The sequence below is a fragment of the Aegilops tauschii genome, chromosome 2 (assembly GCF_002575655.3).
Source record: "Aegilops tauschii subsp. strangulata cultivar AL8/78 chromosome 2, Aet v6.0, whole genome shotgun sequence".
Taxonomy (NCBI): Eukaryota; Viridiplantae; Streptophyta; class Magnoliopsida; order Poales; family Poaceae; genus Aegilops; species Aegilops tauschii.
The window spans coordinates 93,187,887-93,258,386 of NC_053036.3; the positions used below are offsets into that span (position 1 = coordinate 93,187,887).

The window sequence follows — 70,500 nt, forward strand, 5'->3', positions numbered from 1 at the left end:
ACCCAAATTTATTGATTCGACACAAGGGGAGCCAAAGAATATTCTCAAGTATTAGCAGTTGAGTTGTCAATTCAACCACACCTGGATAACTTAGTATCTGCAGCAAAGTGTTTAGTAGCAAAGTAATATGATAGTAGTGGTAACGGTAACAAAGGTAACGGCAGCAAAAGTAATATTTTTGGTGTTTTATAGTGATTGTAACAGTAGCAACGGAGACAACAACATCCTCGACAACCTTCTTTTTGGCGGCTTCAGAGTTCTCACCCATGTTGTCGGAGAAGTCGAGGACGTGGTCGAAGTAGAAGATGAAGACAAACAACAGCGAGTAGTCGCGTAGGAGACACTCCCCAAAAATCTAGGACCCTGATAAGTGCCACACGTGTGGCACGGAGCAATTATTCCCTGACGTTTTTTGATGGCAATTTTAGTTACCCGAGGATGACAACTTTAGTTGTGAAGCATGACAACTTTCTGTTTGATGGCAAGTTTTAGTTTTTCTTGGGTTTTTTTCCGGATGACAATTTTAGTTGTAAAAACATCAGGGCAATGTTATTTCGTGCCACATGTGTAACATTTATCATTTTAGAAAATCTAATCACCCTTCTCCTGATGCAGGACCGCGAAGAACGGGGTTCCAGAGGCCTCCAATATATAGGCGGTCGTGGTAGGGAGACGTGGGCTATACCCATGCCCGAGTCGACAACAACTCACGATCCACGCGTCCCGGATTCGTAGCTCGTCGTTTAATGACTCGTAATTAATTTAGTTCGGCTCAATCACGAAACACGACGCGCGCGTGGGTGATGCATGCGATGGAGGAGGAGCGCGCGAGAACCACTCTTCTCATGCTCTCACAAGTGGAAGAGAACCTTTTCAATGAGGTATAAATCTTCATCCGTTTTCAAGATGGTACTAAACTTTCCATCACCTATGGCACCCACATAGACTTTTAGAGATTTTTCTAAAAATGTTTTACGGGCCTAAAACCCGTCTATATTTCAACTGTGTAGAGGCGACGTCGATCTTGATGGATGTGGATACGGATTTCCAGAGGGGGGAGGGGCACCCACTAACCTCCTCCAACTTTGTTTCTGGTTTGACATACGAAGTGCGGATCAGTCCATGAAAATTTGATGCACGGTGTTGAATGACATAGAGTGCCCACATCATGTTATCAAATATTTTTTTAACATAATGTTTAGCACCCTTGTTTTTAATGTATGGCGTTGGAGATGACCTAAAATGACAATTATTGGCTGTTTCTTTTGGTAGAGTTGCTGTGAGGCCATCTGAAAGGAGAGCAAGTCAAAAAAAGACAGGAGACCGGGTAGTCCACCGCCGCCCCTGACCACACTCTCCCCGATCCGATCCGCCGGCGATGGCCGCCCCTCACCGTGCTTTCCCCGATCCGCCGCCGATGGCCGCCTTCCGCTCCGGCCGACACGCTGCCCACCTCCGCCTGGCCGTACCACCGCGGCTGGCCGCCCACCCCTCCTTCCGCTTCCCCACCACGCCGCTCCCCACCCCATCCAAGACGCGCCTCCCCGCCGCCGGCGCCGTTTCTCCCTACGCCGCCGCGCTCCTGCGCATCCTCGCGCTCCACTCCCTCTTCCTTCTCGCGCCCGCCGCCCGAGCGCTCCCCTCCCTGCCCCACCTCTTCCTGCTTCCGCCGCTCCTCGCCATCATCTCCGCCGTCGCCATCCTCCTCATCCCCTCCAAGAGCCAGCCCCACCCCTTCCCGGCGCTCCGCCACCTCTTCCGTCCCGCCCTCCTCCTAGCGGCGTCCCTTCTCCTCCGGCTCGCCTCCCTCCACCTCATCACCGACACCGGTCTCATCGTCCTCGCAGATTCCGCCGGTGCACTGCTCGCCCGCGCCCTCAACCGTCCCTCCCGCCGCCGCGTGATCTCCGTCGCTGCCGCCTCCGTTTCGCTCGCAGCCGCATCGCCTTCCCACCCCGTGCTTCTTCTCGCGCTCCCCTTTGCTTCCGGCCTCCTCTCCTCGGTCGAGCACTCTGTATCTGCGCGACATGTCACCCGCAGCCGCCACGCCCGTGCGGCCGTTTTTGCCCTCGCCGCCACCTTCCTCTCGGCGCCGGCACTCGCGGGCCTCTTCTTTCTTGGTGGCACTGACACCAGCGATGGTGTCCCGATTGGCCAGCTCTGGTGGCTGCTCCTTAATGCCGCTGTCTTTGGCATGGCCTTGGGGCGACGGCAAGCCTACGACAGCAGTAGCAGTAGCAGCAGACCAAGCATGAATTTTGCGATGACCTTTGTGTGCACTATTGTTCTGGAGCTGGTGTACTACCCAAAGCTGTCGTTGCCGGGCTTCTTAGTTTGTGGGTTCATCTTGTGGATCGCCAGCAGGGAGCTGACTCCTTCAGGATATGTTGAGCTTGGGAGCGCTGACGAGTCGGTGTATGAGGCAGTCATGGGGCCAGTCCGGCATATCCTTAGTGAACGCAAGTCCAGGAAGATTGCTGCTTTTCTGTTGATCAACACAGCTTACATGTTTGTTGAGTTTGCCAGCGGTTTCATGAGTGATAGCCTTGGGCTGCTCTCTGACGCTTGCCATATGTTGTTTGATTGTGCTGCTCTGGCAATTGGACTATATGCGTCGTACATTGCGAGGCTGCCTGCAAATGGATTGTATAACTATGGAAGGGGCAGGTTCGAGGTGCTATCTGGGTATGTTAATGCAGTGTTCTTGGTGCTTGTTGGCGCCCTGATTGTGTTGGAGTCGTTTGAGAGGATACTCGAGCCTCGGGAGATATCAACAAGTAGCCTTTTGGCAGTTTCTGTTGGTGGACTTTTCGTAAATATCATTGGATTGGTTTTCTTTCATGAGGAGCACCATCATGCGCATGGCGGTAGCTGCTCTCACTCCCATTCACATTCTCATTCCCGTTCACATGATCATGGTCATGAAGATCACCATCATGACCATGTTCATCAGAGTGCTGATCACGAGAAGACATGTTCTGGTCATCATGGAGACACAAATAAGAGCCATCATCATAATCACCGACATGATAGTAACAATGCAGAGAATCATCATCAACATAACCATAGCTGTAGCCACAAGCATGGTCACAATGGCCATATGGAACATCACCGGCAGGGTGTAGATCAGGCTCATCAAGATTGTAGCAGCATCAACGGTGAGCAAGGACTTCTAGAGATTCCACTGATAAATGTGCACTCTCATGGTGCAGAATCTCAGTCTTGTAATGGAGAACTGGAATTGCGAGAAACCGGAAACCATGCCAAGCCGGCAAGCCGGCGTCACATTGACCATAACATGGAAGGTATCTTCTTACATGTCCTAGCTGACACAATGGGAAGCGCCGGTGTTGTGATCTCAACCCTACTAATCAAGTACAAGGGATGGCTAATAGCAGATCCCATTTGCTCTGTATTCATTTCAATAATGATTGTGGCTTCTGTCCTTCCATTGTTGAGAAATTCTGCTGAAATTTTGTTGCAAAGAGTTCCAAGGAGCCATGAGAAGGACTTCGAAGCAGCACTGGATGATGTTAAGAAGATTAATGGTGTGATTGGAGTCCATAATGTTCATTTATGGAACTTGACAAACACTGATATTGTAGGCACTTTTCATCTTCATATATCAGCTGAAGCTGACAAGTCTGTTATAAGAGAAAGTGCTTCACGGATATTTCAAGAAGCTGGGGTTCAAGATCTGACTATCCAGATCGAATGTGTCGAAAGATAGCAGTTGTTGGTATAGCAACACTTGTCGGTAGTGTGATAGGATTTTGGCACAGAGCAAATATATCTGTAGTGCTTAATTCAGGAGCCATCCTTTATGTATCGCTGAAAGGAAATTGCATTATTAAAATACAGGTTTGCAGCTTAATCATTTTGGTCTGAGCAACTTAATATTTAGATTTTGTATATTGTCCATGTCGCATATAGACTTCACAAAAGCTTTCCTCCGGCCCTAGGCTCCAATCACATGATGATAAGCAGTTCAAGCTTAAACAAGCAGATTAATGAAGAAAACAAAGAGCACAATGCCAGCAGAAAAGAAAGGAAACCAGAGAATAACACAAGTTCATTACATGACCATATATAACCAGTTCAAACTTGAGCAAGCAAATGAATGGAGAAAGCAAATTAAGTAGCAATACAACGAGAAGTGAAGCCTCTAAATTAAAGAGGTACACTGAATAGTGCAAGCGCGGCGTTGTTGGAGCAGGGCAACAGGAACCTTAGTTCAGCTCAGATATAATCCGTGTGTATCTTCGACATCAGTCAAGGAATTGTGTCCATTTCATGCGTCCTCTCTTATTCATCACCTGGTGCGTGCCTACATAATACGGGTATGTCTTTCTCCATCATCCCCACTGGCCACCACCGCCGTCGATTTTAGCTTGTGGGAGCAATGAAGAAATATATGGGATCTAAAATGAAGCATGTCAAGAATTAATGAAAGAAAGCATCAGATGGATGTGTATATGTGCTCCAGATCAATCCTTTTTTGTTTAGCTATCATCATAAACATCATAATAGTCATCATGATCCTCATCATTGGTGTCTTAATTGGTAGATTCAGATGCCAAAAAAAGCAACAAGAGTATAATTAATGTCAATATATAATTAGGAGGCTTGTATGTATGTAGGACAGCTGCGGGATTGTAGAAGGATGGAATAGAAGAAAAAAAAGCACTTAATTCATTCGTTGATGAGTATCATGTGTTATTAGATGTTCATATTTAGTTGTGTAATCCTCTGTTTTGCTGCTTACTGGGAGAGCCTATATGCACTTCCTATTCTTGCTATGGAATCTATAAGTTCGGTCCCAACGCTTCTTCTTGCCGCAGGACCTTGTTGCTTGCATCGTGTCTTTTGGCAAGGAGTAAATTATCCTTTTGGAGGGAAAAAGACTGATGAAAGCATACAGGATAGTATGCAAAAGGCATTCCCTTCAGTTCTTGAATCAGAGTACGGCAGTGAAGAACAAGATGCTTTTTTGGTTGATGAATTGGTCTATCGAGAGGAGAGGATATCTGGTGATACGGCCCAGGATATGCTCCCATGCTCCAGGTTAGTTTGGGGCGTTGGATCTGGACTGTAGGAACAAGATTAAGCAGGCTCATGTCCTTCTAGCAAATATACAAAGACACCCTTGGTAATTTAGTATTTCAGGGAGAAGTGCGTACCTGTCCCTTCCTTGGTTCTGTCTGTTTCTCCATCTCACTGTTTACCAGGGCATGCGTGGAATCACATCCGGCAGCTGAGCTCGATCTGTCGGTAAGAACATGTTTGTCTGTGCCGGTCGCAGCAGTCAGAGCTCGATCCTCGCCCTCCAAGTACAATGTTGCTGCCATTGGTAGTTCTCGACCAGCCCAGAGTTTTACTCCATGCTTGCCCACGCTCCGTTCATCGGAAATGCAGCACAAATGGTAGGTGTCGAGCTCTATTTTGTTAGTTCATCATAGTGTTCGCCCCAAACAACTAGTTTGTAGAGTGTAAGATTTTTGTGTAAATTTTGCTCCATAGTGTAGCCCTTGCTGATTGCAAGCATGCCATGAATGTCTCTGCAAAAGTCTAGATGCGCTAATGATTTTGCACTGGGAAATATATCCTGAAATCTGCACTTTTGTTGGGAAAAATTGCAAGTGAAAAACAGTCTCTGTCTAAAAAATAGTACGGACCATATGATTCCGATTATTTTAGAGAGTTGCCCAAAGAAGCCTAGCTACTATTTTCATCTAATAAATATTTACTGTAGTACAACAACTCGTCAAATACTTGGTAGTATGAAACAACATCAACAACCCCAATCGCCAAAGCCCAGGCCACTCTGTCGAAAAAATAGTGTTATATAATGATGCATCAATGGTCATCTTCTGTGCACCATCTCCTGAGCATATAATCCTGATTATTTTGATTACTGTTTTGAACCTCTCACCTCTATCACTTGGTTCCAGCCAAGAACTGTGGTTTTGAGATATTGATGAGCATAGGATCAGCCAAGAATTCTACGCCTGGACAGTACTCTCAACGCGTCGTCAATTTGACAGTGATGGCCGAACATCGATTAATAGTTTACCTTTGTTTCGCTAAACATTTCATACAATAGTGTACTCTAGAATGGCCACTCAGTTCCAAAGAAGTGCTAAGTGGTCTGCTCTTCTTTGAAATTTCACTTCTGGAGCACGAGGAGACGATGTTGTTTGTTCAAGTGTTCTAGAACTTCAGAGAAATTAAACAGTGCTTGTTGGTTGTCTCGAAAGTGCCTGTATTTGTTTGTTTTAGTCAAGCACCTGTTGGTGAAAGGGGATTTTGCAAAACCCATCCACGCACATGTTGTCTCCAGTGAGTTTGTATTTTGTTGCTTACCTTTCCGGAGTCACGAAAGCTACTTTGATTGGCTGTGAAATACTCTCATACTCTTTTGATTGAGAATTGGCTGTGAAATACTCTCACGCTTTTTGAATTTTGATTGAGAATTATGTTTCTATGAGGCCGGTGATTCATACATTATATTTCTGGCCTGAATGTATCTGTATGCTTGCTAATCCATTTGATGTGGGGAGTAAGTTACAAAGACGTGATGTTTCCAGGGGCAGGATGAAAATGTACCAAGGGGGCGTATTGAAATTGATTGGTCAACTGATCCTGCCCCTTCATGCATATCTGACGCACCTAAAGGCCCCGTAGCAGCGTATCACCTGAAAGGCTGGAGCACCCGATATTTTCTCCTATCGAGAGGCCGCGACCATCAGGTTCCCTCTCTTTTGGTCTTGTAAGGAATGCTCTATTGGGGTGTTCCCATAGTGATCGATGTGATTGAATCTTTCAAGTCCTTTTGATCTGCAAAATACTGTGAATATTGTGGATTGAATATTTTATATGTTAAAGCTATTTGTTAATACAGTAGTTTTTTCTGAATGCGCTCCAGGTTGGTTAATCTTGACTATTTCCGTGCCTATAGCTTCAGAGTTTTTTCTTTTCCCTTTTGCCTTGCACAATTTGTATAACGTTGTGAAGTGCCATGATCTGAAACTTGCCATACGATGTGCCATGCAGTTTTTCTAAGGACATGAAGTTTGACGCTGTTAACGCGATGCAGATGTGTGCAGACATGCTGAGATGGAGAATGAGTTCAGTGTGAACATGATCCTTGAGGCGATCACGCTGACCTATAGGCTATAACAATGCTGCAGTTGTTGCAATCTTTATTATTATTTTTGAACCTGAGTTGTTGCAATCTTTGCTTAACGTCTAACATTCAACGAGTTCACTTGGACAGGGTTTTGAGTTTGACCGCCCCCTGGCGACACGAGCCTGCCCTCCTCTGCGCCGCCCCTGGTGGCGAGCCCCGCCTCTGCTGCTGAGGCTGCCGCTGCATCACTCCCTCTCCCTGCTCATCTTTGTGCCTGCCAGTTGGTCGAGGAGGCAGCGGTATGAGATGTTATCGCTGGTCTGTTGCCAATTTACCATGAACCATCCTACTAGCGTAACGTATTTATGCATTTATCCAAGGAATACTGTACCTTCCAGATTTTCTCATATATTTGTACCATACGTACTTATTTTATTGCTGTGTTGTCAAAATAGATGATCATGTCAACGCATGAATTCAGTAACTGATATAACAGCTGCGGCCTCATAAGCACAAGTACTGGTGCTCTGTTTTCTAGTCTTTGGTTCTTTTTGTGTTTAAATTCCACATGGCTCAGTTTTGTTTCTAACCTTCATGCTTTTTGCAGTCATATATTTACAGAAATTTTGCACTGATTTGTTATTGCTGATCTGTTGCCAGTTTACCATGTGCCATTATGATCTAGTGTACCTATATGGCTATATAAGCTTACTTCTGCTAATCAAACTACAAGTGCGATCCTTAGTGGCCTAAGACTTCAGGAGGTTTCTGCTTAGACCAGGTTAGATGATATAGATGATAAGCATAGCAGTGTAAATTCCCTCTTGCAGTGGACATGCTACCAGTTGATTGCATTCTCTTTTCGATGAATATACCACTGTACTGTTACTAATTTCTCGGATTCCTTTTTTTTTACAGTGCCACTCAATGGTCATTGTTTTACTCGACAACTTTTGTTGTGTTTCAGTACATGCTTTTTTTATCTTTGTTTCACATACTGTGAGCAACAGGCATTCACTCACTGGGTCTATTGGTAGGATATCCAGATATATGTTACTTGGGAGAACATGAGCTCTCTCAGCCGTTCGGGTTTCTGGCCGTTGGATCTGGTGGCTTGATCGGATCTGGGCCGTCGGATCGAGTCCTTGGAAGACCTCGGCCGTCGGATCGAATAGGTGTCACTGTTGCAATGAATAGTTACCATCCCGTGGTAAAGATCTCGTGCCACCGCACGTAATTCTCGTGCCCCGCCGAGGGCATTTTCGTAATTTCACTATGTTGTATAAAAGTGCAACACCCATAGGGTTTCTCCCCGATCGGCTTCGTCCCCTCTTCCTGTTCACTCGAGGGAGAGCCGCCGCCGCCCCCTCCCATTCCAAACTCCTCTCTTCCCCGCCTCCCCTCGCCCTGCTGGCCATCCTCCCCGTCCGCCGCCGCCACTGACCAGCCGCAGCCGCGATACCATCCCCTCCCTGTTCCTCTCCCGTGGCAAGTCCTCCGAGAAGCAGCCCAAGGGCAGCCGCCTCCCGCTTGGTGGCCGGACGCCGGGAAGCGCCGCTGCTTTGGCTCCGCCGTCTCCTTCGCCCTGCCTGCCGGATCCACGTCGTCGTCCTCGCGTGCACACGGCAGGTGCTCTGCCTCTTCCTCTCGTCCGGCCAAATCCACGGCGCACGGCCTCTCGCGCTCGCTCGCGGCCCTGAGCCGTGGCAAGGGTTTCAGGCTGGGCATCGGCTTCCTCGCCGGCGCGGCTCCGGTGGATTCCGGCGGCTCCTCTCCGTCTCCTCTCTCGCCTCCACGCGCGGCTCCGCTTCCCGCTGGCCATGGGGTGCAGCCTTGCATCGTCCTCTTCTCCTTTTCCTTCTCAGGCAAATTTTGTGTTGGTTCACTGCTCAATTTCTTTGGTTAATCTTCGTGCACTGACCACTTGGTGTTGTTGATGGCGCAGATTGTGGCGAGGTTGAGCGTATGGAGCAGAGGGACCAGGGCAGGGGGGCGGCCGTCCCGGGCACCCGATGGCTTGTTTCCTCTATACGTACTTGATGGTTAGCCCATGTAGCAGATCGACTGATTCTGAAAAAGGAAAGAAATGGTAACAGATCGACTAATTCTTGGCTTGCTGCATGCGCGTTATCTTCTTTGGTTTCTCTTCCCCAATTGGCAACGAACCAGCCATGCCAAGGTCAACGGCGCCTTGTCCACGCCGTCTAATTGCGATTTTCGGCTGCTGGGTGTGATTAGTGCAGGAAGGTAATGGGATTTTCTCGATTCCATGAACCTCCTCGTGAACTCAAATCCCATCTGTTTGTAGTCTTGTTAGATGTTTCGCTTCGGAAGTTAATCCTCATTACGTATCTCTTTCTTGAACTTCAGTTTCTTCTATTGATTGGGATTAGGAAAGGGAAACTAAATTTTCTGCTCATGACTTGTAAGCTGCAGCAAAAGCTTGCAATTTCTAATTTCCTAGCCAACCAGGTGCATTTGTTTCATGCCTTTCCTAAACTTTTTTATTTAACTAGCTGAGTTCTTAATTTTTATCATCTTGTATCATATATTTGTGTTCTAATTATCAAGATTGCTATTAATTTGGCAAGATTGTATTTGGGAAGTATTCATCTGACTATGAGAAGAAAAAAACATGCATATGAGTTGATTGAGCCTGAGAGAGGAGTTGTTGACTGTTAGAGTTATAATATAGGTCATGTACCCCTTTATATTTATCCCGTTGTATAAGGGGTTTCCTGCATATGTTCCACATCTGTACATGTATATATATCGGCATATGGCCTCATGGGAATACAAGTTGCTTATTCCTAACATGGTATTAGAGCTCTAGGGTTTCTTTTTCGCACGCCGCAACTCGTGCTCGATCCCGTCGTGACGGCTGCCCTGCTCCGATCCGGCCGAAGCATCCTCGCCCGCAGGCCTCCTCGTCACGCGCCGTGTGCAGCTTCCTCTGGACTCCCGCCAGTCCAGCCGCCGGCCTCGGTCTCCCGCCTCGATCCCGCTCGTCTCGGCGACCCGCTCCCGCCGCCGCCAGGTGCCAGGACTCGCGGTTGCTTCCGCCGCGCCGCTCCCGCTCTCAGGCGCCGCTCCCGCTCGCCAGCTCCTGCCGTCCGCCAGACTCCGCGGTCGCTCCCGCCGCTCCAGCTCTCAGGCGCCGCTTCCGCCCGCCAGCTCCCGCCAGGACTCGCGGTCATCCGCCCCTCCCGCCAGGACTCTGCTCCCGTGGTCTCCCGTGGTCTTCCGCCTGCTGTCGGGTCTCTTCAAAAAAAAATGTCTGCTGCATCGGGCTATGTTGTTGTCCCTCGCTGTCCGGTGATCTTCGATGGTACTAACTACACCGAGTTCGCTGGCTTCATGCGCATTCACATGCGTGGCATCCGTCTCTGGGGCGTTCTTTCTGGCGAGGTCTGCTGTCCGCCACGTCCGGTTCCTCCGGTGGCCCCTACTCCGCCGACTCCCCTGGTTCTTCCTACGGATGCTAATCAGGCCGCCAAGGATGCGGCTAAGATTGCTGATGAGGCTGCTGATCGTGCCTATGATGAGAGGGCTTTGGCTTATGAGGAGGCTCTTCAGACGTATCATGGTGCTTTGTCTGTTTACACCCAGTGGCTTGATGATGATGCTCGTGCTGCAGCTGTTCTCACTGCTAGTGTTCTGCCTCAGTTTGCTTCTGAGTTTCTGGGTCTTCCTATTGTCTTCCAGATGTGGACCTGTCTTCGTCAGCGCTATGAGCCCTCTGGTGATGCCTTATACCTTTCTGTGGTTCGTCAGGAGCATGCTCTTCAGCAGGGTGACTCTACTGTTGATGACTTTTATGCACAGAGTTCTGCCATCTGGCGCCAGCTTGATTCTCTCCGCAGTGCTGGTTGTCGTACTTGCCCCTGCTGCCAGGCTGTCCAGGCCGATTTGGAGTTTCATCCTGTCTACGAGTTCCTGTCTCGGCTCCGTAAGGAGTTTGAGCCCCGGCGTGCTCAGTTGCTTGCTCGTGGCCGTATTTCTCTCATGGAGGCGCTTTCAGAGATTCGTGCTGAGGAGACTCGCCTACGTGGTGCTGGTTTGCTGGAGGTTCCCTCTGTGCTCGCTACTCGGGTTTCTTCCACTCCACCTGCTGCACCGCCCCATTCTCGCTCGAGTGCTCCGCCGCTCTTGCCCACTCCTTCTGGAGGCTCAGGTCGCCCCCGTTCACATTGTGACTACTGCAACAATGATGGTCATATTGAGTCCCAGTGCTACACCAAGCGGAAACACCTGCGCAAGGCGCGATCATCAGGGACTTCGTCATCTCCCTCGCAAGCTTCAGCCATTGCTTTGACTGAGCAGGATATTCTGAGACTTAAGCGTCTGCTCGCGGCTTCAGGTTCTTCCTCGACGGGTACTGCTGGTTCTGTGACTGATGCTTCCCGCACTGAGCACCCGCACTCTACACAGTCAGGTACATTCCCATGGGTTCTGGACTCTGGAGCTTCTTTTCATATGTCTTCTCATTCTTCCGCTTTGTCCTCTCTTCGCTCGCTGGATTCTCCTGTTCATGTCTTCACTGCTGATGGTACTCCACTTTCTGTTGCTAGTAGAGGCCATCTTTCCACTCCTTCTTATTCTGTTCCTGATGTTGCTCATGTTCCTCGCCTTACCATGAATCTGTTTTCTGCCGGTCAACTTACTGATTCTGGTTGTCGTGTCATCCTTGATGTTGACTCTTGTTCTGTCCAGGATCGTCGCACGCACACTCTGGTTGGGGCTGGCCCTCGCCGCCGTGATTCTCAGGGTCTTTGGGAGTTGGACTGGCTTCATGTTCCTTCCGCTGCCACCACCATCACCAGTCCCTCCGCTGCTGTCGCCTCTGTTACTGGTTCCTTCAAGCAGTGGCATCATCGACTTGGTCATCTGTGTGGTTCTCGGTTATCGTCTTTAGTTCGTCGAGGTCTTCTGGGGTCTGTCTCAGGAGATGTCTCTTTAGAGTGTCAGGGTTGTCGTCTTGGCAAGCAGATTCAGTTACCATATTCCCATAGTGAGTCAGTGTCTAAGCATCCTTTCGATTTAGTCCATTCTGATGTATGGGGTCCGGCTCCTTTCGCTTTGAAAGGTGGTCATAAATACTATATTATTTTCATCGATGATTTTTCTCGTTACACATGGCTTTATTTCATGACTTCACGTAGTGAGGTGTTGTCTATTTATAAGCGTTTTGCTGCCATGGTTCATACTCAGTTCTCTTCACCCATTCGTGTTTTTCGTGCTGACTCCGCTGGTGAGTATATCTCTAAGATGTTGCGTGGTGTCCTTGCTGAGCAGGATACTCTTGCCCAGTTCTCTTGTCCTGGTGCTCATGCTCAGAATGGCGTGTCTGAGCGCAAGCATCGTCACCTTCTTGAGTCGGCTCGTGCTATGATGATCGCCGCCTCTCTTCCGCCTCATTTTTGGCCGAGGCTATCTCCACTTCCGTCTATCTCATCAACCTTCAACCATCTGCTGCTTTGCAGGGTGGTGTTCCTTTTGAGCGTCTGTTTGATCGTTCTCCCGATTATTCGATGCTCCGCTTGTTTGGTTGTGTTTGCTATGTTCTTGCCCCTCGCGAACGCACCAAACTGACCGCTCAGTCTGTTGAGTGTGTCTTCTTAGGCTACAGTGATGAGCATAAGGGCTATCGTTGTTGGGATCCTGTCGGTCGTCGGATGCGTATCTCTCGAGACGTGACTTTTGATGAGTCTCGTCCTTTTTACCCACGCCCATCTTCCTCGTTTTTTTCAGTAGAGGATATCTCTTTCCTCACTTTTCCTGACTCCCCTATCACTCCCGTCGCGCCTGTGCCTATTCGTTCCACTCCCTCAGCTTCTCCACCCCTCGTCGATTCGCCGCCACCATCTTCCCCGGTCTCCTCACCTAGCATGACACCGGATTCTACACCTTCATCTCCGGTGACTTCTTCGTCGCCACCCCCTGATTCTACCTTGGTGATTCCTCCTTCTCTTGTTCCATCTCTTCCTCAGCATTACACTCGTCGTTCACGACCTGTGGATGCTTCCTTGGATGAGTCGTCCTCTTCCTCTCAGCCTACTTATGGCTTGCGTTCTCGTCCTCGTCCGCCTATTGATCGCTTTGGATTTCCCATTGCTGGTGCTGCTGTTCTTGAGCCGACTTCTTACCGTCAGGCTGTTGTTCATCCTGAATGGCAGTTTGCGATGGCAGAGGAGATTGCTGCTCTTGAACGCACTGGTACCTGGGATCTTGTTTCTCTTCCTCCCGGAGTCCGTCCCATCACTTGTAAGTGGGTCTACAAGGTTAAGACTCGCTCCGATGGTTCTCTTGAGCGTCACAAAGCTCGTCTCGTGGCTCGTGGTTTTCAACAGGAGCATGGTCGTGATTATGACGAGACGTTTGCTCCTGTGGCCCATATGACCACTATTCGTACACTTCTTGCTGTTGCCTCTGCACGCCACTGGACTATATCTCAGCTTGATGTTAAGAATGCCTTTCTTAATGGTGAGCTGCGTGAGGAGGTATACATGCAGCCACCACCTGGGTATTCTGTTCCTGATGGCATGGTGTGTCGTCTTCGTCGCTCTCTCTATGGCCTTAAGCAAGCCCCTCGCGCCTGGTTTGAGCGTTTTGCTTCTGTGGTCACTACTGCTGGTTTTTCAGCAAGTGCTCATGATCCCGCATTGTTTATTCACCTTTCTCCTTGTGGCCGGACTCTTCTTCTTCTCTATGTTGATGATATGGTCATCACTGGGGATGACCCCGAGTATATTGCCTTTGTAAAGGCCCGTCTTAGTGAGCAGTTTCTTATGTCTGATCTTGGACCTCTTCGCTACTTTCTTGGGATTGAAGTCTCTTCTACCTCTGATGGCTTTTTTATATCCCAGGAAAAGTATATTCAGGATCTTCTTGCTCGTGCTGCTCTTTCTGACGAGCGCACTGTTGAGACTCCTATGGAGCTCAATGTTCACCTTCGTGCTACTGATGGTGATCCTCTCCCTGACCCGACGCGTTATCGTCATCTCGTTGGCAGTCTTGTCTATCTAGCTGTCACTCGTCCGGACATCTCTTATCCGGTTCATATTCTGAGTCAGTTTGTCTCTGCTCCCACATCGGTTCATTATAGTCATCTCCTTCGTGTTCTCCGATATCTTCGGGGCACGATCTCTCACCGTCTCTTCTTTCCTAGCTCCAGTTCTTTACAGCTTCAAGCCTATGCGGATGCTACGTGGGCTAGTGATCCTTCTGATCGCCGTTCACTTTCTGCTTACTGTGTTTTTCTTGGCGGTTCTCTCATTGCCTGGAAGACGAAGAAACAGATTGCAGTTTCCCGTTCGAGTGCTGAGGCTGAGTTGCGAGCTATGGCTCTTTTGACGGCAGAGGTGACTTGGTTACGGTGGTTACTTCAGGATTTTGGTGTTTCTGTCACTACACCGACTATGCTCTTATCTGACAGTACAGGTGCTATTAGCATTGCGCGCGATCCTGTGAAGCATGAGCTCACCAAGCATATTGGTGTTGATGCTTTTTATGTGCGCGCTGCTGTGCAGGATCAGGTTATTGCTCTTCAGTATGTGCCTTCCGAGTTACAGTTGGCGGATTTCCTGACGAAGGCCCAGACTAAAGCGCAACATGGCTTTTATCTCTCCAAACTCAGTGTTGTTCCTCCACCATGAGTTTGAGGGGGGGTGTTAGAGTTATAATATAGGTCATGTACCCCTTTATATTTACCCCGTTGTATAAGGGGTTTCCTGCATATGTTCCACACCTGTACATGTATATATATCGGCCTATGGCCTCATGGGAATACAAGTTGCTTATTCCTAACATTGACATTTATTCAGAGCACATACAAGTAGTATTTCTACCGCTTAGGAATTTTGTGGAATTAGTTTTAGTATTTATTGAAGAGCAACTTAGTGAAGGATTATAGGATGTTAAAATTTCACCTAACGAAAAAAATATAAGTGTCAGACTGACAAGATGATAAGGCAACATAAATTTTAGTGTGATTTATTGGAAGAACTTTGACCGGTTGGATGATTCAATTTGGTTAGTTGGTTATGCAGTTTATAAGTCACCCATGGGTGTGTTTGTTGCAAAACTTGCACAATCATTCTATGGCGCCAACCACCAATACCATGCTCCTCCAGAGTTAAGCCCACTTCGTGATGCATAATTATTATTTTTGATGTTGCTGATACCCTTTCCCGTGGACACCTCTGCCAGATCCGTTGCTGCTACAGAACCCAACTCCTGAGCACGTCGGAGTTGAGCGAGAAGACGGGAGGAGGTGTCGAGGAGGAAGAGGCCCCTCTTCCTTTTTGGTCCACGCCGCTACGGAAGTGATATTAGGGTATTGAAACTTGCTTTATGGAGTAGTACCATCACGATACCTTGCCTTTTTCCTATTCTGTTCGAGTACTTAGTACTTACCCTGTTTCTTTGACAAAGACATTTGATAGATATGATTAGGCACATATTGAGTGTGCCATTTCAGAAATATTGAGCATACAGTTTCAGTTCCAACTTAAGCATACAATCTGCTCTTTCTTCTTAAGATATAGAGGAGGGTAATGATATATTGTCTGTTTGATATTTGCATGTAGTTATTATTTCATAAAAGGCCTAAGTTTGACCTTCTGTTATGTCAGGACATCTTGGTTCTAAATTTCATTCCAGAGATTTGCTTAATATTTCATTTAGATTGGTTGTTTTAGGAAATGAAAAAAATGCATTCTATGTTTGTTCGTTCTATCTTTCCCTGTTTTTGTCATCTTCAGTATTTAATGTTTGTTCATACGTGTATTTTTATCGCCCCAACCTTCCACTAACCTGACTAGGGTGTGCCAAGGTGCACATTTAGTTATCAGAAGATGATTCTGTTTTTATTGGGGCTGCATTTGTAATGGTTCATTATTTCTAAAGGGGTACACTGTTTGTAGGTATTGCACTGAGCTGGAAGAGGATGCTGGCCAGCGCCCCACCTCTCTTTCGACATAATAAACTGATGTAAAAACTTACCTTGGGAACATTCATAAATATGACCATTCAAATTCCTCAGAGCGACTTTGTTCTAACCATACATAGCAGAACTTAGTTGCCTTTCCAGACTTCTGCAGAAATTTAAGTGCAATGTATCATCAAGGATCATTGAATCCAGTTGTTTGATTTCTTTTGTATAACAAGAGCTTGAGTTGTCGCCCTATCTGTGGCGGTATCATGGTTTGCTTGACTCAATTTTGACAAGCAGTTCAAAATTAAGTATGGTCGCTTGAAGCATTCTTTGTGATACGAGCTGCAATCGAGTTTCACGTTTTGTTCTACTCAACTCGGCCTTTTCCAGATATCTTAGCTTTGGCTTTATGTGGGCACACTACTGTTACTCTTTTTATATGGCAATACTAAGGAGATTGAAGTATTCGTAACACATGTGTTTTCTGTCGTGCAGTGAACTTGTTATACTCTTTCTGGTTCAATGGAACTTACTTACGCACATTAGGTATGCCTTTTTTGGTACCTTCATCTCAACTTCATTGTTTCTATCTATGTGCTGTTTTCACATTTTCTTACAGATTATATGAAGAAATCGTTCATTGCCAATTAATACTATATGCGATGATGTTTTGAAATTTACCTATACCAACTGTGGTGTTTTGGACAATGTGATATAATTCATAGTTCTTACTCTGGGCTCAGTGAAACATGTTGTTATTTTAATAAATTAAACTTTCTTCACTTAAGGCAAACAACATATGTTGCATTTCTACCAAAGTGTGTGTAATTCTTTGTTTTACTTGCAGATTGTTGGAGCTGTTGTTTTTAGATGTGACATGATTCTACTTCTTGGTACTGTAGGGCTTTTACTTTAGCTGGTGAGTGTTTGTGAGCGAGATGACTGTCGCTTCCGCATGGATCCACCTCCTAGCCGTTGACCACTTCATTGGAAGGTTAGCAAGGCATTATTTGTTCAGGTGTATGCGATTGTGAGCTAGATGTTCATGTTTGTGGTTTGTTTGGCTTGTGATGTAGGCACGTGTAACCTTGATGGGCAAATATGGTGAAGACTTGAAGTTGATATACTAATGTGATATATGAAGCTATATTCAAGGGCGTCACACAGGTTTGGAATCTTCATTCACATCTGCACCTCACTTGTTACCTGTGTTCTTGCTTCAGTCATTTTTTTGTAATCATATTCCTATATACTGGGCATCATTCTGTATTGCCAGTGCTTTCTATTAATCACCATTTTAAGAATCATTGCTTGATATACTGGTCTTTTATATGTACCATCTTATTTATCATCTGAATTACCTTTTGTCTGATGTAGCACTACAATTGGTTTACTGTACATTGATTTATATCTGAAAACTTTAATTATGCTTTGTTTTATATTTCCAGTTCTTTCAATCAATCACCTTTGTAAGACCCACTGCTTGACCCATTTGATACTGAGATCTCAGAGCATATTTTACATTTCTTTTTTCTCATGTACTCTCTCCGTCCCAAAATAAGTGACTTACTGTACATTGCTATATATCTGAATTTTCTTCATTGTGTTTAAATATGGAAAGTACCTTCTTTAACTAAGCGAACAACCTTTTGTCGATTGCCGCGCTCATAATTTTTTTGCAATAGTTTGGTTTTATTACTGTTGGTGGCAGGTACGACAAACTTGTCGGCATGTTCAGTAACAAGCAAGTCCCCACTGTTGGCGTTGATCTTGGAATAGAAAGAGTTTTCGCAATCATTGAGCAACATGAGAAAGAAAATAACCAGGTATTTTCTCAATGTTGTGTCATTATGTCGTTGTTGCGGCAATGTAGCAGAACTGATCTTGGCCCTCGAATCGCAGGTTATCCGGGCTAGCGTGACAGAGGTTTTGGTGTCGATTCTAGGGAAGGACCTTATATTGGCCGCCGAGCTTGCGAATGAGTTATGGAGTGCTGGGATAAAGGCAGAGTTCAAGCTCACCACCAGGGAGCTGGACCACATAAAGTATGTGACTCAGACAGGCATTCCGTGGATGGTGCTGGTCGGTGAGTGATTTCGTCCAGGTGTTGAAGCAGAGATTATCTAACCCTTAGAGAGGAAATCTTAAATGTAGAGCGCGTGTGTACTAGGCAATGCATTGTTCTTGGTTTCTCCGTGCGTTCATTTTGCTGATGATGAGGAGCCACACCCGGTGCCACGAAATGATTGAGAACTAGGACGGGGTCGAAATGCATTTTATTCTTAGTATTAAAAAAGTATTGCATGACCGAATAATTCAAGGATGTGTACACAAGACAGTGTGGCTCCTCGATTTATACACATGATCACAAATTGTTGGAATTGTTGCCTATATGTCAAGTGCTTGTTGTGAGTTCCAAACTCAGTAGAGATGGCGTATTAGCTACCCGATCCAGAGCCGAAGCTTTGTTGGCGCACGGTATTTTTTGTACGGTTATTGATTTGCTAGCATATATTCTAGACTAAATTTTGTTAGCCTGCTGCACTTTATAGCGCTTTTATCTGGTTTCTTTCTTAGTTTCTTATAACATCTTAATTTATTTATTTTATATGACGTAAGATTGTTCCGTTCACTAATGTTTCTCCATGTTTATGAAGAAAAGATTTGGGTTCAGAGCACCTTTCCGTGCTATTTATCTGATTTTTGTGATTTCTGATGTTCAGGTCAAGGCGAACTTGAAATGTGGCCACCTTTGTATGGCCAATGGCTTTGTAGGCTTTCAGTATTTGGCGTCTGTCGCCGGGTTTGTTCCGCCTCAACCAGGATCTTCTCGGCACTGCTCTGATGTTGTGAAAACTCACGCACGCCGACAGCCGCCTCCATGCTCCAGCTGCCGCAGCCTGCAGGTAGCCTCTCCGTTCTTTTTTCTCGACCTTTTGCTTGCTCTGCTAAAGTGTTATGCGTGTGTTTGGCTGCTTGCTACTTGCAAATAAATTGTATGAATGGCAGCAGGGTGTAGCAACAGCCAACATTAGTTCGGCTCAATCCCAGCAGCAAATTTCTTTGTTGCTCTATTATATATTTATATTCAACCATATGTTTATATCTTTCTGGTAATGCGTTTGGTTTCTAAATTGATATTTAAAAAAAATGCATTGATCCTCGGTGGTGCGCAAATTTTATTACAAGTCCAGTTTCTTTAGTGTTGCAGAAAAAGTTGACTGCTGAATACTGATGCATACTAGGCAAACAACTTATTTGCCCATTGCCATATATCAACCTAGCTGAACTAAAAATGACATGCTTGGGTCGGTCAAGCTTTGCTGGGTAGTGAGTACTCTTTAGGCGGTTACCAAGTTTGTTTAAAACATTGTTTTATGGTTGAGCTGGCTAACTAACAGTATGTCATGTGTCAGTTCAAGAAGTTAGCTCAGGCTTATGAGGTTATGAATGATCCTGAGAAGCTGGGAGGTCGAGGACTGCATGATCTATTGGACATCTTCCGGTCATTCTGTGTATAAGATAGCTATATAATAGTTCTATTCCATGACTATGGTCATTCTGTGTAGATTTTGTCATATTGGAATTAAAAAATGAACAAAAACAATTTTTTTAGGATTGAGGGTTGATTCTCTGAGATTTCACATGGATAATTGGATTTTGGGTACATATATACTTTCAGTGATGCCATGATTTTGGTTAACTCCAGGTTATAATTTCAATGATGCTTTATGAGGATCTTAAGATTTGTCCGTGGTGGCTTTTTCTTACCGGTAATGCTCTTTTATTTATGTTCCAGACTATGGTTTTCTTATCAAGATCAAGGGTATTGAAAAGAAAATTCTTAGGTGGATTTGTACACTGTGTGTACATAGGGTAGTACTTTTGATATTTATGGACTACCTTGATCCTGTCTTGAATGGTCTATATGGGATTGCCCCCCTATCTGCAGGTGAATTCGGCATTTTACAAACTTGACTTGTGTGCTTCCATAATCGATATTCCTGATTGATTGCGTGAAGAAACTGATTCATGTGTTGAATGGACCTCAGAGAATTATGGATATGGGTGACTACTTGACTCTTGCCTTGGTTTGCGTTAAGTGTGTCGTACTGTCCTTTGAATTTGCAAATTCCGAGACACTCGGCCATTACATGCATTGTCCTAGCAGGAACATGACTTGGGACAGGTCACGCGCGGCAAGTTGCCCTTCCTATGTCATGAATCTTAATGCTTTGTACTGAATTGTATGCAAACCAGTTATTTGCCTGGCTTGTGTTATATCGTAAATCTTGATGTCTTATACTAAATCTACTGGACCACTCCTGAATACTAATATAGATATTATGCTTCATATTAAATATTGATGGTTTTTATTGAACCATATCCTACTTTGTACTGTACTTTGATGATTTGTATTGGATTACATCCTTCCCTGATAAATACCAGACGTTGGATTATTGAATCACTTCTTAGACATGCACTTTGTGCCATTTTGTGGTAATGACTAAATATGTCTTGTTTGCCATACTTTTGTTGTACTGCTCTAATCCATTCTGAGCAACTACTTTAATTCCCTTTGGTAACAGAGAATGTTTTCTTTTAAGCTCTTAATATATCTTTGTAGTGTTTGTGCGGTGGCTATTCCAGTTTCCTTTGGATGTACTAAAACGCTTTGTTATATTGAAGTCTTAGACGCACGGTCGCTGTGTTGAGCTAAGCAACGCGCGCTAAGGCGCGCTTCCGATCTAGTAAGCAACAAAACTGAACTCAATTACCACTCCAGTTGCCATTGCTCAAGAAAAAGGCAAAAATTAAACGCTAAATTGTATTCCCTCCGTACAGAAATATAAGAGCATTTAGCTAACTATAAAGTAGTGATCTGAACGCTCTTATATTTATTTAGGAAGTATTATTAAAGTTGCCATTGCTGAAGGAGTATTACGTGAGGCAGCAGTGCGAGATGAATCATCCGCTAGCTGCTACTCCCTCAGTCCCATAATAAGTGTCTCAACTTTGTACTAACTTTAGTACAAACAACTTAATAATGAAAACAACACATATAATACTATATGTAGAACAGGAGTCATAACATTTTACATACGGGCGCAACATTAAGATTACAACATTACAGTTAGAGAACAGAGGATGGGCGCAACATTACAGTTAGAGAACAGAGGATGGGCGCAACATTACACTTGGAGAACAGAGGACGGCAACATTACAACATTACAGCTAGAGAACCGAGAACGGGCGCAACATTTGTCATACTCAAGGCAGCGGACTGGTTCTGCCATGCGGTCATTGCTCAAAGAAGCCACTAGTAGGATGAATCATCCAGTCATCCACTAGTAAGTCACTACAACTCATTACAAAATTCTCAGCAACGACAAGAAGTCTTAACATGAAAACACAGGATAGTAAATATTACGTAGAACATGCCAACAGGAGTGGCAACATTAAGCATACAAGCACAATATCATAAACTGTGTTTTCTCGAGCATACATACAAGTGCATATGAGCGCAACAATGATGCATGGTGTTATCTCTAGCATTATATACATAGAAGTGATTGATGCATGCATGCGCTATTTAGGACAAACCATCATCTTCGATGATCAGAAACCCCTTCTCTATTAAGTACTTCATCTCTTCAGCGTCAGGAATCCCCTTCTTTAAGATCATCTTTTCCCCTTCATCGCTACCATCAAGACGATAGCTGCGATAGATGCAATCGTCTTCCAGATAATCCACCCAGTAAGTCGGCTCACGGCTGCACGCTATGATGCAGTCATTGGTATACTCTTCTGAATATAGTTCTTCTCCGCCCCACATCTTCTCAAGCTCCACGCCACGTCCAACGAAACTCCCCTGTGCTGGATGCACAACCCTGCTCCCGGCATACTCACAGTACGGGCAACGGACTTGTTCTGCTATATGCGGATACATACAAAAATCAGAACGCATCATGCTATCATGCTACTGGATGGAGTACTTACTAAACAACGATGAAAACATAAATAATGCAAGGAAGGATTGATGCATGCATGTATTTGGATAAAATTGTAGACCCGGAAGGTCAGTGAGAATATCCTGTTGATTGATGATACCCCACACGTTGTTGCGGGAATTTTTTACAATATATGCTTCAATGATATATGGTTATATGGAAAATGAATATTTGGAGTAATAACATGCAAACTAAAACTGAAAATGCATAATATAATGGAAATTCTCATGCATATGTTTGCATGTTGCATGCTGAGTTGGCATGAGAGAAATAGATTAGTGGGGGCTAGCTATTTAGATATGAAAGTTTTAAAGCAGTGTTCCAACGATGGACAACTGAAATGGGGATTGCCCTAGGCCAACTGTTAGCAACTTAAATCTACTTATTCAGGAAGGACGGGTGTACTGTCGGAGAAATCCACCATTGTTGCAAGGGGTGACCGACAGGTAACACAGATTGTAAATTTAATAATTGAATAGCAGAGATTTATACATCTGATTGATGAAAAATGCTAAGTCGCAAGGGAAAATGACCGCATTCCAGTGCCTGGAGATGGTACGTCGACAGGGCAGCACCAGCCCATCTCCTGAGTCTGAGTGCCATCATTGCGGCATTCAGCAAAGAATAGCGTTGGTGGTGCACCGGCAGATTTGGTAGCGAGGAAGTTGATGTGGGAGTAATGATATATGCGAGTGAAAGGACCCGTGTACACAGGGCCATCAACATACTTATTGACACCGCAGATAAGATGCAACTCGTACTTGGGTACCTGAACAAGAACAATTAAGACAAAGAATGTTAATCTGAAACACGTACAGATTGTTTTTGCAGCGAGAACAAATCCAAATCATGCTAGAAGAAACCAACCCCAGGTTGCCGGCTGTATACGTCAATTAAAGATTTCACCATTCCAACGACTGCAGCATGCTCATTCCAGAAGTCATTTATGAGTCGATCCATCCTTCCGTAGGTCAACTTGTTTACCGCCTCGATGTTTGTTTCTGCGTGCTCAGTTTGTTCCAACTCGCTGATGGAATAGAACAAACATTCGGCAAGATGGTCAGCGTCCATGCCGGAGAGCTTGCCGCCATCCTTGAGATAGTGCGAGGCCATCCGCAACATTGGATTAGACGGTCGGAGAAGCTCTGCCTGGTCACGAGGTTTGGGGTGAAATGCAGCAGCTGCAGCTGCAGCATAGGCTTGTTCGACACTGGCAGATACCATAGCATCATCATTGTTATCATCATCAAGGTGGTTAGGATCAGCGATTCGGAGATCGGCCCCAGACGCCTGCAGTCGCTGCATGGCTTGGTCCGGCGAGAGGTGTGTGGCGCAGCGGGTGCACAGGAAGGAGACAAGGCCATAGAAGGATCTGACTGCAATTCGAAAAAGGCCTCCTGTGCTGATTGCCTCTAGGTCAACCTTCTTGGTTAGAGGGTAGGCTTGGCTGTACCAGATTGTATTGAGGATGATGTTGGAGACAGGGTCCAGTGGACCATAGCAGTGGCCGGCCTGGAGCAGGCTGTGGTGGTATTGAGAGCGCAGCTTCTCCTTGGGCAGCCGGGCTAGTGCCTGCAGGTAGTATCCATGGATGGTGGCGAGCAGCATTCGCCTCATAGTGGACCGCTCAGGAAATCCCATCACCTCCCCGAAGAGGTCAGGACTGAGCTTGAGTAGACGACAAGAGGCAAGATCCCATGATTTCTCAAGGCTGAAATCTGATGGCTGATGTTTCTTGAGCAGAATATCTATGATTTCAGCGGACTGGAAACGATCGAAAGTTACACATGGGCCTGATAGCACGGTGGCGACACTCCCAAGAAAATGTGAAAGCAGCTTCCAAGCTGACGCAAACTGCTTCGGGCACGGGTGCTGGGCGGCAGCTGCAGCACATCTAAGGGCCAGTTCCACGGCGGCGGCAGTGGTGTCGGATTTAAACCCGAAACTCTGCTCCATCCCCCGGTGCTGGATGATGAGGCGGGCGGCAACAAGGGGATCCAACTCTTCTTTGTTGAGGTACCACATAGCCTTGGGCTCAGTGAGGTAGGGGAAGAGGGCGGCCAGGAAGGCTACGAGGCCGTTGAGCGACCGCTGGTGCATGTCCCCGATCACATCTGTTTTTCTCCGCTTCGGGAAAGATGCTGCGGGGACGGGTTCATTGTCAGGGTCATCCACGCTCATGGCACCGGCGATCGAGACGCCGGCGACGATGTTGGAGATGGGATATAGGAGCCCGAAGCAGAAGCCGGCGTCGAAGACCCCCCGGAGGAGCTTCACCCGCCCGTAGCAGCTCTCAATCTTGGCAAGGAGGGCCCATCTAAGCTTGTCCCTCTCCTCTTTTCTGACAACTCCTTCGTCCCTGAGGGTCCGCGGCCCGTAGATCTGTGGCTCGCTGATGCTGATGCGGCTGAAGCTGCTGCTGGTCCTGGCGATCGTGGCTGGATCCATGGACTGGAACTAGAACTTGATCCGATCGTCGGCCGTAGATCCGTGGCTACTGGTCCTCACGCTAGCAGTGGCGGACCTAGGGTTTTAAAACAGGGCGGTCCACCTAAAAAAAATTGGCAACAAATATGACATATGCCAACGTCCTAAAGTTTGATTTTAGGAAACATGCCAGCATTCTATTTAATTTACCAATAGCACATAGAAATAGATCAATAGGGTCTTACAGACATACTAAAATTGTAAATTTTGCATAAGAGAAGTCTACATAATATATACCTTGAGAAATTCGAAGAAGGCTATGTGGCATTGTTAATTTGTTAGAGTGGCAAACAATCAGATAGATCATTATTATGTCACTGATCAGGTGTTCATGTACTGGATAGCAAAATTATTTGTATGTGTTCACAGGACTGTGTGTTCATGTACTAGTACTAGATAGCAAGTCTGATTGTTTAGTTAAGGCAATATACTTGACTCCTCCACCTTATTGATGAAGTCGACAACAAACAGCAATCCCTAAATCAGAAATTGAGAATGGGCAGTGCCGCAGTGAACAGTTTACCTCTCAAGTCCACAGATAGGCCTAAAGGCTGGCCGCCGGGCAGGTTTACAGCCTTGCTGCCAGCCGAGTGCCGGAGCCGGCGGAGAGCAGACTGGGCGGCAGGCGGCGGGCGGCGGCTTGTAGGGGGGGGGGGGGGGGGGGGGGGGCGGTGGCGCTGAGCGCCGGGCGGGCGTGGCGTGCAGGGGCAGCTCCTTGGCGTCTAGCGACGAAAAGGCAGGCAGCGACGGGCGGCGGCGTTCGCCGAGGCAGGCGGTGAGCCGGCAAAAAAAGGAGCCGAGCGGCCGAGGTCGGGGACGAGCAGGGGAATAGAGAGGAAACGCGCAGCCAGGGTTCGGCCCCCGCATTAACTTTGGGCCGGCCCATATGCGGGGCTGTGCTCCTCTATTATTTTTTTTTTTTTGGTTCTATTTGTGTTTTTTTTTCTGTTTCTGTTTTCCTTGCTTCTTTAAAATATGTTCGGATTTGAAAAAAAGTTCTGAATTTCAAAGAATGTTCACAAATTTCATGAATGTTCCCGAATTTAAAAAAATGTTCATGAATTCTAAAATATTTGCGAATTTGAAAATGTTCCAAATTTAAAAATATGTTCATTGCTTGTGCTAAACCGCAGGAAGTTCGGGTCAGTTTGGTCCATGATGCGAGTTGAGTTGAAAGGACAAAAGATGAAAGAACAAACAACTGTCTTGGTCGGCTTGGGCCTCCCATGTGCAAACATTTTTTGTGGTTGTATTAAGTTAAAAGTGAATTTTAGTTTTTATCCCCAGTTTCATGTTTGTGATAGTAAAATACCCTATTTAGCAATTTTCATATCTCTACTCCTATAAAATTCTCAGTTGGTGATGATGGTGTGTCTGCCATTCATCATTTCTGACCAATAGATCTGTATCTAACGACTGTGAGGTAAGTTGTGGCCTTTTTGCAACAATAGCCCACTTCTCTACTCCAATTTGTAGAAAACGCCTTAGTATCTTGAAACCAACCACACCCGTTCCCTCACCTCATCAAAACAGCCCGAGTATATTTTTAGTGGAAAATTATTATTCTACTTCGAATCTATTGCAACACACGGGCCAATTGCTAGTTCTTACTCAATTTAATCAAACTTGTGCCACAAATAATCCCATTTTATTTGTTTCCATGTATTTGTCTAACTGTGCATGCCATTTCAACGGGTTAGTTTTTTCTGGGTTTTCGTCTGGTTTACTTACACTGAACAGGACCAGCCCAACTAGTCGTTTGTTTTATGTTGTGGTGGGTATGGTGGGTCATTAGGAGAGAAGGGGGGATGGTTAAAACTTATCCAAGTAAAGTACTTAAGGGCCCAACCATTACTTGCTTATTCTCGTACGAAGGGATCTTAGTTCTGGAGGTCCCCCAATGGATCAAGCAAGAGATCCGTCTGGGTTGTCCTCCATTGGCAATGGGGAGGGGACCCTTTTCTGGCTAGACCGTGGCTAGATGGAGCCTTGTTATGTAGGGGGTTCCTCAATTGTTTGCCATCTACCCGAACCTAATGGTGTTGGTCTCCACGGCTGCCCACAATGGCCATTGGAACGTCTTGTTTCGACGATCATTTGGGCAGGTGGAGACCATAGAGTGGGCTAGCTTGTGGGCTGCCCTCCCGCCGGTGCTCACGGGTTATCCAAGACACCGCCTCATGACATTTGGAACCTTCAGGTGTTTTCTCGGTCGGCTCGGCCTATAATGCCCTGTGCCGAAGATCAATTACTGTGTGGGCCACGCCTCTATGGAAAGCGACCTTGCCCTTGAAGATCAAGATTTTTGCATGAAAATTGCTGAGGGACCCACTTCCCATCTGGGACGGAGGTGATTAAGTGACACGGCCCCTGGGAACGGTTTGTGCCCTCTTTGCGGTGTCCTGGAGACAGGGACTCACATCCTCTTCTCCTACATGGCGGCAAGACTTTTGTCGTGCTTTGTCCGTTAGGCTCCTGGGCCTGCATGGGAGGCCCCGGATCTGGCCGTGTTCCTTCACACCCGTGCCAACCAGCATGGGAGGAGGAGACGCCTCTTCTGGCTGGTGCTTGTGGTGTTAGCGTCGACCTTGTGGATGATGCAAAATAAGATGGTGATTGAGCGGGTCTTTCTTTCGACGGGCCTAAGATTCAATCTTGAAATTCCTTGCCTGGGCCATATGATTGATGCGCCGACTACTAACACACGGCGTATTGCCTCTCCGCATGTCTCCTGAGACTGTGGTCACTTGCTGGCCTTTTTTTTTCTTCTTTCTTTCATGATTTTTTGGGTGTGTTTCTGCTGATACCCAAACAGTCTATTTTACTCTACTATATTTGAACCTTGTATGGGACGTGATGGTGGGTTTATTTATAAAGTGGGGTGAAAGCCTATTTCAAAAAATACAAGCAACTTAAATAAGTTAGCCATTGCTAATGGCATCGTTTTGTTTTCTATGTGGTGCATACTATTTGGTTGTGGTGTCGAGTTACTAAATTGGGCCATCTATTTTCACTAGATAGTAAAAAAGTAAATATACACTTGGCTATTAATCGGAACCTTTACTAATTTGAGTGAATGGTCGGCTGTTTTTCTTTCTTGGGGTGGGGTGGGGGGCTCATATTTTAGGGATTAATCTTTTTTGGATCTGCTAGTTAATCCCGTAAAACGAAAAGTTTCTCCTTACATATGACTTTAGAAGCATCTGCTACTGCTGGAGATGCTTCTAAGAGCATCTCCAATAGGCGCGCTAAACAAGCGTCGCGCCGCAAATTTAGCCAGTTTAACGCGCGCGCAACCCGGCGGGTGGCTCCAACGGGCACGCAATAACCGCGCGCGCGGTATAAGGAGTTGGGCGCGCGGTGTATTTGGGGCGCCCGCTTCCGCACGCGGCACACTCGAGCGCTCGCACTGTACTCTCTCTTCTCCGCCTTCTACGCCCCGCGCGCGCCGGCGCCGGCGAACTGCACCCCATGGACGCACGCGCCGGCACCCCGCTCACCCCATCCTATAGCCGCGACCCCTCCACCGCCGCCGCCGCCGCCGCAAACCCTAGCCCGGGTGGCGTTGGCCTCGCCTCCGCCGGAGCTCCTCCGACCATCGGCCTCGCGCGCGGCCTCTTCATGCCGCCGCGGATGACCTCGGCGGCGGGTGGCATCGCGCCGGCGCCGGCCCGAGCCGCCGCCCCCTCCTCAAAGCTCCCCAATGCGGCGCGACCAAAGAAGGGCAAGACATCAGCGAAGAAAAACAAGGCGGCGGACGGCTCCGGCACCTCGAAGGCGAGAGGAAGAAGATTGCAGGGCGTGCGACGGGCGCGGCGGCTACCGAAGCGCCGGCGAGCTCACTCGTTGAGCCGGCAGCCGACGCGCACAACATGTTCGACGAAATGCCCCCAAGGTAAACAAATTCCAACTTTTCATTTTGTTGTTGTTATTTTTTCAATGCATTCACATATAGATAGCTTATTTGCATTGTTCAAAAAACTTTGTAGTCTCAATGATGATGCATACATGTCAACGATGGGTGTTGGCTCCAACAATTCGCATTGGTCTCAAACCAATGACATGCATTTCGAAGACCATGAGTTCGAGGTGGGCGAGGAGGGTGAGGGCATTGTCGACGCACCGAAAGGAAGAGCAGGCAATTACACCAACGTCGATGACATCTTACTATGCAATACTTGGTTGCAAGTGTCGAGGGATCCATCCATTGGAGGTGATCAAAGTAGAGATGCTTATTGGGGGCGGATGAAAGAACACTTTGATGTTCACAACTTGAGTGGAATTGACCGCTCCGAGAGATCACTTCGGCCCCGATGGTCGACAATCAACTCGGATTGTCAAAGGTGGGCGGCCTGTCAAAAGGCGGTTGACAAGTTGAACCCAAGTGGCACAAATGAGGACGATAGAGTAAGTGGCATTTCATACATGTTCATCATACTTGTTGTTGGTGCTAACTTGCTTTGTTTTCATGTAGTACAACATTGCGCAAAACTTGTTCAAAGAAGAGGAGAGGACAACCAAGAAGGGGAAGATCAAGAAAGGAAGGGTCTTTACCTTGCCCCATTGCTATAACATGTTGAAGGATGATGAGAAATGGAAGAAGCGTGAAGATTTGGATGATTTGCATTTGAGCAACAAACGCAAGCGAACAATTAAGTTGGATGATGATGAGGAGGAGGATGATGCATCAAGTGATGACGGCAAGAGAAGCCCCACACCCAACTCGGTTTCATACTCGAAGCCAAAGCGACCGGATGGGTGCAAGAAAGACAAAATCGAAAAGAAGAAGAGGAAAGGAGATGATGAGCTAAAAAATGCTATGGAAGCTATTGTGAAGGCAAGAAAAGGAGCCAACGAGGTGAGGAAAATGGCAAGGAACCAAGATGCCGAGGAGAGGAGGTTGGCGGCCGAGGAGAGGAGGGTGGCGGCCGAGGAGAGGAAGGTGGCTTTGGAGGAGAGGAAGGTGAGCAATGAGGAGCGAACTAGATTGTTGGAATGGGAGAAGCACTAGTTCTTCTTGGACACATCTAACCTCAATGCGGCGCAAAAGGAGTATGTCAATCTTGCCCGTGAAGAAGTCTTGATCCAAAAAAGAGCCATGGTTCGTGCCATGGGTGGCGGTGGCCTCGGCGCCATGGGTGGCATGGGTGGCTTCGGAGCTACCGTGGGCGGTGCAATGGGAGGCATTGCTGGCTTTGGAGCACCCCCCGACGCTATGGCCACCATGGGAGGCATGAGTTTTGCTTCTCTCATGGGAGGCATGGGTGCACCTCCGGCCGCCATGGGCGGAATGTCTTTCGATGTGCCTCCTCGCACACATTCCCATGAAGATGTCGTTGAAGATCTTGCCAACACCGTCGGAGCTTCACGTGATGCGGTGCGCGATGAGGAGAGTGAGGAAGATTCATCTTCGGAGGCGGAAGAATCGTCTTCCGAAGATGAGGACGAGGACGAAGACGAGGACGAGGAATGATGTGTCTTTCATTTGTGTATTGAACTTGATTTGCATTTTGAACTTGGTTGGATGAACTTGTGGGCATGATTTTGAACTTGTGGACATGAACTTTTCTTCATCAACTTGTTTGTGTGAAATTTTATATGTCATGTTCATTGCATTTTGAATGTTTCAACTTCATTTTGTGTTCAAAATGCCATATATGCAATGCCCCGGTGAGTCACGCGCGCTGCATTTTTTGCGCGCTGCATTTTAGCGCGGCTACTGGAGCCAGCGTTGCGCGCCGCGCCAAACCAGGCGATGGGCGCGCGGCAAAGCAATTTTTTGCGCGCGGCGTGTTCGGCGCCTGTTGGAGATGCTCTAACATCCAGTCATTGATGTGGTGCAAACCCATTCATGCACATACAAAGTGAGTCCAACAGCATACATAATAGCTAGCAGTTCCATCTTAAATTTGTTAGGACAACTTTTCAAAATTGCCATGAGACCTATACATATAAAAACGTTTAAGAAACATCACCTGATCCACAACACAAAGTTGATGGCTACGATTAAGATAACCCTGATTCGACACATAACTGCTCTCACCGGTCTGCCGTCGCCCCGAGTGCATTTGTCAGCTCTAGCAGTGTCCGCAACTGCTATGATTCCCAAATAATTATGGAATGATCCACATCGATAATGATACTCTGGAGTAGTAGTACATGTGTTATTAGCTAAAAAAGAGAGCAGCCTGGACTCTGGATCGTGCTACGAGCGACGTCATGGATGATCAGTACATGTTGATCACCGGGGCAATCATGGCAGCACCGATGCGCTCTGCCGCGAGCAGCAACCCGCTGCCATCTTCAGAAATCAGAAGTATCCTCTGAATATCCCTGACACGACAGACCAAATCCAAATCGATAATTGAGCGGAGCCAGAAAGTGGCATGCCACATTGCCACTGGCCTCTGCCCACTGTTCAACATGGCTGCTGGTGCGATCCTCTGACGCCGTGGTACCTCGTCGGTGGTGGGGCTGTGTCTAGTCTACCACGGTGGTGATCGAACGACGGACCGGGCGTCGCGGGTGGAGCCGTCGGGGAAAAAGTACGTGCGGCTCGCTCGACTTTCAGGTCGCGCGCCCTGCTTCTTCACGTGCTGGATCCCTATCCTCGCCACGGCCCGTGTCCTCTTCCCCCTGTCCGCGCGTGCATGCATCATGTCGCCATGACGGTCGACGGATCCATCGGTCGAGCACCCGAGGTCCTCTCGTTGTCCATCTCGCTTTTGCTCCCCGAGCCCGTGAGCTTTCCCGGTCGATCGACATCACGCGTCCGGGTCCGGCCCTTCCAGACCTACCTGCTACGGGTAGCAGCTAGAGTAGATATGGAGTGGCTTTTGCGGTGGCGTGGACGCTGCGGTGAAAGAAGACTAGCTCGTCCGTCCGCTCATGGCACCATGATTGGCACTGATTGATCCATGAGCTTAATCTGATTCCTAATGCGTCGGGGAAGGGGGCAGCGTCGTCTACTACGTACACGCTTTTCTCCCGAAAGCCGGAAAGCGGTCGAGCTTGCGGGCGTTGTACAGTGTTTTTTGTATTTTCGTCTTCCCTTGTGCGAGAGGTTGGTTGGTCTACTGTTTGAGTTTTGTATGGCCCGATCTTTTGTTGGAAACTTTGAGGAAGATTTTATTGGAAGCAAAGGTAGAGGGTTTTGTAGTAAATATATATGACTTGAGAGTGCAGGGATTCAGGAGTGCGTGACACCGATGCCGCCCGCATTTGGAACGGCAAAACTAAACTAGTCTGGAAGGGCTCGGGATGCTTTTGCTCCGGGAAAGATCGATCGATCGGGGATGCACACGATACGATGCGACGCGGTTACACCTACCGCCGGCCATGCAAAAGTTGCAGTCGCGCTGACAAGAAGCATGCGTCCGTCCACCATGGCCGCTCGCTTCCAGAAGAAACCCGAGGCAGGTGCGTGAGGTCAACGTACGGACCCGGCCCCAAGCCCCCAAAGAAGGAAATCACTAGTTGAGTATAACAATGGAGCAAAGCCAATAAACTTAGCCCCTACCACCTGCTCAGAAAACGTGGCTCACCTTACGACTTACGTTGTACATGCCCTCAGCCAGAGATAGAGAATCGTTTGCTCAGTACGGTATGGGCCGGCCGCCTCTGTTCAGTCAGTGGTCACGGTCCTTTCCGGTCAGTGATTAGTCAGCGACCACACTTACAAAATTACACAGTGAGATCATCACCATCCATAAAACATAGTATAATTACCAGCCATCTAATCCCCACACGAACCACTACTCCACACTCTAGCGTGACCGTGTCAACGTCGTATCACAAACCACTCGATCTCCACGCAAATACGAAAAGTTGGTACGGATCAACACGCGCGCAGCCGGCCACTCGACGTACGACAAGTGTCCCAGTATGTACGTACAGCAGCGTACGGTTCTCGATCTGTATCGCGCGCGTATGACGCAACGGCTCGATCGCCCGTGATCAGGAAAAGGCGAGGCGATCGCCGCACCTGACACTATGCCCGAGCAGGGAGTGGATCGGGCTCGGTCGGCTCGGCATTCATTTCGCGGCTCGTGGAAGTGGTTGGAGCCGCCGAAAAGACCCGGCACGCCCGGGGGCCGCCCGCCACCGCTGTCCATCCATCGGCCAAACTGTAGTGCCAGCGCCATGTTTCGATTCTTTTTTCCCTTGCTTCTTCTTCTTCTTGTAGCAAACGTGTACGTGTTCCATGCGGGCGGTGCATCAGAGTGTCTACTCGGACATACTCTCAAACGCACGCAGACGCTATCGGACACGTCTACAGACATAGACCGGTCACACCATATATTTGATGCTATGCATTCGAATACCTTATATTTCACCTTTAAATCCATACGAATCATGCAAAAGATTTTCTATGTAGTACATACACCACGACGCACGTGCACTACTTGAATATATGAACCATGTAAAAGATTTTCTACATGTCGAGTTAGTTAATTAGTCTAAACAAAGTTTCGTTATCGAAGATGTCCACGACGTACGTGTCGGGCGTCGAGTAGATGGGTGCGTAGGAGGGCTCCGGCTGCTCCTCCTCATCCATAAGAGCAACTTCAATAGGGCGACCCATTTCGTCCCCCCGCGTCCGTTTGGGTCGGCGCGGACAAAAGTGACAGCCCAACGCGCCGACCCAAACTCAAATCGTGTCCGCCCGACGTCCGCACCGACCCATTTTCGTCCCAAAATTGCACCTGGAATGCGCCGGCGCAGATGCGCCACGCGTCTCCTCGCCGTCCGCCGCGTCCCACCTGGCGGCCGTCCAACTACGACGGTCAACATTATTTATGACGACCGCCCACCCTGGGCCCACGCCTCAGCGACGGTGGTCGTCCTTTTATAAGCCGGGCGTACGGCGGGGCCATCCTCATCCAGTGCCACTCGCACCTCGTCCCCATCTGGCCACCCCTGCCCCACGACGGCGACACCGCCAGCATGGGCTTCTTCTCCAACATCGGCAGCAGCCGCAAGGGCAAGGCCCCCGCCCGCCATTCCCCCGCCCTCCCCGCGCCGCCGCGCGCTCCCCGGCAGAGGCCGCGCATCAATGTGCCGGTGCACCAGGCCGAGTGGCACTGGCACCACCGCGTGCCTCTGCCGTACCCCGACGCGACGCTGCCGCATGACTGGCATCTGGATCCGGAGAGGATCCTAGTGCCGGTGGCGCCGCGGACGGCGAGGGCCCATGCGGAGGAGGTGCGGCGCCGGCGCGCGTTGCTGAAGCCGGAGCAGCGCGCCGAACCGCACTACGCCAGCGACTCGCCCAACTGGGCTCGATGGTTCGCCTTTGAGCACGAGGAGGCGAGGCGACGCGGCGTCCGCGGCGTCGACCACAGCCTGCCGCTGCCCCCGCTCGTTGTCCGCGACGAGGACCAGGAGGCCGAGGCCGCCTACCAGGCGGCCATTAAGGAGAGCGAGGAGGAGGAGCGGTGGAGGGAGGCGGATGAGGCGGCTTTCCAGGCTGCCATGGCGGAGGCCATGGCCCTCTCCGCGGCGGGCGACTGCGTCGTGCCGCCGGTGACCCCGCCCAAAGCCAAGCCGGAGGAGCTGGCCTACCTCGAGCGCTACTCCTGGACCGGAGTAGTGCGCCAGTGGGTCAGCTCCGCCGATCTGGCTCGGGACGACGAAGAAGCAGGAGGCGGCCTACCTCGACCACTGGCGCCGCGTTCGGCTGACCGAGGAGCGCCGGGAGGGCGAGCGCCTGCAGATGCTCGAGCGCGAGGCCGAAGAGGAGGCGTGCCAGGCCCAGGTAGCGGCGGCGCAGCCCGACATCGCCGCCCTCTGGAACACGGCGTTCCCTTGGGCGGGCCCTGCGCCGACGCTGATCGACCTCATCGGCCCCGACACAGACGCCGCCGCCGACGAGGACGCCTAGGGCAGCGCGTCGTCTAGTTTTTAGTGTTTTTTTATGTTAATTAATGCAATGTGGACTTTCGACGGCCTTCGTGGCCGGCTTTTATATTTAATTAAATGCATGTATTTATTTTTAAAATGCTTTTAAACTTTTTTTTGGCGCGCCGACAAAATGGGTCGGACCAGCGTTGGGCGCTCGCGCCGACCCAAACACAGCGCCGGACGTTTGTGTCCACCGGGCCGACCCAAACGGACAAAAAGCAGACAAAAGCGTCGTCCGTTTGGGTCGGCCCGTTGGAGTTGCTCTAAACGTAAGCATCTCGTCGACTCCGCCGCGTGCTCCGCCTTCGCTTTCTGTAGACGACGGCGCTTGGAATCCGTCGCCTATTCTGACGGGAGGGAATCGATGATTGCCTACTACTCCGCCTGCAAATTCGCATCTCAAGCGTCCCCCGCGTCCTCCTCCTCCTGCTTCGCGTCATCAGCGTCCTTCACCCTGCTCCGCGTCCTCCTCGTCATGCTTCGCGTCCTCAGCGTCCTCCTCCCTGCTCCGCGTCCTCCTCCTCCCTCCTCCGCAACCTCCTCCAAGTCCTCCTCTGGATCCACCTCGTCCGGAGGTAGCCCTACAACGATCTGGGTTTCGGGCCTTACCTGGATCTGCTCATGGAGCTGCAGTCGGCGCTCCGGCGTTAGATACGGGTAGCTCCTTACCCGGCGGCATGGAGGCATGGGTACTACTGGTGGCGGACAACGAGTAGGAAGTGGCAATGACGACGGACGGGGGGCGGGGGGGGGGGGGGGGGGGGAATGTGGATGGGTAGGGTTTCGGTGCCGGCGGTCGGCTTAAATAGCCGTGCTAGGGCACTACGCGGCCCGCCGGAGCGGCGCCACACGGCGATGAAGGAGACCAGCTTCGGACTGCCTGGTTTCGAAGTGTTTCATGTGAGACCCAACCATCAGTCCGGGCGTTTGAGGCCCATTTGAGACGTCCCGGGTTGTTTTTTTGACCGGTCATTGACCAGGCCGTCCGACCGGCCGTATGAGAGAGGTTTGAGGTGCCCGGTTGTAGATGCTCCTATCGGACTTCACCTGGTCATCTTAGCAGATCAAAAACCTTTTCTGTTTTGTGCGCAAAAGAAAACTTTTCTGTTATTTTTTCCTGGTTCTGTAATTAGTGTACTCTGCTACGGGATTGCGTGCTCCTCCACTTCACTGCGGTTGGGCAGAGGAGGAAGATACCGTGGAGAAGATGGCACAGGAAAACGACGACCCTGCAGCGACCAGCGGATCTCGCTTGTGACCACGTCCACGTACGCACTAGTACGTGCGAATAATCCGCGACCACAGTCATCTGACGTCTGTCTAGCTAACCAGTACAAAATCCCCCCCGGTGACGGCAGCGAAGCGATCCTCCACAGCAGAGGCACGCGGAGCCGTCGCCGTCGCCGTCGCCTCCCCGTGTCGCTAGCCGGCCATGAAGTAAGTAGAGGAGGGAGTAGTATATTACGCCAAGCCAAAGATTGCCTGCCTCCCCGGCCGCGCTCACCAGCACGACACCGGCCGCGCACGCAAACGCAAGCCAAGGCGGGAGCGCGCGCTTTTCTTGCGCCGTCGCGTCGATCGCGACTCACGGCGTCGAATGCTCGTGGCCGCGCTGAGGCACATGCTGCGCCGCGTCCTCGCCGGCCTCCGCGCGCTGCACCCGCGCACGCGCAGGCGCCGGCAAGGCGGCGCTGGGGCTGGCGCTGCGGCCGGTGTCGGAGCGGCGACGGTGCCCAAGGCGCGCGTGACCGTGCGCCGGCTGGGCAGCAACGGCGGGAGCAGGAAGGCCGGTACCCTGCGCGGCGGTGCTGATGGGTCGGCGCCGGGCGAGGGACGGCAGCCGGTGACCATCCGCGTGGCGACGTTCAACGCGGCGCTGTTCTCCATGGCGCCCGCGGTGGCCGCAGTCCCTGAAGCGGGAGCGGAGCGCGAGGCCGCGCGCCGGAGCGGCGCCGGCACGGGCACGGGCGCGCGGCCGCGGCCCAAGGGGATCCTGAAGGCGCAGGCGAGCCTGCTGTCGCGGGCGCCGAGCAAGGCGCGCGTGTCCATCAACCTGCAGGACAACGAGATCTCCCTCGACCGGAGCGGCAAGCTCGGCAGCCCGAGGGCCCGGAAGCCGCAGTCCCGGCTGCAGCATCAGGTGGTCGTGGGCGGGCTGGACGCGAGCCGGCGGCGGAGCGTGGAGGAGGTGCTGCGGGAGACGGGCGCCGACATCATCGGGCTGCAGAACGTGCGCGCCGAGGAGGAGCGCGGGATGCGGCCGCTGTCGGAGCTGGCGGGCGCGCTGGGCATGCGGTACGTGTTCGCCGAGAGCTGGGCGCCCGAGTACGGCAACGCCGTGCTCTCCCGCTGGCCCATCAAGCGCTGGAAGGCGCTCCGCGTCGCCGACCAGTCCGACTTCAGGTCAGTGAGTCAGTCAGCCGCCCTCCGGCGTCGCTCCTTTCTGCTCCTGCATCGGATTCGGGGCTGCGGGTCACGTCGTGGTCCGGACGAATGTTCCATCCTCTTCCACTGTAAACAAACGAACGCACACGCCCGGCCCGCAGTCAAACGTCGCCAGTGCGCCACATTAGTGCCTCGTCCTTGCGCCCGACCAGGGCTCGTGTGGCGCTGGCCATGCCAGGCCGGCGACTGTTGCCGGACAGTGGCGCCCGTTCGTCGGTGCCACCGGCGTCCTTTTCGACCCAAGCAGCATCTCCTGCTAGTACCAGCTAGCTGCTCGTTTTGGCATGAACGTACGGTAGTTGTGCATTGCATGCGTCCCCGGCCGGACCCGGTGGCCGGTGCGCCGTCGAGCTGTTCCGCCCGGCATTATTGCCCGCCCGCGCGCACGCCCGGACTAGTAAACAATCTCCATGGAAATTCCTGTAATTCAAACATAACCTTAAAGCTTCTTCTCCTTTTTCTGCTCATTTTAGTATTATTGTTTTCCCCGGTGGAAGCTTCTTGTTGCTTAGCCGGGCAGTGTCCCGGCTGACCCGTGTTCCGAGCCAAAAGTGGTACGTAGTAGGCACCGGGCCTCACCTGCCACTAGCGCGAGTCAACCCGACCCCACGTCCGACAAGCGGCTAGATGCTTAGGGAGTAAGTATGACACATCTTGATCCACAACTTAGCTAAACTGCCTCTTTGTTTAGGATTATTAGTTTAGTACCAAGCCATGGATTAGGTGAAACAGCTCCCTTGGCGCTTGGCACCACACACGCACACACTCTCTTTCTCTCCATACAGCGTCCACAATCCAAGGGCAAACGGCCGGCGACGAGGGTCCATGCTTTTTCTCTTCTCTTTGGTAGCTTTCCCCGTGACTGATCAACCGGAAATCCTGAGCTAACACTGACCGCCCCCGATCCATGGTTAGACCGGCGGTTAGAGAGCGCGGCGTCGCCGTCGGCGAACAGTCCGGAGTAGCTGGGCAGGCCCTTTCCGGGCGACGGCGGCTTCAATTCGGATCCACGGACAGCCACTCCCGGCCATGCACGGGAGCCACGACAAGTAATTCACTGCGTTTTTGTTTTATGTCCGTGTCATATCGTGATCACGAAATCTCTAATTATAATAGTAGTAAATAATCGGTCGAAAGCAGAACGTGCATAATTCCCCGGCCTCTGTTGCTGTCTGAACGTAGCTGAGGCCCTGCCACCATTTGAATGCCGGTTGATTATCGTGGAGAGGTGGTGAAAAATTGAAGAGGTGTGATGGCGCATGCAGGAACGTGCTGAGGGCCACGATCGAGGTGCCGCGGGCCGGGGAGGTGAACTTCCACTGCACGCACCTGGACCACCTGGACGAGAGCTGGCGGATGAAGCAGGTGGACGCCATGCTCCGCTCCGTCGACGGCCCCCACATCCTCGCCGGCGGCCTCAACGCGCTCGACGGCACCGACTACTCCGCCGACAGATGGGCCGACATCGTCAAGGTCTTCAATCTTCTCCGAATGGTTTGGAAACCTTGGACATTATGAGGCAATTCTGATGATCTTTGGTCTGCATTTTGCAGTACTACGAGGAGATCGGCAAGCCGACGCCCAAGGTGGAGGTGATGAAGTACCTCAAGGGGAAGCAGTACGTGGACGCCAAGGATTTCGCCGGAGAGTGCGAGGCCGTGGTGGTCGTGGCCAAAGGCCAAGGTAAGACAGACTGACATGCCACGTTTTTACTACAAGGAACAATGTCTGCTGTGTTGCTTTGGTACTGAATTTCACACTGAACTGAAACCCCAGACGTGCAAGGGACGTGCAAGTACGGCACGAGGGTGGACTACATTCTCGCGTCGCCCAGCTCCCCCTACAAGTTCGTGCCGGGGTCCTACACGGTCGTCTCCTCCAAGGGGACGTCGGACCACCACATCGTCAGGGTCGACGTCACGATAGTGCCGGACACGAGGGACGCGGACGAGCAGGCCGCCGGGGGCCGGAAGCAGAGGGTGGTGAAGATGAGCAAGAAGGGGTCCAGAAAAGGGATATGGGCGGCCAAATGATGACAGTCGCTGCTATTGCTGGAGTCCTTCTCTAGTATACTTTCTTTTTCTCCTTTTACCTGTTTTGCCATTGTTGGTAGAGGTGATGTTGGTTGCTTTCAATTCAATTGTGTATACGGCTGGGCTGGCTAGTGGTTGGAGTGGGACTGAAGGAAGAATGTGATGTATAAGTAACCAGGATGTGGAAGGAAGCAATGTATTTTTGGGATGGCTTCCATGCTGCTGTTGCCTGCTGCCTTGCCTTGGCCCTGTTTTCACATTCAGGGTGGCTTCGGGTGGGCAGTCTCTGTTGCCTAAATTACAATTTACAAACCAGAAGTGGATGCAGCACAAAGCTGGCAAACTATATCGATCGTCTACCGAGATGTGCACCCGCCTGAAGAATCTAGAGCAAAAAAAGTGAAATAAAAACTTCAGCTTCAGTACTACAGTCTTTGCATATCTCCTTTGTTCTGAGGGAACAGTACACGACGAAGCCAACTTTTTATCATCGACATCGAAACAACGGGTGGTACAGTACCTGCTTCGTTTCATAATAAGAGCCGTCTCCATCCTCACCGGTTAGCCATAGCTCCTGCCTCCTATACGTTTTCCGGATAGAGCCAGTGGACTCATTCTGTTCTTCTGATAAGATAAACAAAACGAGAGAAAAAGCAGCAGATATGCTCTACTGCTGCGAGGTGTTATGGCTGACGCTGACGGCTCGCAACTACTGGATCGATACGGCCCACCGTACCGTACCGGCTGATGTACACGGTGCTATGCTATACCCTAGCAGCAGTACCATGCATGCATGGACGGACAACAAGGTCCCGACCGTATGTATAATCATGGGTTGATGTATCCCAACCACCGTGAGAACTGTCCAACTGTGGATCACGAACGTGCATGGCCGGGCGCGCGGGCATGTGGCCCTCGCGCCTGAAGGGTGCGGATCACGTGTATTGCCACGCGGACGATGAGATGGAGGTGATGGATGCTGGCTAGTAATTAGATGCAACTGTTGGTCCCGGATGCTGACATGATCCCAGCAACTTGAGTAAGAATCTGGGGAAATCAGGGGGGAATCACTGGTTAACAGTTACAAGGAAACGTGTGGTTTGCTAATTTGTTTTGTTGCTTCCACCATCGAATCACCCCTGCCACCATCGAATCACTCCTGAAAAATTCACTGTAAGATGGATGTTACTGCTGATGGCAAATTCACTGTTGAATCTTTCTATGTAAAAATGATTTTAAGCAATGTTCATTTTCCTCATAAGTTTGTGGAAAGTAAAGATTTCTGCCAAGATCCAAGTATTCATTTGTAAAACTGTACTACGAGTGGGTGGAATGGAAAAAGCACTCTGTATTCCGTGGACAGGATGAAGCATTGATCACATGTTATTTTTGCTGAATAAATAGGCATTTTTTCGACTAATAATCCGTGAATAAATCACTAGCATGGCATTGACTAAATTAATAACATACTGATACTGATATAGGCAAGCACGTACTACGCAAACAGTAGACACATCTACGCATACTGCTAGTACTGCTAATACGAAAGTAAACAGGAGCGGGATAAACGTGTCATACCCTCCAGTAGGCCATGCAGAAGCAACCGCGGCGGTGGCGGCAGCAGAGGCGTCCTCGGCGGCCTTCTTGTCGGCCTCGAGCTTCTCGGCGGCGGCACGTTCGGCGTCGGTGGACATGGTGATGATGAAGGCGACACAGACGTAGAGGAAGTAGACGAACAACGAGCAGTCGCGTAGTCGCTTCCCAAAAACCTATTCGCCCCTCTCCCGTACAGGAACCGGAGGGACGGGGTTTTGGAGACCTGCTCTCCCGTCGACCGTGTACGCGGCGGACGGGATGGAGTCACCGGCGGCAGCAGCAGCAAAGGAACGACGGTGGGCAGTGCGCGTGAGCAGATCGCATCTGGTCATGGCGGCTAGGGTTGGGAAACACCGCACACTTATATAGGCGCAGCCGCGTCCGTGACAGCCCACGATCCGAGGTCTCAGATCGTGGCCCAGCCGCGTCCGTGACAGCCCAGCTGGCCGAGGTCTCAGATCGTGGCTCCGCTAGTGACTGGCAAAAATAAGCGCGTAGGTGTGAGCTTGGCTCGGCTCAATCCCGCGCGCGGCGCGTCGTGACGAGGCGTGGCGAGGCGGGCGGCGGAGGAGGAGCGCGCGAGGGCCTCTTCTATTCTCAAGCTCCAATAGCATGTGGAAGACAATCCCTTATAAAGAGGTCCAACTCCTTCTCCACTAGCGGGGTGGGACTAAACTTCCCATTACACCTAGTGCCAATAAACCCACATAGGCCCTTAGAGATTTTTCGGAAATTGCTATATGGCCTAAAGCCCATCTCAAATTTCAGCAATCCCCCACCAGATCTCTAGGGCCCATTGTGTCCTCTGTTCCAATTGCTGTTTCGATATACCAGTGTTTCAGTGAAGAGATGTTAAGGTTGAGCTTCACCTAGAGCAAGTAGCTACACTCCTTCACAACTGAACAATGGACTATGCCTTGATTTGTCAGTTTGGCGTAAAGAAGCTTCACCACATGTCTTAGCAGTACTAGGCCGCCGAAGGCTGACCCCTCGGGTGGAGTATATAAGTCACACTTCTGGCCTATTCATGAGCTTACTAGAGATCACCCCAGTCTCATAGACTGTGACCAGCAGTCGGGCTCATATAGGTGTCTTCCTCCAAAGATCGCTCTGTAGGATAGCATTTTACTTTCATAAGCTTTGGAACACATTAAGACAGTAGTCATCCTACCATACAGTATCGAGAGTATTGCATCTCCAACGGAGTGGGTTAGTATAGTTACTCTCCTTAGTTCACCACTGGCTTGTTTTCCCAGGTCCTACTTCACGGGATCTCCGATCACATAGGTTGGGTTACCACCATGGCAACTCATATGGGTCTCATACCCATCTCCCTCGATGCACTATCTATCACAACACGTGATAGCCCTTTTGTAAAGGGATCTGCCAGATTCTTAGCCGTATGGACATACTCCAACGCTATCACTCCGGAGTTTCTTAATTTTCTGACAACTTTTAATCTCATTCTTATGTGTTTGTTGGACTTCATGTTGTCCTTTGAACTCTTCACCTTGGTGATGACAGTCTGATTGTCACAGTTCATAAGGATAGCCCGAACCGGTTTATCAACCAATGGCAAGTCCATCAAAAGATCTCCAAGCCATCCTGCTTCAACACCAGATGTGTCTAATGCTGTTAATTCTGCTTCCATTGTCGATCTCGTTAAGATCGTTTGCTTGCAAGACTTCCAGGAAACAGCGCCACCTCCAAGAGTAAACATATACCCAGTCGTGGCCTTCATCTCATCAGCATCATAGATCCAATTCACATCACTATACCCTTCAAGTACCGACGGGTATCCCGTATAGTGAAGTCCTTCGGATAGCACATAACTCTCACAATAGCATGCCAATGCACATCACCCGGGTTGGAAACAAACCGACTCAGTTTGCTCACAGCAAATGCGATGTCAGGCCTCGTTGCGCTCGCTAGGTACATGAGTGAACCAATGATTTGAGAGTATCTCAGTTGATCCTTAGCTGTGCCTTCGAACTTTCAAACCAACACACTAGGATCATATGGTGTTTGAGATGGTTTGCAGTCTGAGTATCCAAAACGGCTCAACACCTTCTCAACATAATGGGATTGCAGAAGTGTAATCCCACCCTCATTTTCTCTCAGTAGCTTGATGTTCAAGATAACATCAGCCACACCATGGTCTTTCATCTCGAAGTTCTGAGATAGAAACGACTTAACCTCCTCAATGACTTTGAGGTTGGTTCCAAATATCAGTATGTCATCAACATACAAGCACAGTATAACTCCTTCGCCCCCCACCATGGCGATAGTATACACATTTGTCAGCTTCATTAACAACGAAGCCAACAGATGTCAGAGTTGTATTAAACTTATCATGCCATTGCTTAGGTGCTTGCTTCAGACCATATAAAGATTTTAGCAACCTACACACCTTTCTTTCCTGACCATCTATCACAAAGCCATTTGGCTGTTGCATGTAGATTTCCTCGTTTAGCTCTCCATTCAGAAAAACCGTCTTAACATCCATCTGGTGGACGAGAAGACCATGCGAGGCCGCCAATGAGAGTAATACTCGAATGGTGGTCAGTCTAGCCACAGGTGAATAAGTATTGAAGAAATCTTCCTCTTCTTTCTGGTCATAACCCTTGGCCACAAGCCTAGCCTTGTACTTTTCAATCGTACCATCGGTCCTAAGCTTCTTTTTGAACACCCACTTACATCCCAATGGTTTAGGGACGCTCAGTGATCTCCCATCTCCCGTTAGCCATGATGGAATCCATCTCGCTACGGACTGCATCCTTCCAGTAGTCAGCTTCTGGCACTACAAAAAAAATACACTTCCGTGATGATACGTGTTTGTCACAGTAGGTCACGTTTTCTGTCATGCATGTACATCCATGACAATTTTATGACAGAATCAAGATAGTCATACCTGTGCTGTCGTAGAAGTGTTCCATGACATTACTAAAATTATCATCACGGAAGTGTCCACTTCCATGAGGATAAATCGTGCGTCATAGAAGTGCTTTCATCAAGGGTGACCGACACGTGGCATCCACCATAACGGGACGCCGTTAAGCTACCGGGTCCGGTTTTGGATCCGATAACCCATTAACAGCCCCGACCAATGGGGATTTTCCACGTGTAAAATCATCATTGGCTGGAGGAAACACATGTCGGCTCACCGTTGGGACAGATGTCATCCACTCATTGGACCGAAGGCGCCTATGATACGTCGACACGTCGCACGTCCCAATAGAGGCCCATTCCTGTGAAAAGATCGGCCCGTTTGACTTGGTCAAAAGGTGGCGGGCCGTCCCACGGAAAGCCTGTTAACGGCTTGTTCGCATATAGCCCATTTACAGCCCGCTAACCCAGGGCCCGTTACGACCTATCCAAATTAGGCCCAGTAGCGTCATCTGGGCCATCCAATATGATTCCAGCCTGTTTTATCTTCCGGCCCATGTATGGCCCATGACGTCTTTTGGCCCATATGAGGCCCTTTGTAACTCTTGGCCCATTAACAGCCCGTGGTGAAACTGGCCCGTAATGAACAGTGTATCACTTTATACCCATTAACGGCCCATTATTCCATTGGGCCGTTTCCAGCCCATGTTATCTTTCGGCCTTCTCAGGGCCCATTCATTCTTGGGCTCATTTCCATAATTCGTTTACTTACGGCCCGTTACTGTCATTTTCTGCTTGTGGGCCAAATTCAGCCCGTGGTTACAGTCGGCCCGTTTGTGGCCCGTTAATACGTTGGGCCGTTTTCATAGCGTCATCAAATACGGTCGATTAACGATGACCCGTTATGGCCGGCCCATGAACGGACGATTCCAACTCTAGCCCGTTTACGGCCATAATGCAGGCTGTTATTGGCCCATGTTTGGCCAATCGATCATACGGCCCGTAGAAGGCCCCTTGATGATACAGCCCGTAGAAGGCCCATTGTGTCTACGGCCCGTAGAAGGCCCATTGTTTCTACGACCCGTAGAAGGCCCATTGTTTCTACGGCCCATAGGAGGCCCATGGTAACTATAGTAAATATGTAGCCCATGGTTATTGTGGCCTAGTTTTAAAAAATAGGTTATTGCGGCCACTAGCAAACCGCGGAAAAAGAACTGCACTGACTAGAAGCAAACAAATAAACAAGACAACAAGGAAATAAATAAGCAAGCAACTTATGCTAGGCTATCACGGCTATTACACATATTACATCCGCTGGGCATCAAAGTTCACCACCAGTGCAAATATAGGGAACAAAGCAGCATATCATATACACTGGTTGTCAAAGTTGGCGACTAGTGCAAATAAACGCCGCAACAAAACAAGTCCAGAACTGAAACCACTTTAGAAGAGCTCAAGAAACAATATCCCGGGTACCCATAATGCTGGCAAGATGCTTAGCAAGCTTATTAACTTTCTCTTGTTTGGCGCTTAAATCCTCCAGCACTTGCTGTTGCACCAGAAAGTATGCATCTGAATTCTGCAGGGACTTCCTCAGTCCTTCGGCTTCCTGTCGCATAACATCTGATCGATGTCTTTCAACTTGAAGTTGAGACTCAAGAAGCCGAACTGATTCAGGCAGCGAGTTCAAAGAGTTGGTGCCAACAGTAGTAGCCAGTAACTCGAACACTACATCAGGGGTTGTCTCAGTGTCTTCAGTATAGTTTTTATCAGCTTTCTTGGAGACCAACAGGGATGTCTCACTATCTTGAACCTTATCTGCATTACTTCCTTTACCATTGCATAACGGGGTACTCTTCTCCAATATTTTATCCGCGTTCTAAAAGAGAAACAAACAAACACATCACATGTTTATAATGTAGTGTATGAAACTCATTTTGGTAAACCAGTTCAGTAGTAAGGTGGACAGGATAACAGCATGAAACAAACATATATCTATGTAGTATGGTCACTGTATGGTCTATATCATTCTAGTTTATGTTGCCAAATCAAGATAGATACAGTTCGAATCCTATCTATTTAAGACAAAGCAGCATAGACAGAATATAAGTGTGGGAAACTACACAGCAATAACAACACTTGTAATGTGCATGGCATGAGAACATAACTGTTTGTTCAATTGAAACTGAAATCAACATAGAGCAAGTTACAACATCAAACACGTTAAAGAAACAGGTTTAAAACATACCTGTTGCACCATTGGAGTTTCAATTGCATCCTTCAAATTTGAAATTAGTTCGTATGAGTAAATACAGTGATGCAAGAGCAAAGTAGTATGAACCATAGCTACGGAACCTGACCCGAGAACAATTCTTCTTCTGCTTTAAGCATTGACTTGGGGTTCGGAGTGGTGGTCCTCGTGCTTTGGGCACTGCAGTTGCCTTACTAACTGCTCGTGTTCGGGTGCTCTGTGGTGGTGACGGTGCTGTGTCAACTGGAACCGGGTTACTATCTGCTGGGGTTGGGGTTAGAAGGGGTGTAGCTGGTTCTCTGTCCAACTGGGTACAATCTGCGTGAGTCTGGGTTATGTGTGGTGGGGCTGGTTCTTGGGCAAGTACAACCATGGTTCTATCTGCATCGACAGGTAGCACGATCTTTTCTGAAGACCGTGTTTTTACTCCCACAGATACTGCCATCACCCCCTCCAATTGAAATGGCTGATAAACAAGAAAAGTAATTGAATGTACAGACATTGTAAGATAGACAGGTGCAATGGATAGTAGGGAAGAAAACAGGGCATGCAATAATTCACATTTATGTTGTCTAACCAAACAGAATAGCAGGACATAATTTCACATATATGATGGCTAATTAAACAGGATAGCATGACACAATTTCACATGTATGATGGCTAACTAAATAGGATAGAATGACATACTTCAAAATATGATGACTATGTAAATAGGATGACATGATATAACTATACGATGTGTCTATTAAAGTGGTTGGCATGCCATAAATCACAAACATGCCGTCGATGGAAACATGATGGCATGATATAATTCACGGATAGAATGACATAATTCAAAATATGATGACTATGTAAACAAGATGAGATGATATAACTATATTATGTCTTTAGAAAATGTGTTGGCATGCCATACTTCAGATACATGCTGTCTATGTAAACATCTTGGCATGATATAATTCAAATATATGATTTATATACTAAGCAAGTGAGCAGAGGGCAATCGCATATATGATGTGTCAAGTAAGGAGATGGCATTCAATATTGTGTATATGATGTAAAAACTAAGCATTGCAATACAACATATGCATGATATGAGTAATATAACCCTGCCAAGTTTGAGCATACACCTCAGGGGGATAATAGGACTGGTCATCTGCCTCTGAATCCTCCTCTGAAGAGCTATCTGTAACCAGCAAGATATCTGCTTCAGCAGGTAGCATTGTCTGCTCTGAAGACCTTGTTTTCACTCCAGATTTCTCCATCACCAATTCAAATGGCTAATGCACAGGAAGAGCAGTTGAATATACAAACATTGTAGACAAATGCAACGAGAAATACAAAAAAAGGACGTCATGATATAATTCACATATATGACGCTTGGCTAAACAACATGGCATTGCATAATTCACATATATAATGCCTTGCAACAAGATGGCATCGCATAATTCACATATATGGTAATTAGACACTAAACAGGTGGCATTCACACAAAGCATGTCTAAACTAAGTAAATGACATAGCAATGCAATTTACCATACACATGATATGAGCAACATAACCCTACCAAGTTAGAGCATGCACCTCGAGGGGGAAATAGGATTGGTCATCTGTCTCTGAATCCTCCTCTGAGGAGCTATCCGTAACCAGCAAGACATGCGCTTTGTCAGATAGCATTGTCTGCTCTGAAGACCTTGTTTCCACTTCAGATTTTTCCATGACCGTGCCGAATGGCTGATGCAGAGGAAGAGTAATTGAATGTACTAGTTTTTTTTGACAAATTTAACACGTAATAAAAAATGATGGCATGATATAATTCACGTATAAGATGACTGGCTAACTAGGGTGGCATTGCAAAATTCACATATATGATGCCTGGCTAAACAAGATGGCATTGCATCATTCACATATACGATAAAGAAACTAAACAGATGGCATTGACAAAAAGCATGTCTAAACTAAGAAGATGGCATATTTGATGTATACAGTAGGCAATGCAAGGCACCATATGCATGATATTACCAACATCAGCATGCCAAGTTAGAGCGAAGACCTCAGGGGTTAAATAGGAGTGGTCTTCTCCTTCTGAATCCCCCTCAGAACAGTTATCTTCCTCTTGATTACGATCCGAAATGGGTGGAGGGGGGCTGCCTTTGCGCCCACCATGGAGTGACGTCTGTATGAAATTTTATTGCCACGCAAGGCTCGTCTCTTTTGCTCTACATGTTCAGTTCCATTGTGTACAATAATTGACATGCATAGGAATAAAACATAGTGAGATTATGTATGGAGTGCATGCACAAATACAGAGTGATGGTAGCAAACTGTGGATAGACCCAAAACCAATGATAGTAGGCAGATAATAGCTTTAGTTAAAAAATACAGATAATGGCTCCTTTAATGTTTGTTTGCACCCAACATGAAACTCATAATAGACACCCGAGATTAACCAGATAGTAGACAGATAGTGCTGATTGCTGCCCCAATATGTACCCCACAACCATTTAAAAACTCAAGTTTCAGCATTAGTTTGGACCTGACTCGGAGTCTAATATGTGAACACGACGATAAAGTAGCATGTCATCATATTAAGCGATGCATAACGTAAGCAGACACGGAAGAGTGCGACCTCTCTTGCGGACCCGTGTAGTCCTCAAGGTCATCTGCTCACTTGATGATGGTAATGTAGTTGTCGTGGCTGCCGGTGGCGGGGAAGAAGATCTGAGGCGGCGAAAGACAGTCTGGAGAGCAGATCCCTACTTTGGTGAACCCTTCCGTCGTTGGAGCAGCTGAGCTGGGGTGGAACATAGCGCAGCAGGAGCAGGACAAACCACACGAGGTTTTCTTTGACACATATCTGTAACAGAATTAATTGTGTAAGGGCTTGTTTGAATTTGAGGATTCTAACAATGCAGGGATAGGAAATAGACAGGAATAGGATAGGAATGCACGTGCAAAACAGAGAATTTAAAAACACAAGATTTCTGCCAATCTGGGTGTTTGATTCACAAGAATTGGAAGATCACAGGATGCAAAGAAGCATGGTGAGATTAAGTCAAACCACAAGAAAATGTACGGTTATAATGCTATTATGCTACTATCTCTTAGTCTTGTGCTTCATGAATAGGAATTTAAAAAAGGAGGACAAGTGGAAATTAAAATTCCTACGGTTTTTCTTTCAAGGAGACACTAAAGGAACAAATCCTATAGTTTTCCTTTGCTCCATTCCTTTGAACCAAATTCATTAATAGTAGTACCATAGGAAACTTTCCAATTCCTATGTTTTTCCTTCACTTTTCCTTTCAAGCACTAGCGATTCTAGTAGACAGGCTTGAGCAAGGAAAAGCCTACACTAAAAAAATGTTTTTGTGCTACTTCTATTACTTTGGACCCAGGCCACTGCCCTACTAGCTCAGCTCCCAGGCCCATCGACAAATGCACAACTCAAACGCGCAGAGATAAATAATGATGGCGTTCAAGAGAGTCCATCACGGATAGTTAAGTTGCCTGGTACCTCACTGCTTGTCATATAGTAGGATAAAATAATCATATTTCACGTTACTACGTGTGCTCAGTGGAGAATATATATAACATGTAGAGTAAAAAAGAGATGCAACAAGTGTACAACCTCTTTGGCGAAGCCATGTCGATCTCAGCGTGATTGGGTTGGTTGGTGAGGATGCTCCGGCTGACTTGGCTGTCGGAGGAGGGGAAGAAGATCTTAGGCGTCTGGAGATGGAGCCTGGGGTACTGCTCCACTGTGATGGAGGGTTTCGTCGTTGGAGCAGCTCCGGTGAGTTGTACGACGCCGAGGCTGAAGCAGGACAAGAGAGACAACGTTAACCTGAGTGGAATTCTAATAGCATATCCAATAGATGACGTAAAATACATAACCACAAAGTGCTAGATGTAAAATACATCAGCCGCTCATCTCTGAACTTAACTGTCAAAACTGAATTTAACTGTCGAAACTGAACTTAACTGCCGAAACTGAATTTTGCTGCCGAAACTAAATTTTACTGTCGAAACTAAACGCACTAGTAGCAGAAAAGCAGTAGCAGCAGCAACAGCGCGTGCGAGAGCCGGGGCAGCTGGTCGTGTAGCAGCATCAGGTGAGGCTACACGTCAGTCGACTGACTTTTTCATCTTTGGTCAGCCAAATTTCCAGCCATTGGATATGAAATCAAGGGCCTGCAGTTCATCTTCAACCTCCACCCCCCTGAGCCGCCAGCCACCACCAGCCAAAGAGCCGCCCCCGCTGCCCGCGGCCAGCGGTGCGCCGCCCGACCGCCCCGAAACCACTCCCCCCGCCGGTCCGCCTCCGCCCCGGCCATCCCTCTAGCCCCCCCTTGCCGAGCTTTTTCTCCGGCGATCCCCACACCACCGCCCCACCACCGCTGGCGACCACCGCCCCCACCCTGAACCCTAAGATAGATAGTGGGGTACCTCTCCAGCGAGCCCCCCTCCCCGCTGCGGCTGGTTCTTCCTTAACTCCGGCGAGCCCCCCACCCCCTAAAAATTGACTGACCCAAAAGTCGATTCAGTCGACTGAAGTGTAGCTAAATCAGAGCAGCATCACAAGCAAGAGCAAGAACGAGAGCAGCAGCGCGAGCAAGAGCAGACCAAGCAGGGGACCGAGAGCAAGAGCAGAGCAGCAGCGCGAGTGAGAGCTAAAGCAGCAGCAGCTCCTACTAACGTGGACGTCATCGCCGAGGGAGCGACGCCGTGCAGGAAGTGGCCGGCGACGCCGCCGTGGATGGAGCCGCGCCGTGTCGGCTCGGGACCGAGCGCCGGCAGCACCGTGAGATCGAATCAAGAAGAAAATGCGGCGATTAGTGTACAACCTCTTTGGTGGCGCAGGTGAAGACGGCGGTGTGGGAATGGAGGTGGCGCGAAAGACGAGGGGAACGTCGGGGCAGCTCCTTGGAGGTGGAGGACGGGGTGGCTGAACCGACGGGACGACGAGATCGACGACGGATCCTCATCCGGTACGGTGGATGAGGGACGTCGAGGTGTTGCTGTGGACGACGTCGTCGGGGAAGAGGCTTCGGCTGGGTGGCGGACGGAGGAGGGTGTGGGGCTTCGTGGGTTTTCGCGGCCTCAATGTACGAATGGGTGGGCGGATGGGATGGGAGTGGGGAACCATGGCTTAGTGACGCACTTGTCTGAAATGCGGGGTAAGTTACGAAAGTACCCCCACCGATTTGACCTAGGCGGTTCTTTCGGTTCAGGGGTATCACGGGCATTTCGCGTGTTGGGATTTCACAGGAGCTGGGAGTTTTCGCGCGCGTTGTAATTTTGGAATAGCAAGGCGCGGGTTGAGATGGAGGGAGTTGTCGGAGCACAACGAGACAAAGATATATCTTAAATATTTCGGGGTAACAAGACGCGAGTTGAGGAGGCGGGAGTTTCGCAGCACGATAGAGAGAGACGCTAGCTTGAAATTTCGGCATAACAAGGCGCGGCTTGAAATTTTGGGAGAACAAGCTTAACGTGTACCAAAAAATAAGACAATTCCCACCTCATCACTAGAGAGAGCCATGTCCCATTTTACTATATTACTAGAAATGCATTCAAATACAACAACAAAAAACTAAAAAAATCGGGACAACAAACATAACGTGTACAGTACCAAAACAATTTGCACTTCCCTCAACAATAAAAAAACAATGTGTGTTGTCTAGCATATGGACTAAATTTGAGTACATTTTCCTGTTTGAATGGGATTGTACTCGGGTTAGTTATACAACCATCTAAATATTATCTTCACAACACATGACATGAATATAGGAGAAGTAAATTCCTATATAAATACGAACTACATGTACATACAATCTCAAATTCAAATATATGTATCCACTTTATGTTGAATTCAAATCATAGTACATGTATGCTCTAGCTAGATGTTCGGAATCTAAACCATGTACGATATACTACGTACAATGTGTTTAACAAGCACAACACACACACAAACACCATTTAGACTAGTAAGGTACACGTGCATTGCACACATGAGATTTGTCAACCAAATTATGAATAAATACCACATTATAGCATGTAAGCTTTGAGTCATATATAAATGATGTAGATGTTCATTTAATTCTTATAGTTCATTTCATTCAAAATCATCTAGTTTTTATAAGAAAGCTAAGCTATTTTAAGATTCATGGAATTGTGCGTTGTAAGGCATAAAGTAAAAACAAATAATGGCAAATCATGTAGAAAAACATTTGGGCAATTCTGATACGGAAGATTCTAGAACAAAGAAGAAGTGCTTGTGTTTTGAGGTTTGTGTATTATGCTTAAGTTCAACCATGGAGTCTTCTAGATTGTACATGTGGCAAAATCTGGTGGAATCTAGATGATATCCAACGGCTAGTAGTGCTCAAATTTGGCATCTCTGCACCATCGGATTGGCCTCATCCAATGATCATCTTTCAAAGTTAAAGTTATCTGCACACTATATAAAAAATATAAAATATAATATATATATATAGGGGTATAGATATAGATATGTGATGCGAAAGCCACCCATCATCTCCAATTAGAATAGTGTGTCCATGCGCAGATGCAATGTGGCCAAACGATGTCTGCCATCGATATCTCAAATTCAAATCAGTCTGACCTTGTTTAATGTGTATACAGTACAACATGATCGTTTCCAAACCACACTGCGCATATCTCAGTTATATTCATGCATGCATGGGTTTCAAACATCATGATATCTTATTCAAATATTTGAATTCAACTTTACATTGATTATGACCTCACCTAGTCTTTTGCACCCACACAGTAGTCTTCTCCTTTATAATTGTACCACTAACTTTCTCTCCTGCATGCATGCAGACACAGTACCAGTCGGCATTATCCATTGCACACATGCAATCTTTTTCTTCAGGTCGGTCTCCCATGCATTCACACACACACACCTCCCCCTCTCCATCATATCGGGCATTCTTTATCTCTCACGTGCATGCGCAACGATCGATGTTCCTCTATGTGTGTGTATGTATAGCTAGGTCTTTCACAGTTTCCCACACAAACCGATCAATCTATATATCTAGTGAGGTCTCACCCTCTTTCCCACGTCCACATCGATCAATCTATACCTCTCTATATAGGATTACATAGCTAATACACACACATTAATTATATATCCAATGTCCCCTCTCATCATCCATGCCTTCCGCTTCATCTCTCAGACGCACGCACAGTGGCGCAGACAGGGGGTAGCAAGGGCCCTGCCCCCCTAACATCACTATATATCAAGGCTAATATGAATGTGATCATTAGACAATTGCTGGTAAAATGGTTTAAGTTGATGAATTGGCCCTCCTCATAAATGATTAGCAATGCTTGGCCCCCTAGCTCATTTATTTTTCATGGCTTCGCTATTGCGCGCAACAGCGCATGTTCTCGCCCCCTCTCTTTAAATATCGATCTCGCACTTGTGCCTCCTTCATAGTCTCCCTCCACTTGGCCCCTCGCACCATCTACTAGCCCCCACCGGATTTTGCCACATGTACAATCTAGCAGACTCCATGGTTGAACTTAAGCATAATGCACAAACCTCAAAACACAACTGCTTCTCCTTTGTTCTAGAATCTTCCGTATCATAACTGCCCAAACTTTTTTCTAGTTGAATTGCCATTATTTGTTTTTACTTTATGCTTTACAACGCACAATTCCATGAATCATAAAATAGATTAAGGGCTTCACTACAAAAAAAGACACATCCGTGACATTTTGGGCTGAACGAATTTTTCTTTCTGTCATACTTATGACACTTCTATGACGATAATTGTGACAAAACCCGGTATCATCATAGATGTGGTGGGGTCCTACTTCTATGAAAAAAAATCATGACAGAAAATGGGCTTTTCGTCCTGGGCGGGCTGGAGACGCGGCTGCATGACATTCTTTGGGCCGTCCATGACGGAAAAAACCGTGGTAGAAGCAAGGGCGAGGAAAATATCGGGGTGTTCCCGGTTACGGTGGGTGGTCGGGGCCGAGCGCTGCGTGTTTCTCTCGTACACGCACGCGTGTGGGTGCGAGGCGTTGGGCTCTAACTGAAGCCGAGCGAGGCATTGGGCTCTAACTGAACCCGAGCGATTGCACCGCAGGCTACGCGTTACTGAACCCGAGCGATCGATCGATTGTTGTTAACTGAACCCGATCGAGGGGGGGGGTTGGATGAACAGTTCCCGGTGGGGGTGGATGAACAGGACCCCGTGGTGTTGCCTCTGGATGAACAGGACCCTGATCGATCGAGCCGCTTAGGGCTGGATGAACAGGACCCCGTGGAGGGCTGGATGAACAGGACCACCCCGTGGAGGGGTGGATGAACAGTAGATGGTGGAGGGGTGGATGAACAGTAGCCCGTGGAGGGGTGGTTGAACAGGAGCCCGTGGAGAGGGCTGGTTGAACAGTAGCCAGTGGAGTAGCGCGCGGTGGAGGATGGATGAACAGGAGCCCGTGGATGAACAGTCGCAGGTGGAGGCTGGAGGAGGTCGACGGTGGATGAACAGTAGCCCGTGGAGGCTGGAGGGGGTCAACGGTGGAGATGAACAGTATCCCGTGGAGTCCCGTTTTGCGGTACGCCACACCCCTCCCGATGAACAGGACCCCCTGTTTTGACCGTAGCGCTCCAACACAAGTCCGTTTCCTCTGTTTTGCGCCACACCCCTCCCGATCAACAGGACCCCCGTTTCGACCGTAGGAGGTCCGTTTCCTCCGTTTTGCGGTACGCTAGACCCCTCCCGATGAACAGGATCCCGTTTCGAACGTGGCCGGTCGAACACAAGGCCGTTTCCTCCGTTCTGCGGTACGCCATGCCTCGTTTCCATCGGCTGTTCCGTCCAAGCCCTCCTGATGAACACGACAACGCATTCCATTCCGACCCAGCCGGTTGGCTCCCCATGAACACGACGACGACGCTGTTTCTCCATTCCGACCCAGCCATGTACACGAGCCCTGGCCATACGTTTGCATGAGTAGGCGTTCGAGACCCTGCCCGTATGTACGTACGTGGCCGTATTTTCTTTCTTGCACACTGGCCGCTGTACGTACGTGTACATGCTACGTGCGCGCATCTACTACGACACGTGCACGCCTCTACATCGACCAGTATGTACGTACAGGTTCGCGACCAGAATGACAACGCTAAGTACGCTTCGACCTGGTGGGTCCCGACTGGTAGGCACTTCCTTGCGTGCGAAGATGTAGTTGGTGGGTCCCAGCAGTCAGGGGGGGCGAATCGTTTTTTTTTGCCCGGACGCACTTCCTTGCGTGCGAAGATGTAGCTGGTGGGTCCCAGCAGTCAGGGGGAAACATTTTTTTCGCAAAATACGGCAGCCCGTCCGGTGGGTCCCCGCTGTCAGGTGGAGGAATAATTATTTTGCACGTAATAAGGAGGCACTTCCTTGCTGCGACCGTGGACCCAGCTGTCAGCCTCTCCACGTACAGTACTCTTTCGATGGAAGTCGGTCGTTGACCACATTGACCACGCCGCGCCGAGAGCACCAAGGCGGTAGAAGACGGCGAGTCCTATGAAGGGGATGACGCGGAGCCAGGGAAGACACGGCAGTGGATGCCCACGCGGAGAGGAGTACGAGGGTTCACTGGTTCGGCTGCGGTGTGAGGCTGCCGTCGCCGTAGAATAACAGGGTGTGTGGGTGAGTAGAGGGATGGCCTGGCCAGCGGTGGGAGTAGTAGGGGGCGGTGAGGCCTCCGCGGCATCGCAGCCGGCCACGGGGGGCAGGAGCACGAGGCACGACTGGCGCTGGTTTGGTCGGCTGGAGCAAGAAGACCAGAGGTTGAAGAAGCACTACGACCGTTGGATGGACATCGTACGGTCACTGGAGCTAGAATCGTGCATATTGACTAAGTTGACAAAGCCCTCCATCCCCGTCAACTTAGTAGGCCCACAAGTCAGCCTCCCGCTATACTGGGTCCTAGCTAGCAGGGGGAGTATTCATTTTTTATGCGTAATAAGGAGGCACTTCCTTGCGTGCGAAGATATAGCTGGTGGGTCCGAGCTGTCAGCGGCGGTAACGTTTCTTTCGCGAAATACAGAGGCCCTTTCGGTGGGTCCCAGATATCAGGTGGAGGAATCATTATTTTGCGCGTAATAAGAAGGCATTTCCTTGCGTGCGGCCGTGGACCCAGCTGTCAGCCTCTCCACGTACAGTCCACTTCAGATGCATGTCGGTCGTTGACCACGTTGACCAGGTCGCGCCGAGAGCACCAGTGCGGTGGACGACGGCGAGGCCTAGGAAGGGAACGACACGGAGCCAGGGAAGACTCGGTAGTTGTTTCGCACGCGGAGGGGAGTACGACTGTACGAGGGTTTACTGGTTCGTCTGCTGTTGCCGGAGAATAACAGCAGGTGTGGGTGAGTAGAGGGATGGCTAGGCCAGCGATGGGAGTATAGTGGGGCGGTGAAGCCTGCGCGGCAGCATAGCCGACCGCGGGGAGGAGGGAGCAGGCATTCCCGCCGGCGCTTGTTTGAGCGGCTGGAGCAGGAAGAGCAGAGATTGAAGAAGCACGACGGCCGTTGGATGGACATCCAACAGTCACTGCTTGTGCGTCAACCTTTTTTTAGGAAAGCCTCAAATTTGTGGAAAACATCATACAACCCATCTGCCATTGTTTCTAATAATTTACAGCCCATTTGCTAATTCTTAAGGTTTTATTGGCGCCCATATTCTTTTTGTTAGCATTACAGCCCATATTGTGGCCACGGTTAAAAAATTATACGAAATTTTGCATATTTCGGTGCGGTCCGAACTGTTTTTAATCCCGAAATTTTGAGTCACGTTCAAACTGATTTTAAAAATAAATATATATCAATATAAAATCCAACAAATTGTCCACGTATAAAAATCAATGCAATTTAAAATCTCGAAATGAAAAAAAGAAATTTGAAACTAATTGCCGGTTTGATGTGTTTAAAAAATGTACAATCGATTTCTCATTACCGATAGGCCATTTTCTCGGCCAGCCGAATGAAGCTCTCCTCGTCTTGAAAGATTTGCAGCCCAACAGGCCTGACAAAGCGACTTACTTGGCAAATCACAAAAAACTGGGCTGTGGCCGTGGACCCAGCTGCGGCCGTGGACCCAGCTGTCAGCCTCTCCACGTACAGTACTCTTCCGATGGAAGTCGGTCGTTGACCACATTGACCACGCCGCGCCGAGAGCACCAAGGCGGTGGACGACAGCGAGGCCTAGGAAGGGGACGACGCGGAGCCGGGGAAGACGCGGCAATGGATGCCCACGCGGGGAGGAGTACGAGGGTTCACTGGTTCGGCTGCGGTGTGAGGCTGCCGTCGCCGCAGGGCCTGGCTAGCGGTGGGAGTAGTAGGGGGCGGTGAGGCCTCAACTGCAGCACAACCGACCACTGGAGGCAGGAGCAGGCAGTCTCGCCGGCGCTGGTTTGGGCGGCTGGTGCAAGAAGAGCAGCGATTGAAGAAGTAGCAGGACCGTTCGATTCAAATCCAACGGTTACTGCTGCTAGAATCGTTTGTTGACTAAGTTGACAAGCCCTGCGTACGCGTCAACTTAGTAGGCCCACAGGTCAGCCTCCCAAACGGTGCGCCCCAGATGTCAGTGGGAGGAATCATTTTCTTTCGCGTAATAAGGAGGCAGTTGATTGCGTGCGGCCAGGCCAGCGGAGGGAGTAGGGTGGGCCGGGGAAGCCTGCGCGGCATCACAGCGGGCCACAAGAGGAGGGAGCAGGCAGTCCCGCCGGCGCTAGTTTAGGCGGCTGGAGCAGGAAGATCAGAGATTGAAGAAGCACGTCGGCCATTGGATGGACATCCAACAATCACTGCTGCTAGAATCGTGTGTTGACTGACAAAGCCTTGCGTAAACAAGTCAGCCTTGCGTAAACAAGTCAGCCTCGAAATCTGTGGTGTGTACAGCCCATTTGCTATTATTTTTATAATTTTTCCTCATTTTCTAATTCATATGGAATTTATTGCAGCCCATTTTCCATTTTTAGAATTTTTGCCCATTTTCTGGTCAGTACCAGGGTTAAAAAAATTAACTAAATATGTGGGAAATTTTGAAAATTTGCAAATTTTTGCTGGGGAACAAAATATTCTTAATCCAAAAATTAGTAGCCATACTAAAACAAATTTAAAAATAAATTAGTACTATGTCATGTTAAATCCAACGAAATACTCCCTCCGTCCCAAAATTCTTGTCTTAGATTTGTCTAAATACGGATGTATCAAGTCACGTTTTGGTATTAGATACATACGTATCTAGACTAATCTATGACAAGAATTTTGGGACGGAGGGAGTATAAGATATCAGTGAAGAACAAAAACAAAAAAAAGAAACTAATATCCCATTTGCTATAATTTTTTTGGAATTTTCAACCCCTTTTGATATTACTTTTAACAGACACTGACCATACTCTTTGGCCAGGCCGGAATGCATCCCTACTCGTCTTGAAAGATTTGCAGCCCAGTGAGTCGGAGAAAACAAATAGGCCTAGCTTGGGTATTCTTCAAAAAGAAATACAGGGCTACCTATTTTCCCAAAGAAAAAACTGCTGGGCTGGTCATGTTGTTAGACGGGCCATAGAGACCGCACAACCCAGTTTATAGCCTGCTCCTGCGAATTACTACTAAAAAAAGTTGTGCAATTCTGTCGTTAATTGACTATATGTTGAAAATGATGTGGGTGCCTGATATCAGCAGGGTGGATTAGAGTAAAAAACGAGGGGTTCATCTGAGTAGTAAAAGAGGCGCTTGCTTGTGTTCGGGAGTGGACCTGGTGGGTCCGTACTGTCATACACACAACTACAGTCCTCTCCCGATTCACTATGTTGACAGGGACCGTTTCAAAAAAAAAACTATGTTGACAGGGCCGGACGGCGGCGCCGCAGCGAGCGCACCAAGGCGGAGGATAAAGTGCTGTCGCCGATGTGCTCGGTTGGGTTGGACATTCTTATTGAAAAATAAAAATGGACCGGATTTATTTACGACATTGACTACGATTTGCATGGGTCCACTAGTTGGTTGGAGGAAGAAAATGCTGGGAGAAAGAAGACTGGTCGCTATCTTTGCCGAAGAATAATATCGACTGAATGCAATGACACTATCATAGGAAATAATATCCTCCTGTTAAATCGTGAATTTAAAGAACTGGTGCATGAGCATTTAGCTTTATTTATTTACTTATTTATGTTTAGGGGACCATGAGCATGTACCTGGGCCGGATTCATGTGAGAGCCTCCCTTCCAGTTAATTATGGGCTTCTCTATTGGGCCTTCATCAGTGGGTTGCATGTTATCAACAAGTGGAAAATGTGTTCCGTACGAAAAATAGTATGTGCTACATACGGTACGGGGCACTAAAGGATCGAACCGTGCAACGAGTTCGAAAACATCGTGTTTGTCGTTCTAACAACACATTTATTCAACCAACATACGAAATACACTACTGATTGTACATTGAAAATAGTAGCAACAGTAACCAGGGCTGGGGGTGCAACAGAAGCAGTAAGCAGGCCAGAAGAGTGAAGACGCAACTCTCTCTTCCAAACCAAACATCAGCCATCATTACAAAAGGGCTACCAAAAAAGAACAAGTGTATGCATCAAACTAAATAAAGATCCTACTACACCAAGTGTATGCATCTAACTAACTGGCTCAGTTAGACGTTACTATTTATTAAGCTGTGGAGATTGGCTGACGGCTTGAACCAGATGGGTGCCTGACGGGGGAAACTCTAGCCAGCAGGTCGAAGTCTGATACTTGCGACCCTCTCTCCTACTTTGGGCTGCAGAGCGTGGTTGCACATATCAGGGTATGGTGCATGCAGAGACGCATGGTACGCTGTGTACACACAGTTTTTCCTGATGAACGAAACCGCGCTGCCATCATGATCCTTGCCGTCGGTTATCTCCCGGTTAATCGGATAATTCAGTCAGACAAATAGAGAGCGTGTACCAAGGCTACTTACCAACCTCCAGTCAAAAATTCCTGAAGGCCCAGAGAAGCTGGGATCCTGCTCAAAGACCTTGCGGCGACTGTGATTATATTCCGCGAAACAACACGTCCGGTACGTGCGAACGATCATCAATCGTTCGCCGTCGTCTGATCGAGCCAGGAACCACCTGCAACTGCCATGCTGCTTTTCTTTGAAAGGTTCTGGGATTAGGAAGGGTAGGGACACCAGGCAGCCTACAACATCATATCAAGTTGGAGTCAAATAACCCTCAAAAAAAGTTGGAGTCAAATAAAAAAGGGCTCTTGATGTAGTCAATCTTAAGAACAACATGTTATGAGCATGAATATTTTTTCAGTAAATGTTGACAGTAATATAAGCAAGCCATCATGATATCATAGGAAAGTAACATACTGCTGTAACAACCGTTTGTAGCGATGACTGGAGTAGGCCAGCAATACGTCCAGCCATAGAAGGAGTCGACAGCGTAAATGAAGCCCTTGTGTTCAATGGCATCAGAGAACCATGGAGGATGTATGATCCTGCGATGGATGTGCAGATTTATCCACTTACCGCAGTGACCTGTCAGATAGGCGAGACCGCAGTTGAAGAACGCAATTAGCCTGAAGTCTTTATAATTCATAGATCTTGTGGGCACTTGGCAGATTACAACCTTGAGCAAATCAAACATGGTATCATGTTGGCTACTGTAAGATTCCGAGTATTCTGGGCCGCGGTGCCAAAGCAGTGCAGTGTTAATCAAAAGGAAGGGGGATCATCGCCGGGTGTAGACCTCCATGAGCATCCAGCGGCCGCGACCGTCGACGAGCACCATCCAAGACGTGTTCATGCCGACCCAGGTTATACCGTTAATGTAGTTGAGGGTGACGGGGATCGGATCACAGTCAAGGGGGTTGATGCTCGCCACCCTACGATTGTTATGCTACGTGACACGCCGTTTCTGAAGATCAGGCGGCATCAGCAAGCAAGGAGCTGGCTTAAAAAGCTCCGGCCTGAGGGCTTTGAGTAAACGGTACAGCTCCGACGAGCACGCGGCGAGCGGCATGGTACTGAGATTGTCCACACGCGAAACAATGAGCTTGATTACCTTTGTGGGAAGCGAATTCCAGCCACTCTTTCGGTAGACGCTGCTCGGCTCTGCCATTGTTAGTGCTTGGGTTTCGGACGAGGGGGGGGGGAGGCGCCTTAGCGGGCATGAAAGATTGGACGAGGGGGGGGGGGGGGAGGCGCCTTAGCGGGGATGGAAGAGCGGACAAAGATGGAGAAGCGAATATGTGCTGCGGGAAGTGGACATGTGATGATGACTACAGCACGCCGCTTGACTTACGAGACACATACCAACAGTGTAGGGTCATATCGAAGTCAGACAACTTGCTTGAGTGATCACAGTACTGGTACTCCCTACAGTACCTACTACTATGCCCTAACTTGCTTGAGTAGAGTAGTAGTGGAGTAGGACTCTGCTCTACTACTAGCACCGGAGGAGTAGTATGTTCTAATCTAAAATAGTTACAAACTTCAATGCCCGAGCGTGGAACGACTACGAACCGCCATCGGTGCTAACTCCAATCCCCAGCAAACGTTCGCTGGGAGACATGGCAGTTGCAAACGCCCACGACGCAGCTACAGTACGTGTGTAAGGGTGGCGGTTTTTTCAAATACTATGGCTTAAAAACAGGCCACCGTCGGATGGAAATCTGACGGTTACGTGGTATTCGCCAGGATTGAGCTCGTGCCGAACAATCGCCAGATATCATTACTAAAAAAAAGGTTAAAACACCCGGGGCTATAACTTGCACCGGCTGACCACTAACAATGATACTAACATAGTTGTAAAATGGTCAAAGACCGTGTCTACGTGGTGTTTGGAATTATATGCAAAAAAATTAGCAAGATGCCCCGTGCATTGCACGGAACATCAAGATGTTTTTTTACAAAACACCTGTTGTGATTGACCCATGCAGGAGTAATCCCATGTGTAAAAACTAATGATATCTTGAGAATTTTATCGGAAAATGGTATGTCGACCATTTCATCGGAAAAATGATATGTCGAGAAAGATGATAGAGGTGAGGAGGAGTGGGGCGTGGTGGTGACTGGTGGTCGGACTGGGCGGAGGCATGGGGATGGACGGTGCCGGCAGCGGCCACCATGCCAGATTGTTCCAGAGACTTCCTTTTGTAATTGCTCAGCAATGAGGTTGTGGGAGATAAGGATGAACGAGGCAAGGCCTTATCTATAAATGTGAAGAGTGGTGCGGGTATCTTTTGTAAATTTGTCATAGTTTGCTTTCTATCCGTCAGATATAGATCAGACAGTCTATATTATAAGATGGCAGGCACACCATCATCACCAACTCGGTTTTTTCTCTACTCATACTCCTATAAAAGACTCAGTTGGTGATGATGGTGTGTCTGCCATCCGCCATTTCTGACCATTAGATCTGCATCTAACGGCTGTGATGTAAGTTGTGGCCTTTTGCAACAATTCCCACTTCTCTGCTCCAGTTTACACAAAACCCCTTAGTATCTTGAAACCAACCACATTCCTCCCTTACTTCATCAAAACAGCCCAAAGAATATATTTGGAGTGAAACATAAGATTTTTTAGTGATATGTATATCAAAAGTAAACTGTTTTCTTTCAAATTTGTGAATATGCATTATTCTACTTTGGATCCGTTGCAACGGACGGGCTCATTGTTATAAAGGTTTATCTCTTGCATTCTCCGCAACCAACACCTAGTGTACTGGTCCGGGCCGGATGCTCGCAGCGCGATGACCCGAGTTCGAATTCTGTCCTAAACTTTAGCTTTTTTTAATATATACTACTTCTTTCGCTACTGTACTGGCAGTGGAACCCACAGAGTACTTAGAATACAAGATTAAGGATGGATTTGTTTCTTTTTAACTTTCTGTATGAATCTGTAGCCAGCCTGCAAGTCATGTACACTGTACTGACAGTGGAACCCACAGAGTACTTAGAATACAAGATTAAGGATGCAATTAACTTTTTATAGAGGGAGAATCATACACGCAATTAACTCAAATGGATTGGACATGACTCTATTATTCTCCAACGGCAACTGGCAAATTTCCTCCCGCAGGCCGGAGTAGGTTTCTCGGTTTGCATGCGGGTTTAACGGAGAGGTTTGATGGAGGTGAGGAGGCGTGTTCAGCTGGGCGTGCAGTGGACGACGCAGTACTATTCGATTTGACAACTACAACTAGTATATTATTAAAAACAAAGAAGAGTAGTAGAGATAGAGATAAGAATAGAGACTAGGGAGGAGCACCATCTACTGCTTCGTGGGCTACTCATGCACTCCATTCGGCGGCCGCAACATCCCTTACAACCACTCCCTCCTGCGCTCCATTCGGCGGGCGCTGTTGAAATTTGGGGAGCGCACTCTCACGACTGCTAGCAGTGACGACTTCACCGACAACGACTTCTTCCCCGACCTCGGCAACCTCTTCCTCAACGACATGGGCGACAACCTCAATGCCAATGGTGCTGCTCCCGTTGCACCGTATGTGTTTCTGTCCTTCCTGTTTGAAATCGTGGTAGAATTCATGTTTCTAGTCTGTGTCCTAGATTTGATCTGTTCATCTACTATGCTAGTCCGCATGATTAGTTTAATCTCTGTTATAGCCTTCATGATTTATTTTGTGCTTATTCGGACTAAATCTCGTAGTAACTTGCTCATATATTCAACTGGCGGAACGTCCCCTACAGCCACTCCCGTTTCATGGACGGCCTGGTCGATGCCTCCAAGGAGCCCTTCGTCTACTGCTATGAGTGCCCAGTGCCATTTTGGGGCTCGCCGGTGGACATCGTGCATCACCTGACGCAGGCGTGCGACGATCACTACTGGCCCTTGGCGAAGAACATCAAGTACGAGACGTGCTACCCATTCACCGTGCCGGAGTCGCTGGAGGATCACCGCCGCCTGCTAGTCTCGGAGGAGGACGGCAGCGTCTTCCTCTTGATCGTGGGCACCGGCGAGGCCCATGCAGGCTGCCGCCCCGTCCCTGTAGTGTGCGTCAGGGGCGATGCCGCTGACGCTGACACTGACACGAGGCCGATGTACGGGTGCGCGCTCACTATTACTACCCCTCGGAGGTACATGGGCGGCGACACTAGCTACGTCAAGCTAACTTGGACTCTGCCGAGCTGGGACCTTCCTGCCGATGTGGACATGGAAGATGCAAGGTATTATTTGACCCCCAACAATGTGCACGGGGACTCCAAGGAGGTTCACCTGGACATCTGCATTGTCAAGTTAAATGTTGATCATTAGTCTTCGCTCAATGTAATCCGCTGTCTAAGCATGTGGAGACTTCCATGCATGATCTTGCTCTGTTGGAGTATCGCGCATGAGTAAAAGTGTATCCATTTATGGTTTAGTCTAGAATCTTCCATGTATGAATTTTTACTACAGTATTGGTGAAAGACTTATGATGAACCATTTCTTACATATCCTCTGCCCCCTTCCAAGTCATCCTGATTTAATCCCTCCTTCTAGGTGTATAAGGGCATGGTTAATACTTAAATATATAGCCAACTGTTGACTATAAGAAAGTGCCATGTCATCTGTAGCCAAAATGTATAACAATGGATACTCATAAACTAATTCTTGAAGATCATTTCTTGCAAAGAACAATAAGAGTTATTTCTTCACAAGTTTTGGATGCAGGTTGAACAGTTGAACGCTTTTGTTTGCAAAAGATACTTTTTTTTATCTATTTCACCCGGATGTTTGTGAGCTCTAGAGATGAAATAATATCCGAACAAACCTATCGATACCTGTTACACATGACATGACCCCCACATCCTTTGTCAAAATAAACAACTCCCCGATCAATCCATTTCACTCTTCCGTGCAACGCACGGGCACCTTACTATAGATTAGTACGACCAAAAATTGAACTAACATTATATATAGTACGATAAATGATGATGCATGTCACCTAAAATTATATCATTGAAAACTATGTTCAAATACGAATCCAACGATATTGTTTTTGTTGACATGCACTAACATTTTGTCAGTTAAATCTTCAGTCAACTTCAATGGGGGATAAACCACGACCGATGTAGTACTAGTGTAGAGGGCGGCGCTGCACGGGAGTCTCACCCCGCTCGTGGCGCGGCAGTAAAGCCGTCATACCACAAAACCCAACCACTCCCAGTAATAAGTGGCCTGGTAAAATAAACGGACAAGCAACCATCACATCCCTCCGTCTTTTTTGCATTTCATCTCTCTGCATTTACTTTCTCTGGTTCATCTCGCACACTCGATCCCTAGCTACTACTCCTAGTATCCCTAGCTACTACTCCTAGGGCCAGTCCTTTTGGCGGCTTCCCCAGCTTTTCCCATAAGACTAGTCACAGTGGAGAGTAACATTCAGGCGCCTCACTCATTTATTTGGGCTTCTAAACTACTACTAGTAGTACCTCCGTCCTGGTTTATTCCTCACCATTGTAATCGTGCTAAATTTTGACCAAACATTTAACTGATAAAATGTTAGTGCATGTGACATGCACTAACATTTCATTAGTTAAATTTATGATCAAAATTTGACACAGATTACAATGGGGACCAATAAACCAGGACGGAGGTAGTAGTTATGGGATTACTAATCTAAAAGCTTAAAAGAACTGGCCCCTGGTACTCCTACTAGTAGTAGTACTCAAGTTGGAATTCCAATTGCACGGCACAACTTGTTAGGCAAAAAATTCGATACAGGGTGTAGGAAGCGGTTTGGGAATTTGCATGCCTTTCCGACCGGTGAGATACTCCGTACAAAGTATGACAGAGAAATAACCACAGAGAAGGAAGCTAAAAGTAAACAATCAAACGAGCATTTTTGCATTTGTTTTGCATTGAATCGTTTCACAAGCTTGACTAGTGTTGTTTTTCTACTTCCACAAAAACTGCATCGTAATGTTAAAACATGCATTTGCACGTACATAAGTAATAGTAGTACTCCCTCCGTCTAGGTGTGTAAGTCTTCCCTCCTTCTTGGTCACGGTGCACAACCAAAGATGACTTATTGACTTGGACGGAGGGAGTAGCACAGTCTGCAAGCATATATAGAGAGAGACGTGTAGTGCGATAGTATATAGTAAAGTTTGTGCTATATGCACGTACTTACAAAATGCGTACGAATACACAAGGTTTCCAAACTTTCCCTTTTACATACTTAATTAAGGACGCTAATAATTCCTGAACGTTCGGGATTTATCATTTGCATCCCAAAACTAATGAGATCGCCTTACGAAACAAAAATTATATCCTACTAAAAGCCACGGCGCTTGCAGGAGCGCTTGCGGCGCGCCACGAGTGCCCTGGTGCACGGCCGTTTCCCAGTGCACCGACACAACGCCTCTTCCTCAGCCTCGCAACTCGCAAGGTGCTGATTGGCGGCTTGCCGGCGGGCGAGCGCGATCTCACCGGTGTGGTGATCCGGCGGCAACAGGTACTCCTCCTCGCTGGAAGCGTGCACCCGGTCCACGTACCGCCAAGCGTAGATGAGGCGCTTGGGCTCGACTGCACTCAGGGCTTTGGCACGGGCATCCTCCGCCACCCTCACGGCCCTCGCACGAGCCTTCTGCCAAAGAGCCAATTGCCTGACTCTCTCGGACGCGAGATAGGCCTGCCAGGCAGATCGTCCCGCGGTGCGCTTCTCTTCCTCGGCCTTCTTCTTCGCCTCTATTTTGGCGCGCTCTGCTGGAGGCAAAGGCTCCCACAAGGCGACATCCATTTCTTTCCAAAGATCCTCAAGGCTGGGGGGCTCGGCGGGCGGCGCGGCGTTCTCCTCGTAGCGGGGAGCCGACGCGTCCTCCGACGCGCGTGCTAGCGAGATTGGGAACACCGACCCATCCACCTCGACGCGTCGCGGCGAGGAGAGGAACACCGACGCGTGCTCCTCAACTAGTGGCGGCGAGGAACAGAACGACGACGCGTCCACCTCGACGCGTCGCGGTGAGGAGCAGAACGCCGACGCGTCCTCCTCGACTAGTGGCGGCGAGGAACGGAACGATGACGCGTGACCGTCTGCGCGGTGCAGCGAGGGGCGGCTAGGGCTTGGGAGGGGCGATGCCATGGTGGTCGACGTGAGAGGGAGGGGGAGGAGATAGCGATGAACGTGAGCGTTCTTCGGAATGTCGTGGGAGGCGTAGTATTTATAGCGAGCAATGGCACACCTACGTAAGATATGGACTGAGCTGCACTGACTTAACTGCAGGTCCAGTTGCGTCATTGACATGTGGGCCAGACCCCTGTTGGGCCCATATGTCAGTGACCCAATGCACCTGCAGTTAAGTAACTGAAGCAGCGTCCCGGAAGATATGTTGCATGAGTAACAGCTACATGGGCATATTTGTTGGAGTAAATTACGGGGGAGGGAAGGGGTGGAAATATTGCTGGTCACAACGGATTGGACGAGCGCGGGGGAGGAGAGTCATGCATGCAGATTTTTTCCACACGGGGTGGAGTGGTGGGACCGCCGGAGGGAGAAGGAGAGTCTGGCAGGCATATTGTTTCCACACATGGAGAGGAAAAGATTCGGAGACAAACGGGCTTCCTGCAGGTATGGGGAATGGTGCATAATAAGTCTCATCTTGCATGCCGGGCTAGGTATAGTCTCAAGTCATTAAAAACATATACACGCCCGACACATGTTCATATTTCAAGGTGCACTAAATTATTGCATGCGATGGTTAAGGCTGGCCATAATGGTGGTATCTTAGCTGGTATCATGCACACGGAAATAGCAAACATGCTGATGTGGCAAAGAATTAAAGAAGAGAGGGGGGGGGGGGGGTTAGAGTAACTACTAGTGTTCATGCATGCATTGGAAAACACATTTTTTTGTGAAGAACGACAGCATTAGTTGAGTACTTTTGCAGACTACAAAAACTATTCCACCGCCTCTATCTTGCTAAGAGTAGGTGAAATTTTTGAATCGAGCCCTTTAAACTAGAAGGGAGGTAGTAGTACTCTAATAGCTAACCTTGGCTCTGTTTGGATCCATGTGTTAGAGTTAGTTTGGGTTAGTTTGAACTCAACTAACCCAAAAAAAATTCTAACCCACCCAAGAGGTGCTTATTTGGGTTAGTTCTTCTCAGGACACTAAAAAACACATTTTTCTCTCGCTCTCCCCGCAGCAGATCCCTCCCCACTTCCTCGAAGCTTCTCGTCCTCTCCCTCCCTCCCTCCCTCTCGCACCGCCCATGAAGGCACCTCATCGTATTCGCGCTCCATCTAACCCTGTCATCCAAACACCTCTTTCACTAGAGTTACTTCAGGGTTAGTTCAAGATTAGAATCTTTAACTCATCTAACTCATCTAATAGTAGTTCTTATACTCATTATAATCAATATTGTAGATATTGATATTTTTAGTATAAATTTGGTCAAACACTTTGCAAATGGTTGGCGGAAGTAAAAAGGACCAGAGGGAGTATCATGCATGCGGAGTAGGCAAAAAAATTGCTCATTTATAGCCGGTCGAAGTCTCAAAGGGCGCGACCGCGCGAGGGAGGCGAAGGTCGTGGGAGGCGCGACAGTTGACAAAATTAAGTGAAGTTACCCACGCGCCGGCATGGCGTGCAAACAGGCAGAAGCTATACCGTCAGGCCTACGATATGGGTCTAGTAGACATGACATCTAGTGGGTCCCGCATAGTTCTCGAGAACTCTTTGGGGGCTTGCAACCGTTTATCCATCGGGCAAGCCAGCAACCCCACGCCGTTCGCAAGCCCTACTCGTCCCCGTCTTCTACTTGTACAGTACCTTACAATAGTTCGCTCCCAGTCGTCCCGTCCTTTCACATTACACCAGTTCAACTTCTCCTAACCCTCCTCCAAAATCCATGGCCTCCCAAATCTCCATGGTCGCCGCTGAGTACCAGGTTAGAGCCATCACCGGCGATGAGTTCTTTGTCATCTACACACATGGATCTGCGATGGTGAAAGCATGCCTTGCTCGCTTCCTACGCATGTTCAACAGTTCAACGAATGAGTGGGTCGCTAGGCAAGATGTTGAGTACACCACAGTCCTACAAAGAGAGAAGAAACTAAAGGAGGCAGAGAAGAAGAAGCCCGCCGTGATCCAGGTTTGTGCACATAACGTGTGCTTGGTCTACCACATATGCCATGCCGACGTTGAGTGCCAGGATTTTGAGAACTTCCTCAAGGACGAAAGAGTGAAATTCGTTACTGTAGACTTTAGGAACGACAGGGATGTCCTAGGTCGGATAGGCCAATCCTTCGATCTCCAGAAGGCAAGCCTGGTGTCCTCCTCTCAGCCTTCAATGCCGACCCTGGCAGCAGCCATGATTGATCCTTCGTACGCTAAACTGAAGAAACCTCACCACGAGTTTCATCATGCATGGGAGTCGAAGACATTAGATGAAGATCACATCCTGTACGCAGCAATGGATGCCTACCTTTGTTTAAATATCTACAAGGGCTGGATGAAGAAGCAGAGCCCAGTGTCCGGTTCAAGCAAAGAAGCGTCGGCGAAGAGGAAGAGGAAGAGGGACGAGGACGAAGTCGAGGACGTGGACTCGGACTCTGAGTAGGTGGCAGTGCCGTCGCTCATGCTGGTTCTACTGCAGTGTCAAGCGGACTAGTTGCTTAGTTTATTTTCAAGGGTGTGTTGTGCTGAGGCCCCAGCAGAACTATGTTTATGTTCTTTCTCGTTATTTGAACTCTTTAGTACGTACAGTAGTACTAGTACTATGTCTTACTACTGTTCTTCTTGCAGTTGGTACTACTGCTCGTATCTTCGTGTTCCTACTGTACTTAATACGTTCGTACTAGTAGTATAATTTGGGTCAGTCGATTTGTGAAAGAAGTTCGACGGAGTGAAGGAAGAAGACGGCATGGTGCCCATGATCTATCTTATGAGTGTTGGGTGTGGAATGCAGTTCGCCAGAAAAAATGGATCGTGCCCGGGGTTAAACGGATGGCGGGGGTGGGGGGAGCATGGCGGTGGCAGGCGGTTCAGGGGAGGCCGCGGCAGCGGCTGCAGGCGGTTAGGCGTGTGGCGGGCTGAGAAGATGAACCGTGCATCTATTTCGTAGGTTGAAGAAGCCCTTCTAGCCATCCATGTTGCATCAAACGGCTCACAAGAGTCGACTGACCCAAATTGCTCCTTCAGATTGCAGGATCCACGTGGCATTCAACGTCTTGAAGGTAGATTCCGCGTTCGCAGCCAGTTTGTGGGCTCAACGCGCGCGCGACCGGCTTCCGCCACGACGGCTACCATGCGCGCCTACTCCGCGCGGGCGGAGACGACAATGACACGCTAGTTCCTCCTCGCCGGTGTGCTGGAGCACGCGCTCGTCCTCCTCTTCGTACGCTGCGTGCATAGACGCGGCTCCACCAGCTGCTCGCGTGCTTGGCAGCGCGGCGGCATCGCGAGGAGGGACTGCAGACGACGTGAGCGGGCGAGCCTTCGGCTTGGCGGCGACACGGCGGTGATGGGCGAGAAATTGTTGGCCGGAGCAGGCGGGCGCTAGCATGCGCAACGGCGGCGGCATATTGATGAGTGCGCGTATGGGAGCTTAGTTTAGTTTTATATAGGGTTGGTCAAACTTAAAAGAAAACCGTACTAGTACACGTAAACATTAGACTTAGGCAGCGCTTTTATTAGTTACCACAGCCACGATACGGAATCCTATGCAAGCACATGAACCGCGGCCGCGAGGTCGATCGAACGGTGCATCACCATGTCGCGCTCGAAGGACATCCACCGAACCTTTTTGTGTGTGTGAAAACAATCCCCGAATATTACTCATTTTTTTCCAATAAAAGTTCTTCACGCTACAATATTTCC

General features: G+C 48.6%; 4 protein-coding genes across 34 annotated transcripts; 3 read left to right on the plus strand and 1 right to left on the minus strand.

Annotated features, from left to right (window-relative positions):
- Positions 1-1,280: 1,280 nt before the first annotated feature.
- On the plus strand, positions 1,281-19,713 carry LOC109731848 (uncharacterized). Of its 27 annotated transcripts, none has more exons than XM_073508070.1 (13): positions 1,281-3,861; positions 3,963-4,340; positions 4,842-7,447; positions 9,075-9,376; positions 15,338-15,464; positions 16,054-16,120; positions 16,560-16,610; positions 16,967-17,058; positions 17,141-17,231; positions 17,750-17,890; positions 17,967-18,150; positions 18,788-18,970; positions 19,481-19,713. In XM_073508070.1, the coding sequence occupies exon 1, from the start codon at positions 1,379-1,381 to the stop codon at positions 3,728-3,730; it is 2,352 nt and encodes a 783-aa protein (XP_073364171.1). In that variant the 5' UTR covers positions 1,281-1,378; the 3' UTR covers positions 3,731-3,861; positions 3,963-4,340; positions 4,842-7,447; positions 9,075-9,376; positions 15,338-15,464; positions 16,054-16,120; positions 16,560-16,610; positions 16,967-17,058; positions 17,141-17,231; positions 17,750-17,890; positions 17,967-18,150; positions 18,788-18,970; positions 19,481-19,713. The 27 variants fall into 27 exon arrangements, with proteins under 27 accessions (XP_073364171.1, XP_073364175.1, XP_073364173.1 ...); XM_073508074.1 differs by having other exon boundaries at positions 17,776-17,890; XM_073508072.1 differs by lacking the exon at positions 16,054-16,120 and having other exon boundaries at positions 9,075-9,171; positions 9,299-9,376.
- Positions 17,003-18,158, plus strand: LOC141040778 (histidine--tRNA ligase, cytoplasmic-like). The gene is made up of 3 exons (XM_073506897.1): positions 17,003-17,058; positions 17,776-17,890; positions 17,967-18,158. The coding sequence occupies exons 1-3, from the start codon at positions 17,003-17,005 to the stop codon at positions 18,156-18,158; spliced, it is 363 nt and encodes a 120-aa protein (XP_073362998.1).
- A 1,750-nt stretch (positions 19,714-21,463) lies between the features above and the next one.
- Positions 21,464-25,208, minus strand: LOC109731849 (uncharacterized). Of its 5 annotated transcripts, none has more exons than XM_020291027.4 (3): positions 22,943-25,077; positions 22,568-22,844; positions 21,464-21,998 (listed from the first exon to the last, which is right to left on the minus strand). In XM_020291027.4, the coding sequence occupies exons 1-2, from the start codon at positions 24,521-24,523 to the stop codon at positions 22,587-22,589; spliced, it is 1,839 nt and encodes a 612-aa protein (XP_020146616.1). In that variant the 5' UTR covers positions 24,524-25,077; the 3' UTR covers positions 21,464-21,998; positions 22,568-22,586. The 5 variants fall into 5 exon arrangements, 4 of the variants coding, with proteins under 4 accessions (XP_020146616.1, XP_040257664.1, XP_020146615.1 ...); XM_040401730.3 differs by having other exon boundaries at positions 21,464-21,995; positions 22,622-22,844; positions 22,943-25,062; XM_020291026.4 differs by having other exon boundaries at positions 21,698-21,995; positions 22,609-22,844.
- Positions 25,209-35,875: 10,667 nt separating this feature from the next.
- LOC109731851 (uncharacterized) lies at positions 35,876-39,158 on the plus strand. The gene is made up of 4 exons (XM_020291029.4): positions 35,876-36,868; positions 38,176-38,383; positions 38,464-38,593; positions 38,687-39,158. Exons 1-4 carry the CDS (start codon positions 36,063-36,065, stop codon positions 38,941-38,943), a joined length of 1,401 nt encoding a protein of 466 aa, XP_020146618.1. The 5' UTR covers positions 35,876-36,062; the 3' UTR covers positions 38,944-39,158.
- Positions 39,159-70,500: the final 31,342 nt, after the last annotated feature.

Coding starts and splice junctions, on each gene's coding strand:
- LOC109731848 (XM_073508056.1), top strand. CDS start 1,379: ATGGCCGCCCCTCACCGTGCTTTCCCCGATCCGCCGCCGATGGCCGCC.
- LOC141040778 (XM_073506897.1), top strand. CDS start 17,003: ATGACTGTCGCTTCCGCATGGATCCACCTCCTAGCCGTTGACCACTTC. Junction 17,059..17,775: donor GTTGACCACTTCATTGGAAG/GTTAGCAAGGCA, acceptor TGTTGGTGGCAG/GTACGACAAACTTGTCGGCA. Junction 17,891..17,966: donor ATGAGAAAGAAAATAACCAG/GTATTTTCTCAA, acceptor CTCGAATCGCAG/GTTATCCGGGCTAGCGTGAC.
- LOC109731849 (XM_040401730.3), bottom strand. CDS start 24,523: ATGGATCCAGCCACGATCGCCAGGACCAGCAGCAGCTTCAGCCGCATC. Junction 22,845..22,942: donor TATACAGCCGGCAACCTGGG/GTTGGTTTCTTC, acceptor GTTCTTGTTCAG/GTACCCAAGTACGAGTTGCA. Junction 21,996..22,621: donor TGTCGACGTACCATCTCCAG/GCACTGGAATGC, acceptor CGCATATAGCAG/AACAAGTCCGTTGCCCGTAC.
- LOC109731851 (XM_020291029.4), top strand. CDS start 36,063: ATGCTCGTGGCCGCGCTGAGGCACATGCTGCGCCGCGTCCTCGCCGGC. Junction 36,869..38,175: donor GCCGACCAGTCCGACTTCAG/GTCAGTGAGTCA, acceptor TGGCGCATGCAG/GAACGTGCTGAGGGCCACGA. Junction 38,384..38,463: donor GATGGGCCGACATCGTCAAG/GTCTTCAATCTT, acceptor TGCATTTTGCAG/TACTACGAGGAGATCGGCAA.